General features: G+C 35.9%; 1 protein-coding gene across 1 annotated transcript; it reads left to right on the top strand.

Moving 5' to 3' along the window:
* The first annotated feature begins 18,583 nt into the window (after positions 1-18,583).
* On the top strand, positions 18,584-57,204 carry ppap2d (phosphatidic acid phosphatase type 2D). Its single transcript, XM_073837887.1, has 6 exons — positions 18,584-19,199; positions 49,589-49,746; positions 51,212-51,495; positions 52,224-52,281; positions 55,563-55,739; positions 55,836-57,204. The coding sequence occupies exons 1-6, from the start codon at positions 19,010-19,012 to the stop codon at positions 55,935-55,937; spliced, it is 969 nt and encodes a 322-aa protein (XP_073693988.1). The 5' UTR covers positions 18,584-19,009; the 3' UTR covers positions 55,938-57,204.
* Positions 57,205-72,089: the final 14,885 nt, after the last annotated feature.

Raw genomic sequence — 72,089 nt, forward strand, 5'->3', positions numbered from 1 at the left:
GGGAGTTCAAGTGACAGGGCCTCCTGCCTGGCTATTGTCTGTGATCTGACAGAAACGCATTATTGTTTGAGAACGCAGCGACTGTTGAGACAGTTCAAATAAAGGAAAATGAAATGTGTGAAATTAATACTGAGAGTTACTTTTCTCTGTACACCAATAATCGAGAGACACAAGAACATCATATTAGCATATTTCAATTTCATTTTCAGCGTCATATGAGAAAGAAGTTGAGAAATTGATCTCAGGAAAACAAAGATTGTGAGATGTCCGGGTGACATCACTGAAAACAAGATTCCCCTCAGCAACAGAAGCACACGCAGCGGAAATGCTTCTGCGCTTCTTCCTCATCCTGTGGAGGTGGATAGCGGCTGATTTCGACACGAGTGGGCTGTAAAATTAGCATCATGGACCTATTGGTGGCTAATATGATGATGATTGGCCTTTTCCGAGGGAACGGCCACATACAACTTTGAAAGAAATAAAGGAGAAACACCCACTCAGGAAAGATGGGATGTGAACCAGTAGAATTAGCACTCTTTGTTTCCCCTCATTATTTGTATGCAGCATTATTAATGCGTAGGATTATGAAAGACCATCTCATGAAGCCAATCTTATTTGAGCTCAGCCCAATTTGAGCTTTTAATTTTAAGCTCTTATCCACATGGAAAGGCCAAAATCCTAAAGATGCTTTTGCCAGTTTTACCTCAGAATGTAATAACCACTAAAACTGATAAACATGATTTTGCTTCTTTATATTTATAAAACCGTGTTTTTACTTTAAATCTAGTTTTTGTCTTGGTGCATACAATATCAGTTAAGGTCTGATAAATGATAAAAAGCAATAACCAGCTATTTTTACCTTAGCTTTTTTTTTTTCAGGATATGGTGAAGGGAAAACAACGTTGCGTAGTTACTAACTAAATATATATAGAGAAATATTTAATCAACTTTTGTCTATTTTTGGAAACAAAAACAAAACAGGAAGTAATGTAAGTCAGAGGGAAATCCTACTGTCTGAATGTTTACCTCAGTTTGGATGCAATTTCCATATCCATTTGATAGCATACGTCAACACATGCTTCACACATGCGCAATTCAAGTTATCTTCAATTTCTGCGCTATTTCTCTCCAAAAGGTATGAATGATTAAACTTTCTTTGTAGTGTGAATGTCTTCATAGTTTGCTCTATAGACCAATTCGTTGTTTGCAAACAGTGTTGACGTTTTTGTGGGCGGGGCTTCTCTCGTGGCAGAAAATGACAGTTTTCAAGTAGCATTCTATGGAAGCCATTGAATAAAAGAACATTAAAAAGGTAAATTTGACTTCATATTTCGAAATTCTGAACTCTCTTTTCCCCTTGGCTCAAAATTTAGTTTATATCCCACACTTTTTCCCTCACAATTTAAAACTTGCTATTGCCGAGTCAAATTGGGTTATAAAGTCGGAACTAGAAGATACAAACTTGCATTTGTGAGAAAAAAAAAGGCAGAATTGTAAGATAAATGTGGGTAAATGTTATGTAAAATGTTATAGGTAGGTTTAAATAGTATTTCATGCTGTAGCTGTAGGGCTAATACAATATGTCCCCTATGAACTGCACATGTGAATATTATGTAGACAAATTGTTTAAATAAAATTTATCCTTTAAAATCCCAGTTGAAAAAAAAAAAAAAAAACAGCTAAAAGCAGCCTAGGCTGGTTGGGTGTTCTTAGCTGGTCTAAACTGGAATTAGCTGGTTTTAGCTTGTCTCCCAGTCTGGCCAGGCTAGTCAATGACCCGCCTAGGCTGGTTTTAGCTGTTTTTGTCACCAGGGAGTAGAGTTATATATATTATAATCATAGCAGTTTCATCAATAGTCTACGTTTAAACGTCCATGTTTAGCCTAAAATTAAGTATTTTAAAGGGTTATGAAACCCCAGGCAACTTTTTCTGAGATTTTAGCAGAAGTGTTTGTGTTGCACATCATAGAAAGCAACGTTGGCATCTGCTAATATTAATTGTTAGAGATAACTGGTTAATTTTGAGCTTTTTTGCGCTATTTTCATCTTCCGGGTTTAAAATCTACATTGTCCTGACGTCAGCTTTTGTGACGTGGCGATGGACTATAGTACATCGATGACGCGTCGGTGTCTCATAAATATTCATGCCGCTGCGTGTTCTTATCCTATGCGAAGTCGATTCGCTTAATTATTCACGACAGCGCTTGCTGATTTGCTGTGGCAGGCGCTTCAGTCTCAGTCTATGAGATCGCCCAGAGCCGTTTGTTTCTCTATGGCTCTGAGATCGCTTACATTAACTGAGAGGAACGTTCATGAGTGAAAGAGTCCGGCACACGCGATTCATTCACAAAGTAAGTGTAAGCGGTTTTTCTTTGACGCAACCAAAGGCTTATATAAACGCGCCAAAATAAGCCTTAACAGTTATTAGTGGTTCAACAGTGTGTTCATATATAGGTTTTCGATGCATAGTGCAAAAGAATGCACATTTATTTGTGTTTTAAACTCGTGGGGAGCGAAATGAAACTGTCTGAACCCAAAGTTGTCTGTGTGGTCTCTCTCCCCGATCTCCCCTCTACTCCACGCAGCGCTGTGAGCGCGCCACGCCCACTTCTGCAGCATTTTTCAAAACTGTGGTGAGAGTAGCCAGTGCTGAAACAGGGGGGTTTCGTAACCCTTTAATGAAAATCATATGCATTCCGATTGTGACATCCAAACGCACAGCAATATATATATTTTTCTCTAATTCCATGGATTTTACCTGATTCCTTGTGGTGATTTTTCTGCCACCAAAATGCGCGCGCAAGTTGTGGCTCTGACCGGAAACTATCAATGAAATGAATTGTTCTACTGTTCTTCTTAGATTGTGTGTGTGTTTTTTTTTTTTTTTTACTTCTACCCCTACCCCAACCCTAAATTTAGCCCTTACTACAATAAAAAAAAAACAGTATTAGTGTTGTACAGTGTGATAAAAATAACGTTAGATTAATGTGCGCATGCCCAGTAGCTAGCTGTCTCCCTTCTACACGGGTAAATTACCCTTCTTACATTTTAAGGGTAATTTAAGGGGAGACACTGCAGGCAAAAACACACTTTTTTCATTTTTTCCTTTTTGGCTTTTTATAAAGTGTGACTAGTGGAAAGAAAACATCCAAAAGACATTAAGTGTTTCTTCTATAGCACTTTATCTATTTGTCAATAGATTTATATTACAAAACATATTTTTAAAGGCTGTTTTCTTAAAACTTCTTTTTTTCTCCTACACTGAGCCATACATCTCCACTTCAGTAGCACTTACACAACTTTAAATTTTTAGTCTATATCCTGAAGGTTTTAACAGAGGTATTTGTTAATATATGCTTGAATTTATACATTTTATTCCCCAAAATATTTAACTAGTTTTATTGTTAGTTTTTTAAACTGAACTAGTTTTTTTGCTTGTTTTCTGAACTAAGGAGTGACAAAATGAGATACCCAAAATTCCCTCTGTAAAAACATTTGACTCTGTCAAAAAAAAATTAAACAACAATTTTGAAACTGACTTCATCCAGTGTTTAGATTTTTGTACTAAAAATGTAAGCAAATTAGCGCATTTTTCATTAAATAATGGCTCATTTGTTTATTAAAACATAACATTTTAGAAAACTTGTAATACAGAAAATGTTTGCAATTAACAATGTAATCAATCAACTGAGTAAGGAGATACGTAATAGTTAGATAGAATAGATTTTTATTTAGTAATAGATTCGTAATCGTTATTAGATTATAAACTATTTTTTTCACCCTATTCACCTGCAGTGTCTCGCCCTTAATCTTGTCATTTTAGAGCTACGAAAACGTACCGTCCACACCAAAAGCCTTGTCCTTTGTCCAACAGATGAACTTTGTCATCGTGTGTTCCTCGAAGTCTTTAAAATTGTGTTCAAAAGACTCCTTCGAAGGAAATCTTTGAAAATAACCCGCCGCCATTTCTCCACAAATAGTTTTTTTTGTAATTCGCGCGAGAGTTCGCAAAACTTGCGTCACTTCCGGCCGGAGCTGTATCCCTTCTAGCCATAACCCTTCTACACTTTGCCTCCCTCAGTCGTTTGTTGTTGTTCGGTCCCTTCCGTTTCGTTTTGTTGCCACCTTGTGGTTCAACTAATTTCTGCAAGAGATGGCTAATGCTGCCCTCACGTACTCTCTGAATTTTCGTATACGAATTTTATAGAAAATGGACCAGAAATTAGCGTATTTTCGACGTGTGAGGTGAGTTGCGGCACTATATAAAACATGGCGGAGGAAAAACAATCTGTAGTGATGGTTAAGTTGTATTCGTTTTTTCCACACAACACTTTGTTGTTGTCACAGTGATGTGTAGATACAACTTCTATTTGACAGAAATACCCAAACTCTCTGCAAGCTATCTAGATAGCATTGCGAAAGTGTATAATAGCACAGGCATGGTTATCCACAATTAGGACTATGTTTTAATAAAAAATCTCTTGGATATTGACTACATATCTTAAATATATTTGGGCTTTAATAAGATTTCCTCAGGGAAAAGGCAAAAGTGAACATTCTGTTTTTTCATAATTATCATCTGAGTAAATCAGCAGAAATTAAACACGGAACATCCTTACCCATCACTAAAAAGGTTTTAACCCTCTGGGGTCTGAGGGTGTTTTGGGGCCCTGACATTAGTGCTTTTTTCAGTATCTTAAAAACACGTAATGAGACAATTAGTGGATTTAAAACTGGAGAAAAGTGAGGTGACGAGTGTGTAAAAAGACTCATAAGGGGCTCCTCGAAAGCAGCGGATGAGATGTGCAGAGTGACGTGATGGTTTACGCACCCTTTCACTTTCTTTTCAGAAAGAGGGTCTCCCTATTGAGTCATCAAAACATGATGACACAGTAACAGAGAATGATGACACTATAGTTTTGAAATGCAGGAGATGGATCTCAAGACCATAACACAAGGCTCAGAGGTAACCAAAGATGGCTCAGTTTAGTGCTTGGTTAAGATTAAATTAGATACAAACCTGAGGTGAATTATTGAAAATGTCAATGCAGAAACCTACAGAAATCTAAATACGTTAGCTGATGGATTCATGGAAATGAGTCACTGCTGTGAAGTTGTGCTTCTGCCCCCTCACTCCCACCTCGATGGAAAGTCTTATCATTGTCTGTCTCGTTCTTGTAAGCATATCAGCTAGTCTACCACCAGTATAAATGAGTCATCACAAAAAAACAATTAAAACAAGGCAAATAAATGCAAAAGACATTGGCAGGAAAGTATGTAGTTGTTTATTCTAACAATTGCCTTACACTGTGTACGCTTTTTGCCAGATATACACATACCATACAGTCAGACTTACAAAAAATGAGTAACTTTCTTTGAAAGGAGATCTTAGGCGATCCCAAAAAGTGACTTGGGTCATACTTCACAATATCATTATACTAAATCCTGGAAGTCTGTGGAGATGGAATTTGATTTGAATCATTTTCATTACATTTCAAATATCCAACTAATGACCTCCTAAGCATCACAATTTTATCAATGGAACATATAGCTTTTTATATCAGGTTGTTGGGTTGGCTGAGAATCGTAGGTGAAGGTCTTTAACCTTCTACATGAAATACCCTTTTAAACAAGTTGCATCTGCAAACAAAGGAAGCTAGAGCTTTTCTCAGAACTGCTTTCACTTTTCTGAGCAATTTGTGAAATGACTTTGAACCAGCTGGTGTCAAAAAAGTTTTAGGGAATGTATGAAGTCAGCTCTTCACACAATGATCAGAGTATCTACGAGTCCCAGTTATCACATTAACATGATCCAATAACATTTGACCGTCATTAAGTGTCACTTTTCCTTCATTCTCAAAGACTTCATTTTAAATGGTTTGTTTTAAAACAGCATACTATTTTTTGTGAAATGTTTTGTCTTGCCACTTGGTTCGGTATTTGTTCTCTAGTCTAAACCAATGGCTTTCATGGACTTTGAAGTACCCTCAAAACATTTTTGCTGCCGCTGTATAATCAACAGCCATAAATACAGATAAATATGACAGAATAAGGAATAAAAAGAACAAACAAACAAACAAGAAAACACATACATGTGATATTAACAATTATATATACACTTCAAGTGGCTTGCCACTTTTAATATTACACCTGACCAATGACATCTTTATTCGTGAAAACTTTTAAATAGCACAGTAGCATACTACTCCCTGCCATATTAAAAGGATAGTTCATCTAAATATGGAAATTCTGTCACCATTTACTTACACTATGGTTCTTCTGATAAACACAAAAGAAGATATTTTTCTGCTCCAGCAAGCCACATTCTTCAAAATATCTTTTGGACTCATACAGGTTTGGATCAACTTGAGGGTGAGTAAATGATAAAAGAATTTCGTTTTTGCTTGAACACACACTTTTTGTACTTGTAGTATGCAAATCTGCCATTCTGAATTCAGCCTTAGTTTTTTGCTTTGTTGAAGGGAGGTATTCTGATACTCTCCTTTGTGTGCACTTGACCCTTTACTATCCCCCACTCCAAAACCTATCGCTGACCTGCCTTCTATGTCTATGGAGGTTCTTTGTGTTTGGCTAGTTCTAAATGGATTAATTTGTTTAATATTGTTGTTGAGGAGCTTATAATAGTGATACAAGATACTGAACGAGAAAACACTGTATTTGTTGGCCTTTCTCTTGCTGCAGAAATAAGGTGTTGATCATTGTTCTTAAACAAACGTGTTCGTGTTGTGTTGTAGTGTGGACGAAGGAATTCACAATAACAAAATGAGTGTGTTGTAGAAACATTTGAAGCAGTTCAGGGCCTTAGCAAAGGGTCAGTTTCACACACACACACACACACACACACACACACACACATATATATATATATATATATATATACATACATACATGTGTGTATATATAAAGTGCATCATTAGGGTGGCCATTTTACATTGGTAGCAACCAGATTTCGGCCACACATGGACATTCAGTGAGACTTCTTCCATTAAGTGGGGAAAAGCTTACATATAGTGCAATAAAGGTCAGGAGCTTTGGAGATGTCACTTTGGGAAATAAATAAAAAAGCTAAAATGTCGTACACTGCCTTCAGTGTGCAGTACTTCCAAACCCAGCAGATCAGTGCGGAGTGAGTCCACATTCAATACTGTCACAAATCCATTTCAGTCTTTGATCTAGATTCAGGTTGAATTAAGCTTGATCACACCCAGATAGGTTTCAGTCTGAGAGCCCCGGATTTTGGCCCCTGGATCGCAGGTCACATTTAGAATATCTCCTTCATTCAGGGACACGCTATTAGCCATGAAGACAGATGAGAGTTTTGATCCATCGATAAGACCATTTAAAATCACTTTTCGTTTTTTTGATTGCAAAGTGATTGTATGGTTTCCTTTGTGCTCAGGGAGAAGGGTAACCTGGAGGTACAGGAAATAGTCACCGTCCTTCATTACCCTCAGCGTTTCATTTCCCTCGATGAAAACATTATTCATTGTTCTCCAACTGAGTAACTTCACGTTGTCTCTCTCATCCCCTGTGAGCAAGTAGACAAAAAGGTCATTTTTTAGAAAAGATTGCTGTTCTTTTGAACATTCTATTCATCAAAGAATCCTAAAAAATGCAGAACAGTTTCTACGAAATATTAAGCAGCACAGCTGTTTTCAACATTGATAATAATAATAAATGTTTGAGTAATGTTGCTGAAAATTTAGCTTTTTGCATACATTTTCAAATATATCACAATAGAAAATATTCCACAATATTACAGTTCTTGCTGTATTTTTCTTAATTAAATAAATGCTGCCTTGGTGAGCCTAAAAGGCTTCTTTCTAAAACATCCAAAAATCATACGACCCTAAACTTTGAAAGTCACATATTTAAATCAAAGTGTGACGTATTTCTGTACTATTTTGTGCTATACATCCGAGAATGAAAAGAATGACATTTATATATTTTAAATTATCTGGACTAAAGTGGAAACTTACAGTATGGAAAAAATACCATAAAAGGAGATTCTTTCGGCTTAGCTGTGGTCTCTGCTGGAACCTGCTGAAGCAAAAAGAATTTGTTAATATGACTGTTTTTAATCCCTCTCACATTGTAAAATGCAGTAAACAAAACTATGAAAAGGACTCTGAAAGTCAAATTTTAAGAAAGTTTTAAAAACCTTGAGCACTAAGCATTTGTGCAGCATTTAAGATTTCATAGATATATAGATACAGTATTTAGATGTTGCTACGGTGGCTGGAGCATTGCCAAGCGTTTGATAATACGATATCCAGTTCATTCCAGTTCAACATATTTTTTTCAAATGTATGTGAAAGGAACAACTATGTAATATGAAGTGCTTCTGTCAGACAAACAAACTGAAAAACATTATCAGGGAAGAGGAGGGGTGGTGGAGTGGCATTTCCCCTCAGTGGAATGATGTCATATTGTCTTCTTCTGTTGTTCTGTGGTTACTGGTTTGTGTTCACCAGTCCAATTAGTCTACATCTACGTTTTTTTCTTTTCGCGTGTGGAAAAAGAAACATTTCAAGAGAAAGTATAGTTTCAGACCTAAACCAATTTCGTTTTCAAACATCTGAATCAGGTTCTCATATCTTATAGGTGTTACTTCTGAATGAAACCACCAGTTTACCAAACCAACATTTCTTACACGGTCACATCTTAATCTTCTGAAAGTAACCAAAAGTATAATTTCTTTGTTTTATTGACTGAGCACAACTAGAATAGTAGTTTTGTGACATAAATAAGACAAAGCTATGACTCAAAAATGATGGTAAGGAGAAATTGCATCAGACGCTGCTCTGTATCAACAGGGAGTTTCATTTCTTATTTTCTATGGCGCTGAATTGTGCGTGCACATGTTTTGACATGTTCATGTGGTAACCATACACGATTCAACCTTCCAACTGGCATGGTATCATGGCTAATTACTGTACACTGTTCAGATAAACACAAACATCTTCTGCAAAGTCAGATCGCTCCACTGAGCTGGAAAGAGAGGTGATGATTGAGAGCGATATCTCCAATATTGATACTGAGTTTCCACATTGGGACCAAATGAGCTGTTTCCTTACTGTATACAAATGACTCACTGTATTGTGCGGCCATGGCATGGTTACTTATTGTAAGAGTACAAAAGAGACATGTTATAATGGTGTGTGTTTTTAAATAAATGATACAAATGACTAGTTAAGTTTTGAAACGCCAGTAATCAGCTAGGATTCCTGCACAGCCACTAGAACTTGAAATTAAGCTTCCAAAATGGAGTTTTCACAGTGATGCTATAAAAGAACTTTATATTCAACAGTTCCAAAAAGGACCATTGTTTTTGTTTTCTTAGTATGAAAAACCTTTTTTTTTTACTTCAAAGAACTTGGAAAGCTCCCATGGATGTCAAAGGTTCTTTGTAGAACCATCAATGTCAATAAAGAACCTTTATTTTTAAAGGAGTAGTTCACTTTCAGAACAAAAATGTACAGATAATGTACTCACCCCCTTGTCATCCAAGATGTTTATGTCTTTCTTTCTTTCTTCAGTCATAAGGAAATTATGTTTTGTTTTGTTTTTTTGTGGAAAACATTTCAGGTGCCCCCGAGTTTGATCTTCCAAAATGCAGCTTCAAAGGGCTCTAAACTACCACTGCCCAGGAATGAAGGGTCTTATCTAGCAAAACGATCTGCTATTTTCTAAAATTACAATTTATATACTTTGTAACCTCAAATGCTCATCTTGTCTAACTCTGTGTGTATTCTGTGTAGAGATCAAAAAGTATATAAATTGTAAATGTTTTTAGAAAATAGCCGAATGTTTCGCTAGATAAGACCCTTCTTCCTCGGATCATTCAGTGCCCTTTGAAGCAGCATTTTGGAAGTTCAAACTCAGGGGCACCATAGAAGTCCATTATATGGAGAGACATCCTGAAATGTTTTCCTCAAAAAACATAATTTCTTGATGACTGAAGAAAGAAAGACATGAACATCTTGGATGACAAGGGGGTGAGTACATTATCTGTAAAACTGTGTTCTGAAAATGAACTACTCCTTTAAGAGTACATCCACTAAATATAACCCAACATCAGGTTCTTTCCTGGCATTTATGTTCTATGAAGATCCTTTAACATCTATGGAACCTTTCCAAGTTCTTCATAGTGGAAAAGGTTCTTTAGATCATTTAAATGTTCTTTAAACTTAAAAACACAAAGAATAAGGAACTTTTTCACTGAAAGTTTCTTTGAGGAACCAAAAATGGATCTTCTAAACCCTCTTTTAGGAATGTTTATTTTTAAGAGTGCCGTTAATGTTAATGTTGCTATTTACACTGTAAAAAGTTTTCACCAGTTTCAACATAAAAACTTAAGTTTAGCAGCTGCATTAAAATTTTAAGTTAAATCAACTTAAAAGTACAAGTCATTTTAACTAATTTTATTGTTGTGAGTTGAAATGAATAGTAGTTTTAAGTTGATTTAACTTACATTTTTAAGGCAGCTGCTGAACTTTAAGTTTCTAAGTTGAAACTGTAAAAACTTTTTACAGTGTACAGTGGGGTACAGACTAGAATCTGTAAACATATGATATATTTATTTGAGCTTATATATTTCAGTCTGTCCTGTCTGTAAATATAAGCATGCTGTGATTACAAATATCTCGGTTCCCCTCATCTGCGGTCTTGAGTCAGCAGCCGCTGTGGTCTGACTGTATCCCACCAATATGAGATGCGCAATTCACAACAGAATCTGAAACCTTGTAACAAGTTCAAAGTTTGGACACACTTGCCTGAATTTCTCTTCATTTTAATTGAAATTTTAAACACATAAAGATTGCAAAAGTGGGTTTTCACAGCGATGCCATAGGAGAACCACCTTGGGTTCCTCAAAGAACCTTTCAGTGAACCATTTTATCTTAGCATGAAGAACATCTTCCACTATAAAGAACCAATGAAAAGGTACATCGTGGAACCTACACTACCTTCAGAGAACCTATATTTCTAGGAATGTAGATTATAGAATTCAACCATACCGTCAGTTTACTTGGAGCTGGTGAATCTCTGTGGATGAAGTGGAGAGTTATTGATGCCCCCAAGCCTAGAGTGAGCAGGGTGGCCCAAACAAGCAATCCTCGGATCAGCTTCCTCTGATGTGCCAAAGCAGCACCACCACCTCCTCCACACCTGTCAGCCGTTTTATCAGCGTAGTAGTCAGCAGATAGAGACATGACGCCCGACAGGCTCAGTGCAGGTCAAGTGTGAGAGACGAGTGAGGAAACTGAGTCGAAAACACTGGGATTGATGATGTAGAATGAGCGTGGCCTCCACCTCTCGTCTTCTGGTTGGCCCGTACACAAACCTCAGAATGTGTCAAGCTTCCTGTATGATGGCTTGGTGTTTGTGTAAGTGAGTGTCTGTGTTCCTGTTTAGAGTTTCTCAGCAGATGTCCAAGAGGAGTGCTGTAGTGTACTTTCCCCTAAAGCATGGGTGATGTGCAATATGAAACACCTCTCGTCTGGGCAGGGACAGGCCCTCCTACTCGCTGTCAAGCGGAGGGAAGCAGGTGTCATAGTCCCTTTAATAGACTGCTGGGAGTTTTTACACTACAAAACCATCACATTCTGTAGACCACATTTGACGCACAACATGAGACCTGTACTAAAGCATATACCGCGCTGTCGTGAACAGGTGCAGGTTTCGTTTTTTTCTTGCCGTAACTTGCTCAGTGGCCGAAGTAAGCTTGTTCTGACATGTTCTGACAGGAAGGAATTCGGAGTTGTGGCAGCCACCACATTTACCACACTGCATTAGACCAGTACTAAAATGTGCCATGTTTATTTTTTGCATACGTTGTTATTCTGACTTAACATGTTCTGACATGTTTTATCAACATGCTGAAGTGTAGAAAATGTGTCTGGATGAAAGATATGAAGAGAAATTATACACAATACAGTTGAGAGTCAGATTTTTTTATGTATTTGAAAGATGCCAAGGCTGCATTTGTTTGATTAAAAATACAGTAAGAACAGTAATATTGTAAAATATTATTAATATTTAAAATAACTAGTTACTCTTTTTAAAATGTAATTTATTTTTGTGATGCAAAGCTGAATTTTCAGCATCATCACTCCAGTCTTCAGTGTCACATGATCCTTCAGAAATCATTTTAATATGCTGATTTGCTGCTCAAGAAACATTTTTTATTATTATAAGTATTGAACAGTTGTGAGGTTTAATATTTTTCTCAGTACCATAATACTTCTTTTGGGGGGAATAATTGGTAGATAGAAAGTTCAACAAAATAGTATTTTTTTTTTAATTGGACATCTTTTGTGACATTATAGATGTCTAGATGTCATTAATTTCACTTTTGATCAATTTAATGTGTTCCTGCTAATTGAAAATTCATACTAACTTAATAATTCTTTAATTTAATGATATAAAATCTATAATATAACACAATTTTTATATATTTATATGTTTAACCTTTTTTCTTTTTCACAGTAAAAACATAAAATCAAGATGAAACAAAAAAGAAATAGCTTGTGGTTTTTTTCAATGCATTGCATTGCATCGAAGGAGAAAATCGTAATAAAAATGCTAGTGGTTCAAAAAACAATTTTTAAAAAAAGGCTAATTTCTTCTTATTTTGGGGTGTAAAATGAGCTAGAAATATTCTTGACAGATTTTGTGATATTCAGTCTAATATGGTCATGTACAAATCTATCTACACTTGCACTATTGGCTATTGACAATTTTGTGTCTTAAGACTTTTACGAATTAAAAAAAGCACGTAACCTATATACGATTACACTTCTGATGATATGACCCAATTGTGGTTTTCCCTTATGTGACGCAGAATCATACAAAAAAAGCCTGAATATATAAATTAATGGCATGTTAGTAACAGAATTAGTAATAAAGAATCAAGAAGTTAGGAATATTCTCTCCTGATTCCCCTTTAACTTCCCTAGAATTCATTTTACTTGGAGGAAACTTGTTATGCAAATGTCACGCGATCATGAGTAGTGTATGTGTGGTTCAAGTATACCCTACATTCTGGAGACCCTTAATGTCCCCATGAAGATGGCAATATCCAAAATCCTTGTCCTTGTGAGGACATTCTTTAGTCCCTATGAGGAAACAAGCTTATAAAACATACAGAATTAAGATTTTTGTAAATCTAAAAATTAAAAAATGTTTTCTGTGAGGGGTAGGCTTAGGTGTAGGTTTAGGGTCAGGGGATAGAAAATAGTGTTTTTACAATATAAAAATCATTACACCTATGGAATGTCCCCATGAAACAAAGAAACCTACGTCCTGTATACAATGAGCTCCAGTCTGTGGTCTACCTGTGAAAGTTTAATGCCACACATGCTCTATACGTATGACTCTTGCTATTTGTCATCAGCCAGATAAAGTGTTTCATGACACCTGCAGACAAATAATAAACCAATAAACCACAAAGTGAGAAATGATGAAATATCAACACTTTCCAAAGCCACAAGAGATTTTCCCAGCTTTTAAGGCCTTGGGTGAGATAATAAATCAATGAAGAAGAAAATCAAAAGAGGAACCTTGCTGTTCAGATGGATTTGATTGAGAGGAACCGAAAGAGATGCTGAGGCACATTTCAAAGATTAGGTCATCTATCTAGGGCGAGCGAGGTTAGTGACTGGTCACACTTGTGGGTGGATCTTCTATCTTACCAGAGGAAGTTCAGACCTTCAAAAAAAAAAAAAAAGATGTGTGGGGACACGATGGGGATGTTATGTATGGTATGTCTGACATCTCTCTCCTACTCAATTTCCATCCTTAACCAACTGACCGTGTTCACAGTACATCTAATAAGCATATTAATGCCATAGAGGAATCATTTTAGGTTCCTCAAGTAAAAAGTCATTTTTTTCTCGAACATTTTAATAATCTTAAGAACCTTCATCCACTATAAAGAACCTTTAGTGGAATGTAAAAGTTCCATAGATGTTAAAGTTTCTTTGTGGAACCAAAGTGTACAGGTATATCACTACTTTGAAAGGCTGTCAGTGGAACAACTAAAGATGACACATGTTAAGTGAGATAAAGCCCATGGGGGATTTTGAAGGTGAGACAATGTACAATGTCAAAGTGTGACATTAATCCAGCTCAGGATGGATTTGCTGCTGTAATTTTCATACGGTTGGCAATAAAGAGACACAACCATCCATTCACTTCAACGGGCTCTGGGATTTAATCTTTAAGTATCAGATATTTTCCATGTAAAAACATCCCTTTACATATGTGACGTACATTTAATTTTCACTTTCACACACACATACATTGGTGGCACACATACAAAGGAGAAGTAGTCCATTGTAACCATCGGGTTTTTTTTTTTTTTTACTGATAACATACAGTCTTGTCCATATTTTAGATGCAGCCTGTCCACCATATTTTCCCGTGGCTTCAGGTCTCATCCATGTATAACTATTTTTAGCTGTACAAAACAGCTGGTTTTGCTGCTTGTTATTGCAAATTGGTGTGTGTTGCCATATTGTTTTAATGTATTATATTAATTATGTACACACAGGTTTGTAGTGAAAACAGTTTTACATTTTACTGGATGTTGTAATTCGTCTCGTTATTTCTCTATAGCGGCTAATGAACCGGAAGTCTCGCCTTGAAGACAGCGTTGAAGCATATAACGTGGATACTGGCCAATAATAGTCTTGGATCATGTTGGTTTATGTTTTACACGTGTTAGATATGTTTAATATGTATTTTCTAAAAGATTTGAAACAACAATAATAGAAAAGTGTGAAAAACTTCAATTAACTGAATACCGTTTATAAAACATTAAGGTGAAAAAACCAGCTAAAACCAGCCTAGGCTGGTTGGCTGGTTTTAGCTGGTCAACCAGCCTGGTTTTAGCTGGTCATAGCTAGTCGCCAGGCTGGTTTTAGAGGGGTTTTGGCCATTTTTCCAGCCTGGCCAGGCTGGTCAGGCTGGTCTTAGCTGGTCAGGCTTGAAAACCACCAGCTAAAACAAGCCTGACCAGCCTGGCCAGGCTGGGAGACCAGCTAAAACCAGCTACTTCCAGCTTAAACCAGCTAATACCAGCCAACCAGCCTAGGCTGGTTTTAGCTGTTTTTTTTCAGCAGGGAAATCAACCAAAATGTGTAGACGTAGTAGAATTCCTGTCCTTCAGTAATAAATTCAGATTATTTAACAGACATATCAACCCTAATAAGACAACCTCATTGTGTTGCATTTTCTAATTCAGCGAATGGTATCTCGTTATAATGTTGGATATAAAAAATAGTTGGTGTTTGCAAGTCTTAAGTTTCTAGTACACAGAAATAATAACAAAAAGTCACATATAATAAGAAATAAAAGAAATGAATAAAGACATATTAAATACAAACTAAACAAATAACGTATGTACACGTTCATATTTAACCGAACCCCAATTTCATTGTGTGCATGCTTGTATCTCATTCTCATTCTGAAACAAATGGTTGTTTGTCTCCACCTATAGGTCTTGTAAAGTTTCTACACATTACTTGATGTACGTACAGTACTGTATGTGCTGAAGATTCAATGAAACGGACATTACTGAAATGAAAGTGACTGTCTAGATGAACTCCATAAAAAAACGTCAGTTGATCCACACCACAATGTTGTTTGTTTTGTGTGAGAAAACAGAATTTTCTACAGTTAGTTCATAAAGACAATAAATACTTTTGTTGTAACTGTTGTAGGAGTAAACACTATGTAACATTTTTAAGTAGCCTGACTAACTCATTTCAAATGTTATAATGTCTTAGGTAGGCTAGGTCTATTGTTAATAATGTTTATTTTAGCTCTTCGTTTTATTTCTGTTCTTTATTATAATTGGCAGGACGTCTATTATAATTAGATGTTCTGCTGTTCAATTCAACCCAACAATTAAGATTAAGTAATACTAATATTTAAAACCCTTAAAAACCATCTCATTGTATAACTGTAAAAACAAAGTTAGTACATTCCCCCAGTTAGAAAATACTAAAACATTACTAACAAGCATTCCCTCAGTTAGTAACTAACTCATTGAGAAAATATCTCAAGATGGCTGTGGACATCATAGACATTCGCCGATCTTCAGCATTTATTCACTGTTGGTGTGAATAGGGCTTGAGAGTTGCACAGACTTCTTTGGATGGGATGGAAAATGTCATTGTTAAAACTCTCACCAGATGGCAATATTTCCCAATTCTCCAAAGTACATCAGTCCTGCAAATAATTGAAAAACTACACTCTTAAAAATAAAGGTGCTTCACGGTGCCATAGAAGAATATTATAAAAAGATGGTTCTTTAAAGAACCTTTGACTAAATAGTTCTTTGTGGAGCAAAAAATGGTTCTTCTATGGTCTCGCTTGAAGAACCTTTTAAAGCACCTTTATTTTTAAGAGTGTACAGACAGGCCTAAAACATATCTAGTAGGTTACGTTATGTGCGATGTGACTTTTTTTTTTTTTTTTACATGAAAATATTTGCCTATATATTATTGTAATCGATAGTGTAAGAACTCTGAAAGGAGTGTGAAGGTTTTCTTCATGGCCTCCATTTAATGAAAAAGATCAGCTGATCAGTGCTTCTGAATTAGTCGGAGTTGAAAGACAGGGAGAGGCAACATTTGCCAGTTTCATGAGAAAAGAGGCAGGAAGAGAGGAAGAAGGAGAAAGCCTCAATTCCTAGTGGGCTGTCTAGCTAGACAGCATTTCCCAGCAGAAGGAGGTTTATACAGGATGTATGCACTTGAAAATAGTTCTATGTGATTCAACTGCTCAACGACATCCAAGCCACATTAATAAAAGAATACACCCATATGGGGGATGAAATATTTAGTTACAATAGTTAAATAATAGGCTAATTAAAGGTGCGGCCCATTTTATAGCCGTTTTTGAATTTCCAGTGGGTAAAATTTTGTCATTGGAAATTTTGCGTAAGGCCCACTCAGTTTTCGCAACAGGTTCAATTTTTTCATGTGGATTCACCGCGTTGGCCAACAGAAAGGTGCTTGTATTGAAGGTGACTTGTGTGAGCTGTGCTTCATACATACCTCTACTGACAATGGACCCTTTTCACATATCTGGGTTTCTCAGAAGTCGTCATAGTTGGATAAACTTCTATAGAGGTGAATTGGAGATCACATCAGATATATTTTTTTTGCCTTCACTCAGACAGCAAAAGAAAAACTCAATGAGAGTGTTTTCACAACTTTCAAAAAGAAAGGAGAAAAAATAGAAAGAGATTGGTAAGGGCGGTCAGAAAAGAAAACATTGTCAAATTTCCCACACTCCCACGGTTATGGCTTGGTGGGATGCAGCTGTGGCTACTGGGCATGCGCACATCAATGTTGCGCAATTTTTTCGCTGAACAACAATAATTAGTGTATTTGCATTATTGTTAGGGGTAGGTGTAGACGTTAATTAAAACACAATCTAATAGGTAGGTAATAGGTTTCTAGCTTGTAGCAACAACACCCTCACTGCAGCGTAAACTAGATATAATTTTACGCAAAGCTACAGGAAGTACGGTTTTATAAAAGTACATTTTTTTTAGATATAAAAAACTTAGCAGGATTTACCCATAGACTGTAAAAAATATGGACGTAGTGTCCGTGACGTCACCCGTAGGATTCTGAAGCTCTATTTTGATGCTCATAGTGGGTGGGATTCGGCCGTCGCCATCTTGGAATCGCGTCACTGTGGGTCACTCCCGGATAATCAAACATGGGCAAAAGGCGGGATGTGGGTGGAGCTGGTTGCTGAAACCACGCCCGCCTAGCGCAACAGTGGTGACAGCAGCGGCAATCCCCCTGTCACTCAAGTGGCCACGCCCTTAATTATGCTGAACTTTAAGGCTTAATATAACTTAAACGGATGAGTTATAAAAAAATTCACCCCCCTCACAGTTGACATGAAGGGCAAAACTAGCTATATAGACCGAAACCATTTTTTGAACCAGGCTGTAAACATACTTTTTTTCTGCTGTAAAGTTGGGCATTTTAACATGGGGAGTCAATGGGACTGACTCCCTTTTGCAGCCAGTCTCTAGCGGCCAGTCGATGAATTGCAGTTTAAGTCACTTCCGTGTTGGTTTCAATAGAGAGAGCGGGAGGTTGCCGCTTGGATTTACCATGCTGATGACCGTTGAAACGCGTCATCACATTTGCCCGGGAAATTTCGTTCATTTCGAAGGAGGTCAAGTTTGTCATAAAAAACAACAACAAACAAAATAGCGTTCACCTGAAGGCTGGATAATAACACTGACAACATAAACGGTTATCTGTCATAAACATGACAAAACAGTGCTTATTTAAAAACTATTTGAAAAACATGTCTGATTGTTCTATATTGAGTCATAAGACAATTTTGGTTGCAATTATGAACCTCACCAATTTGCGCTCTGGAAAGTGTTTCCCTAAGTAGGCAGCTTGCAAGTTTAACCGTCAAAATGCTGTCTGGGTAGGCAGCTCACTAGGTTTTGAGACAGCCCTAAAGAGGGCGGAGGAATAACACTAATACCAACAAATCAAAACACGATCCGCTTCAAGTTTTCTCTCGGTTGTAGAAAGAAAGAAGTTTGACATGGAGAGTACAAGTCATAGAGGATGACAAACTTTTGACTGACATATGTTTTCAGGAATGTGTTTTTCTCCAGCATGTCCAGAAGATGATGGCCAAACTGCAGCTGAAACTTTTCACAAGTGCTGGGGAAAGGAGTTTTCATGTAAGAGTGAGCGGACCAGGATCCCTGTACAAGTCAGTTCGCTTTATTAGTTAAGGCTTGTGTGTACATTTCTGTATTCATCATCTACACGTGCGCTCGTATGTCCTGTGACACTGACTGGATTTTAACGTAAACCATTCAGAAGATTTCCCAACTTCAAGTGAACTTCATTGCTAACCTGTCAAATTGGCTTTATTGACGCTGTGAAGGACGAAAACTCCGGCAGAAGCATTGAATTTAACGAACAACATGCAGAAGCTGAATTCGGTAAACAGTCATGCGGAGCTCCAGCAACGGCTGGCGGATCACAGCGGATCCGGAGACGCAACGAGGGAAAACGGCACAAAACACATCCCGAGTCCCGCGGAACCTGTGGATACGGTTCAGTGCTCCAGCAGAAAGATGCTGGTCGGGCTGGACATCCTCTGTTTGCTCGTGGGTAAGAGAAGGAAAGTTGGGTGATACTTTGAAATAACTTATTATGATAATGACATAATGCTATGTTATTTGCGAACCATAAAATGTCAGCAAGACTTGAACTGGGTTACATTTTGTAATTGCTTTCACGAACATTATATAATGCTTTGCAAGTGAAACCCAAGTTTCATGACATTTCTATTAGAACGTACAAGATCGTTTATTTAGCATTATATAATGTAGTGATGAAGGTTATTGAAAAAGTTGCCAAGCTGAATATTTTTTTCCACCCCCTCCCCTCGTATGCAAAGAAAACAAGTTTAAAACGCCACAACAGATTTATTTGCAGGTTGTGGAACATCCTCTTCATCTGTTTTTCTCATAACAAAAAAAACTTTTTGACAGTTCTCCACAAAAGATATTGTTTTACTGCTGTGTCAAACCTTGACATGGGAACAGCATTTCAGAAGTGGAGAAATACAAAGTTGCTCCATCCAAATAATCCCCTCAAAAGCCAAATCAGAGCTTAGGAAAGGAAAATAATAAGTTCATAACCTCCCCGCACGTGGTGTGTGTGTCTTGAGTTTAGAGTTGGCAGGAAAGTTTGTCCTGGGAAATTCAGCCGTATCCATGGAAACAAGCAGTTCTCCAGAGAAAAGTGAAACTGCCTTTTCAGATGCCCTCAACTGCGTGTGTTGTTTACTTTGTTTTGGCTATACTTTATTGTGGCTTTCATTAAAACGGTATTAGTTTCACTGTAGAAAATAGTGAAACCGAACCTTAGAAAATAGTGCCTCATCTGGCCCCTGTTTATTTGTTTTAGTTTCAACCTAATGTTGTCAAGTTGACTATATCAAATAAAGTAATATTTTGGTCTTTTAATATTTTTAAATTAACCTGGTTAATTTAGATCTTACCATAAAAAACACATTCCTTAGATGACCTTTCCCCCCCCCTGCATTCAGATATATTCATACTAATATTTGAACGTAGACTACACACTGCAAAAAAAAATTAATAAATATTATTAAAATAAATCTAAAATATAAATAGAATTTTTTTCAAATATCTACAAAAGTCTAAACATCCTTAAATCAAGATTTACTTGAGAAGCAAAATGGCTCATTTTAATAAATAATAATTATTGGTTTGCCTTTGAGTTAAAGTTTATTTTTACACTATTGGCAGATATTTTTCTTGTTTTAAGCAAAAATAAAATTTTCATAATTTTTCCAGAAAACAAACCAATATTTTATTTAATTTTTCGTCTCAAGTAAATGCATCTTTTTACAAGAATCTTTAGATATTTATACTAAACAAACAACACAAAAATACTACATTGTTTTTTTTTTTTTTTTTTTTTTTTGTGCAGCGCACAAACTACTAATTAATTTAACATTATGTAAGTTGTTCATGACTTATTAATGGAAGTTATTATGAAGTTTAAAATATCCCTGCCACTTCCCAAAGACTTTTTCATCCGCACAAATCCTAGCAAATTGTTGTCCTGTTAGTTTGTTGACGTAATTACTGCTTTGTGCATTACTGCTAGTAAAATTAGTGCACGCCCCATCGGTTTCAGATGATTTAATGTGTCAAAACAACATTCACAACAGGGATGAGGGGATAAACACTTCAATTATGTTTTTTTGTCGTTGCTTTTGGTGTGCCAAATAGAACCTGTCCAGGCAGACAGACAGGTTACAGTAAGTTTTTTCACCGGCTTGACTGTGCGGATCACTCACTTGCTGCTAGGCCTCAAGGTAAAAGTCCTTGTCCCACAGAATCTGTTTTTAGAAACGTGTCTGGTTCCTGCTTGAGGTTTATGGAGGAAAGGGCCTCCTTTGATTTAAGATGACTGTCACTTTCTGACTTATGACGTTACAGTCATGCACTCTAACCGGATTAATACATGATTAGGAAAGAGGAGTTTTTATCACCTTTTGATGACAGACCGGAGAAGGTCTAGAGTAAGCAGAGAGGAACTGTGCTGTGGGATGAGACGTGACATGTGGATCGTTTGCAATTGGTCACTCTGGATACCATTATCATATGCACATTTCCCTCTTTTAATGGACATGGAGGTTGTGTGACTTCCTCTTAACGTTTGTATGACAACTGTCAAACATTCAGAGCCACATGATGCAGTATTGACATGTTGCATTTTAGTACCCTTGTGAAAAAAGTACACCTAATAGCATTATATATGTTTTCAGACCCTTGCATTTAATTAAAATGTTTATAGATTCATTTTAATTAAAAAAATACATTTATACATAACTATATATATATATATATATATATATATATGTATACTATGTAACTTGTATGCCATTTATTTAAAAATATTGTTCATGAATTGTAATGATGAAGGTGCAATTTTGTGCATTTTTGTTTAATAATGTAAGACTTTTAATTTGAAATTCTGCTAAAGTGCACTTTCTAAAAGTTTAAGAATCAGTCATGAAAGTGGATTCTCTTTAAGCACACTTAAGCTTTATTTCATTATTTTTATCTTATCTGCAATTATAGTTTTTTTAAAGTATGCTTTTAAGATTTGGCATAAACTGCAATTTAAGATTCAGTACAATTAAGTGAGCTTCTTTTTCTCAAGGATATGTTGGATTGAATAATTGGATTCTCTATTTGAATTAAAATAAGAGTTATAAAATGGGTAGATATGGTTGTAAAATCTGTGACTACAACCTTTGACAGGTTCTGTATGAATTTTGTATGATACAACAAGTTGAGGCAATATGTTTTTTTGGCAGGGGTTGGCAATATGACTAAAATCTTATATATAACAGTTGTGATTTTTTTTTTCTCACAATTCTGACTTTATAACATGCAGTTGTGAGTTATTAAGTCAGAATTGTAAGATATAAACCTGCAATTCTAAGAACTTATCAGTCTTTTTTTTCCCCTTCAGAATTGAACTTTAAAAAGACTGAATCGCAATTCTGACTTTCTTGCAGTTGTGAGTTTATATCATGCAATTCTGAGAAAAAAAGTCAGAATTGTGACTTTATATATCGCAATTCTAATTTTATAACTCGCAACTGCAATTATATCTCACTATTCTGACTTTATAACAATTACAAGTTTATATCTTACAATTCTGAGAAAAAAGTTTTGTGAGATAAAAAGACGCATTTATCTTTTTTATTGTTTATTTAATGGTGGAAACAGGCTTCCATAGATAATAAATCACCATTTTAGAATGATATCTGAAGGTTCATTTGACACTGAAGACTGAAGTAATGATGCTGAAAATTTAGCTTTGCATTCACAGAAATGAATTGTATTTTAAAGTTTATTAAAATAGAAAACGACTATTTTAAATTGCAATAATATTACACAATATTGTGTGTTTTTCTGTAGTTTTAATCAAATAAACACAGCCTTGATGAGCAGATAAAAACTGTTTTAAAAAAGTAAAAAATCGTACCAATCACAAACTAAACTTCTGAATGGCTGCAGTTATTTTTGCTTTAAATAAGGTCTTTATGAAATCAAAATTTTTGATGCCATAGAAATTTCATAATTCTTGTCACCAGTGTCAATATCACAAAAAAACTAGAGATGCACCGATTGACCAGCTAGTGATAGGAATCGGACGATTTTTCGCCTGATCGGCCCGGATCGGTGAGCAGATCCTTTTGTTGCCATTGGCAAATTGAGAACTGCTGGATTAACTGGTGACAAGGCAGAAATGCTTCTCTTTATCAAGAAAAAAATTGCCATTAATGCTCAAGTAATAGCATTTAGTACTAGCATTGTTTTTTCTACCTGTTTGAAGACACAGTGTACTTTTTGTTATTAAAGTTAGTGTTGTGAGGTCGTAATTAATGTTTAAAAAATTCTTCCATAATAAAATTAATTGAAGAAAAGTAGATTTTTGTTAGTTATATTTTATTTCTAATGTTTTCAAGTAGCAGAGCACTTTATTTTGTTAAAGTTATTTTATTGGGAGAAGATCCTGTAATGTTTATTCATTTCTTTTATTATAAAATAAATAATTACATTGTGGAAAAGTTTTTTTTTAGTATAACTCTACTATGTTACAGGAACTCATTTTATACCTTTTTCAAGGCACAAAGCACTTTATTTTGTTGTTGAAGTTATTTTGTTGTAAGAAGATCCTGTAATAATAATTTATTTTATTATAAAATAAAAAAATGAATTAAAGAAAATATTTCTATATATGCTTTCATTACAGTTCTTTAAAAAAAAATCGGAATCGGCAGGTCACACTTACTGAAAAATCGGAAATCGGAATCGGCCAAGAAAGTTGCAATCGGTGCATCTCTAAAAAAAAAAATAATACTATCCTTAAAAAAAAAAAAACTCAAGCTCACTGAAGACAAGACAAGTAAATGACAGAATGACAGACAGCTGGAATATCAGACTGCTGTCACTCTAAGAGCACCCCGAATCCAATATACCGTTACACATGTGTTTTCTACCTCAGCTCTTTGCTTTCACTTAAGACCTAAATTATTTAATCGTTCAAGGCCTATAAAGTGACCAAAATAACTTTGTCTTTCCGACGATGATCAGAAACAGTCTCTCAGACTATAGTGCGAATATAGCGAAATGTGTTCTCTTTCGCTGCTACGTTTGAATGACTTAAAACCACTTGTTTTTCAACCACAGTGCTTAAAAAACAATGTGCAAATGATACGTTTTCGTGACCACGCAGTACAGCAATGTCACTTGAGTGTGTAACCTCAATAGAGCAATAGTTAGATTTCTATCAATTGACAAATTTCTACTGGTTAATCGTGTCTACTGGTATATCACCAAACGCTATTTCTTGGCAACCATGAGTAACAAACTTTCAGGTTGACCATTTACATTTTTATAATATAAAACAAATTGACTCTACATCTGATAGGATGAATGTTCAAAGGCTCTCCAGTATAAACACACCTGTGACTGCACAACAGTTGAATACTGCTGTATATTAATGAAGCAAGTTGTTTGGCAATAGTAAACATCCTGCATTCAATGAGTAATATTTATTTATCTGTATTTTTTTATCAGCACATTTGAATGATTGCTAAACATGGCATTTGCATCGTTTTGCTCCTGGCTTACTGCATTTGAAGCTTGAGACTATCGCAGGCTGAAGGATTGTAGCTGATTTCAGCGTGTTGTTTTTTTCAGCAGTGAATAGGGTATTCATGGCACGGCATTCTGATCCACTTTTAATAAGTCCAACAAAGCTGGAATAAGAGCAGCTTTGATGGCGGACCTGTCTGAGAAACTCTCGCTGTGCATGTGAAAGCGAGCGCTGACTGCATCAGTGGCGGAAAACAACACTGCAGATTGTTTACAGAGACGCTCAAACACGCTGAGACGATCGATCACTCACTTGGCTCCGCTTCTCTGCAACTCTTTTGTCAGTACATTCCACTCGGCCAGACTGCGATACATAAGGAGGTTCTGGAAAAATGCTTGCCCCGGAGATATGCTTGAGTACCTGTGGCTTGAGCGGGTCAAAGGTGAAAGTGTGAAAGAAAGGTCACAGGCATACCTGAGTGTGTGTTGTGAGAAGGCCTGCTGAAACAAGCACTACTGATTCCCTATCACCCTCTCCCATATTTCACAATCTTCATATAGCAGTGGAAAAAATAAATAAATAAATGTTGGACCAACTTATATAGTCGTAAATGACTGCAGGACAGTACTGTCCTAGATCTCACTTTTAAACTAGAAAGGAAAGTTTGGCAAGATAAACATTTTGCCACGTTTGAAAGAAAAAAAAAAGTTTAAAAGGTCATGAAGTTTAATGGTCATGTGCTGTAGAGACAGAGACAGACAGGAAAAAAGTATAAACAAGTATAAACAATAAACAAGTTCTATTTAATATATATAATTGGAAATGTACATTTAAATACCTTTTATTTAATTACTTAAATAAAATAGCTTTAATATAAAAAATCAAATATTATATATATACACATAAAATCTAGAATATAATATATATTTAAGATAAATTTTTACATATAATAAATTGTGATAAAATGTTATACCATATACAGTATATGCAGCTCTTAAGTCTAAATATAAGTAAAAAAAGTAAAATCTAATATATTTTATCTAGTGTAAGATAAATTTTACATATAATACATATAATAAAATGTAATTTAATTTTGTACATGTATATAAAAAAGTAAATCCTATATAGATCTGAATGTAAGTGTAAATCTAAAATAGTTTATTAATAATTTAGATTTTTAAAATACATTTAAATATAAATCCTGAATATACAGTACATTGATCTAAATATATATTGTTTATAAATTTATAAAAAAGTCAATTATCTTTAAATTATCTAATTTAAAACATGTAATATTTATACATTTTATAAATGTAAATATATAAATCCTCAATATACAGTATAAGTACATGTAAATATATTTGTATTTATTTTATACAATATGATTTTAATAAATATTTATACAAAAGGAACTCTTAAATGCATAAATCTGAAATTATAAATGCAAACTAAATGTAAAAACAAAAAACAACTTGACCCTCTAACACTAGTGTTCTCTCTTTCTATTCTATCTACTTGTTTTCTTTCTATTTATTAAAAAAATCAATTTTAAAGGCGATTTTCTCAATATTTAGATTTTTTGGCACCCTCAGATTCCAGATTTTCAAATAGCAGTATCCCGGCCAATATATTATCCTATCCTAACAAACCACATCAATGGAAAACGTATTTATTTATGATTAAAAATGATTATGATTATTCAATCTCAATTAAAAAATGAAAATGACCCTTATGACTGATTTTGTAGTTCAGGATCACAAATGTAAATGTATATCAAAATTTAATTTTCAAATCTAAGGCATTCTGTCTTCAAATAAAATTGTGTAAAGTGTAAATCCCTTAGAAAAAGTTGTAGTGCCATAGAAATGTGCCATACAGTTTATAAATACTACCTTGATAGCATATGTAGATATATTTTTGGTATATATTTCAAAATGTGCCATTGATAACATCAGTGAACAATGGTGCTGTCAGTGGTAGTGTTTTTGTGAATGATTTAGGTTTCAGCACTGCTTGAGTGATTCAGTGTTCATTTGAACCCTGAGCGCCTCACCAGATTTGTACAGGTAAGACGCCCACAGCTCTGATCTAAAGGAAATGATTGAGACTTCAAAGGAAAAGACAGACATGGCAGTAAGAGTGAGTGTGTGTGTGTGTGTTAACATCTCATTGAGTGAGTAAAGCATTTATTCAGGGAGGACAGGCGTCCTATCAGATGGAGTGATGCTGTATCTGAATGAAGGCCCTCTTCCTGTTTATCACTTCTCTCTCCTTCACCTTTCTTCTCTGCCACAAAATGCAGCATCTAATCGAAGGCGCTCTTACAAAAGAGCCGGTGGAGTGTGCGGCAGTGTGAGGCCTGTAGGTGTGTGTGTGTGTGTGTGTGTATAAAGTGTCTGTTTGTATAAAACGTCTTGTGTTTCCATTGAGTTGGCAGAGAAAGCTGTCAAGTGAGACAGTGAGATTGCAGCACGCTGCAGCATGTCAGTTATGTGGGCGGCAGCACATTCAAGCCTGCTCATAAGCACATGGTGTCTGGCGTTTCCACATGCTCATTCATGTTGATAAATGCACACAGCAAATGGATCTCTGTTCTCTTTGCATTAATAGCTTAATCATAATGTCAGTGTCACAGTATAAGTAGTACCATATATGGTATGAGATAATAGCTGTAGGTTCTTGCTATAACTGTAGTTAGAAATGTACATGTATTTAGTTATACATTTGAATAAATAAATATACTAGAAATTATTTAATTGTATTTTTTAAATCCTGAATATACATTACATATATAGAATATATGTGACCTTGTACCACAAAACCAGTGGGGTATATTTGTAGCAATAGTCAAAAATACATTGTATGGGTCAAAATGACCCATTTTTCTTTTATGGCAAAAATCATTAGGATATTAAGTAAAGATGATGTTACTTGAAGATATTTTCTTACCAAGAATATCAAAAGTTTTTCTTAATTTTCTCAATATTTTGATTTTTTTTTTTTTTTTTGCACCCTCAGATTCCAGATTTTCAAATAGTTGTGGATGGAAAGCTTATTTATTTCCTATTTGTAAGCTTAAAAAAATAAAAAATAAGTACATCAAATCTAAAAAATAAGATGAATATTTTTTTCACATTTTATAATAAAATATAATTAATAATATAATTGTGTAAATCTGTATAAAAAATGCATCATTAATATATATCTGAATTTATCAATTTAAATCTGAATATAAATGTATATTTTTATATAACTAATAATTATAATCTAATACATATTTTTAGAGATTGAAGTCAAAATAAAATATAAAATATGTAATATAAAATTTTAATATACAAGAAAATAGTTTACTTATGTCATAAATCCACAATCTATAAATCTTCATTTAGAAATATAAATCTAAATATAAATTAAAAATATTTGGAAATTACAAAAAATTAAAATCGAATACATATTTTTTATAGATATAAGTAAAAATAAAATAAGTAAAAATAAAATATAAGAACATATTTTACATGTCATAATATATAGATAATAAAATAGAATTTTATAAATCTGTAAAAAAAAGTAAATGCTGAATATACATGTGTGTGTGTGTGTGTGTGTGTATATATATATATATATATATATATATATAAATGTAAAAATCAAAGTATAAATGTGAAACTGAAATTTCAACTATTTTTTAAAAGTCTAATAAATAATCTAATATCTATATTGTAATAACAATGTAATATAAATCCTCAATATATAACTGTGATGTAACGTGTAAAGTCTAAATGTAAGATTTGTTTACATTTCTATAATAAAATGTTTAAATATATACATTTGAATGTATGTGAATGTCTATATAAATTCTTTAAAAATAAATTAAAATATAAATTAAATTAAATATATATTTATCTGTAGCATTATTCAATTATTTGAAGTTATATAATGTTTTATGTTCATGTACAATAAATTATTATTAAAAGTTTAAACAATATATCATTGATATTTCTTTAGATTTTATTGAATTATATTGAGATTGTATTTCATTACTTTAATAGTAAATATTAAAGTAAAAGCTAAATATAATTCAATAAAATCTAAACACACCATGAATAAAGCACCAAACAGAAAATAATGGTTTTTATCTTTATATTCTGATTTACATTTATGTAGTCAGATTTCTAAAAATATATTTAGATTTACTTTTAGATATTCACAATTTACATGTAGATATTATGGAAGCTGAATAAAAAAGCGTTCCATTAATTTATGGTTTGTTAGGATAGGACAATATTTGGCTGAGATACAACTATTTAAAAATCTGAAATCCGAGGGTGCAACAAAAATCAAAATATTGAGAAAATCACCTTTAAAGTTGTCCAAATGAAGTTCTTTGCAATGCATATTAATAATCGAAAATTAAGTTTTAAAATATTTACAGTTGGAAATTGACAAAATATGTTCATGGAACATGATCTTTACTTAATATTCAAATGATTTTTGGCATAGAAGAAAAAAAATCTATAATTTTGACCCATACAATGTATTATTGACTATTTTTACAAATACACCCGTGCTACTTATGACTGGTTTTGTGGTCCAGAGTCTCTCTCTCTCTCTCTCTCTATAGCTTTCATACCTGTTTTATTAGCAAATAATTGTCTTGTCAGAGGGAGTGTAGTTGTGCTATCTTCCCTCATTTGTTCAATAAATGACCATAGAGACCACCCTGCCATTATCTCTGTCTGTGTTCTCCCCTCTGGCTAAAGTGCATTAGTCTAGCATCAGACTCGCTCTAAGCTACTCAACGCGGATCCAGTGCAGCCTGCTGGAGCCTGCCAACTCTCTGCTGTACACAGGGTTACAGCTCTAAATGAGGAAAGCGCCCAGGGCTGTCAGAAACACAGAGTTTGTGTGTGTTTGCTGGTGGATTAATACTGTTGTTATGGATCTGGTGAAAGGTCAGAGGTTAAAGGACAGTGCCGGCTGAGATCTGATAGCAGCTCGTCTCCCTCATGAGTGAAAGGAAACCAGAGTGAATCCTGCTGAGAGACATAACAAATTAGAGGATTACACCGTTTTTTTTGCAAGAGAGGAGCAAATGAGTGGCAGTTAGCAGCACAATTACCACAGCTCTATTACTGAAAATTATGCTCCGAAAATATGCAGCCCTGTCTGTTCCTGTCTGTATCTTTTGCTGGGATCTCAGCCGTATCAGAGTATGTATGAACTAATGACTCCCCCCGCTTTTCTCCACCTCTTTGAATCAGACATATGGGTTCCCCTTTAAGATGTGTCATAATGACTGTATATAGCATCAGCTTTTGATGAGCCATCTCACTCACTGACTTATGAAAGCTTATTTTTACTTATGGAAGTTATTTTCGGACTTATTTTCTCAGATGTCTGGGTTTTAGTAACTCGCACAAAACCTTTTTTTTAGGTTCTGATGTAAACTTGAGACAAATAAAACCCGCAAGTCCAGATTGTGAGTTTAGACAAATCGCTATTGTGAGTTTACATCTTGCAATTTTTTTTCCCTCAGAATTCTGGTTTACATTTCACAATTAATAACTTACAATTGCAAGATACAAACTTGCAATTCTAAGAAACAAAGTCCAAATTGTGAGTTTATAACTTGCAATTCTGAGTTTACATCTCCCAATTAATTTTCAGAATTCTGGGTTTCAACTTGCAATTAATAACTCAGATCCTTTTTTAGGTTTTGATATAAACTTGCGACAAATACATTTGTGAAAAAAGTTCAAATTGGGAATTTATATTTTATTAAACTCAATTGTGAGTTTATGTCTTGCAATTCTGACTTATTTTCGTAGAATTTTAAGTTTTAATTCACAATCAATAAATCACAATTCTGAAATAAAATGTAAAAAAAAAAGAGAAAATTTATAACTCGCAACTGTAAAATTTACATCGCAATTCTGACTTATTTTCTTAGAATTCGGGATTTCGTCTTGCAATTAATAACTCGCACAGAACCTTTTTAGGTTCTGATATAAACTTGCAACAAATAAACTCAGTTCATCAAAATTAACAACTTGCACAAAAACCTATTTTGGTTTCTGTTAGAAGCTTGCAAGATAAAACTCAAAATTCTGACAAAAAAATAAATAAATGAATAACAGTTGTGACATTTAAATTATTTGTGAGTTTATGTCTTGCAATTCTGACTTATTTTCTGAGAATTCTGATAGGTTCTGATATAAACTTGCTACAAATAAACTCTCAATTCGTGAAAAAAGTCCAAATTGCGAATTTATATTTTACATATAAACTCACAATTTTGAGTTTACGTCTTGCAATTCTGACTTTTTTACTAGAATTCTGAGTTTTAATTCACAATCAATAACTCACAATTCTGAAATAAAATGTAAAAAAAAAGAATGTTTATAACTCGCAACTGTAAAATTTACATCTCGCAATTCTGACTTATTTTTCCAGAATTCTGGGTTTCAATTCACAATTAATACTATACATAGTAATATAATAGGTTCACAATTCTTAGTAATATAATAAGTCACAATTCTTAGAAAAAAGTCCAAATTGAGAATTTATATTTTACATATAAACTCACAATTTTGAGTTAACGTCTTGCAATTCTGACTTTTTTTCTTAAAATTCTGAGTTTTAATTCACAATCAGTAACTCACAATTCTGAGATAAAATGTAAAAAAAAGAAAGTTTATAACTCGCAACTGTTATTGACTTATTTTCCCAGAATTCTGGGTTTCAATTCACAATTAATAATATACATAGTAATATAATAGGTTCTGATATAAACTTAAGACAAAATTAACTCATAAAAAAATTCTTAGATATAAACTCACAATTGTGAATTTACATTCAATTCAATTTACAATTCAATTACATATCAATGTGAACTTGCAATTCTGAGAAAAAAAGTAAAGAATTCTGCATTTAAACTTACAATTAATAACTAGCACAGAAACTTTATTAGGTTCTGATATAAACTTGCGACCAACACAAAACTCAAAATTCTGAGAAAACGATCCAAAGTGTTTATTTTATTATTAAATTATCACAAGTCTAAATTATTTTTTTTTTTTCAGAATTCTGAATATCAATTCGCAATTAATAACTCTATTATGGAATATAATGTTACAAATCTGGGAAAAAAGTAAAAAGTTTTAAAACTCGCAATTGCAAGATATAAATTTGCAATTCTGACTTATTTTCTTAAAATTCTGGATTTAAATTCACAATTAATAACTCACACTGAAACTTTTTTAGGTTCTGTTATATACTTACAAGTAAAGTCATAAATCTTAGAAAAAAGTCAAATTGTGAATTTATATATTAGATATAAAATCAAAATTGTGAGTTTACATCTCTCAATTAATAACTTACAGTTGCAAAATATAAACTTGCAATTCTAAAAAAAGTTCAAATTTTGAATTTATAACTTGCAATTGTGAGTTTACATCTTATACTTGTGATGTAACTTATAATTGTGAGAGGTAAACTCACAATTCTGAGAAAAAAGTCTGAATTATGAGATATATTCCATTGTGCAAATAAGCTTCCATACTGACCTGCCTCAACACAGCCTCATTCCCAAAAACACACACACACTCTTAAAGAGTCTAGAGGCACCGCTGACCCCCTCAGCTGTTGACTGTCTCCTGTGCACAGCGTGTTGTAAGACAGGGTAAAGAATATTCCCCCAGCCTGAGGACGCATGTCTGGACTCGGCTACAGTAACACCAGAGACGCAGCCTTGCTAGCGCTGGGGGTCAGAGAGGGAAACTCAAGCAAGCTCCAACTCATCTTTCCCCGTGGTTCTGCTCCCCATCACCTCATTGCCTGTCAGATTCATTATTTTTAGGTATGAAGAAAGCATTTTTAGGAATGCTTAAAGGGTATATAAGAAAAGTTGGCAGTGTTTCATAGAAATGCAGAAATGTTAAACTGGTAGCAGCTCCTTCTTGGTAGCAGCTTTAATGTGTTGAGTTCTTGAGCTGGCCATATGGTTCTGTGTTCATGGTGTTACAGTCTCAAGCAAAATACATTTTGGATAACAGAGGTGAAGTGATGCTGTCCTGGCAGTGCAAGAAGAAATTTTGCTTTTCTTATGGAATTTGATGAAGGTCAAGTAAACATGAACTATTGTGACAAAATACTGCATTCCTATCCTGATGGGATATTTTTTTTTTTACGAGTGTATAAGAAAAAAAGCAGACATATTTGATTTCGATGGGATTAAAATGACAAAGTATGTCTGTGTAACTCAAATTTACCTAATAGTCCTGTTCAAACAAGGCTTTACAAAGGATCTCCTATGACGTAGTATGAGAGGACTTAAAGGGATAGTTCATCCAAAAATGAAAATTCTGTTAGTAATTCAAACACATAAGACCTTCGTTCATCTTTGGAACACAATATAAGATATTTTTGGATGAAATCTGATAGCTTTCTGATAACGTTTAAGGTCCAGAAAGGTAGTAAGGACATTAATAAAATGTGACATCAATGGTTTAACCAAAATTTTATGAAGCTAACACTTTTTGTGCTAAAAAGAAAACAAAAATAAAAATTTTATTCATCCTATTAATAGATTCTGTCATAATGGAAAATTTAAAACATTCTGTGATATCATCTGAACATAAAAAGGTTATGTGACATCATAAGAACTTAAAAAGGTTCTGTGGCATCATAGGGACTTAAAGGGATAGTTCACCCAAAAAAAAAAAAATTGATGTTTATCTGCTTACCCCCAGGGCATCCAAGATGTAGGTGATTTTGTTTCTTCAGCAGAACACAAACAAAGATTTTTAACGAAAACCGGTGCAGTCTGTCAGCCAAATAATGGAAGTGAATGGGCACCAAACCTTTAAAAGTAAACAAAAACATGCACAGACAAATCCAAATTACAACCTGCAGCTTGTGACGATACACTGATGTCCTAAGACACGAAACAATTGGTTTTTGTGAAAAACTGAACAGTATTTATATAAATTTTTACCTTTGATACACGTCCAACTTTCATGGGCACGAGCTTTTCATCCGGTTCGTTACACATGTACGCGCTCTGGCGTAGTATACGCAAAATGGTAATTACTTGCGCTTATCCTGATTGTTCAAACCGATTTAAAGCTAAAAGATTACGTTTCCTTGCACAAACTCATCTGGGACTTTTCACCGATTTCCCCTTACGGCGTTTGCGTATACTACGCCAGAGCGCGTACACGTGTAACGAGCCGGATGACAAGATCGTGCTCAGGACAGATGGACATGGCTGTGTATCAAAGGTAAAAATGATATAAATACTGTTCAGTTTCTCGCAAAAAACAATCGTTTCATGTCTTAGGACATCAATGTATCGTCACGAGCTGCAGGTTGTAATTTGGATTTGTCTGTGCATGTTTTTTTTTTACTTTTAAAGGTCTGGTGCCCATCCACTGCCATGATTTGGCTGGCAGACTGCACCGGTTTTCCTTAAAAATCTTCGTTTGTGTTCTGCTGAAGAAACAAAGTCACCTACATCTTGGATGCCCTGGGGGTAAACAGATAAACATCCAATTTTCATTTTTGGGTGAACTATCCCTTTAAAAAGGTTCTGTGACATCATAAGAACCTAAAAAGGTTCTGTGACATCATAAGAACCTAAAAAGTTTCTGTGACATCATAAGAACTTAAAAAGGTTCTGTGACATCATTTGAACCTAAAAGGGTTCAGTGGCATCATGACAACTTAAAACGGTTCAAGGACATCATTGGAATGTAAAAAGGTTATGTAACATCTAAGGAACCTAAAAAGTTTCGGTCGCATCATAGAAAAATAAAAAGATACCGTGGGAGGGATGCAAAACCGTTCTTGGTTCCTGCAGTGCCACAGCCCTGGAGAGTTTAGTTCCAACCCTACTCCAACACACATTCCAAATAAATTTCAAATAAGCCTGAAGGACTTGATTAGCTGGATCAGGTGCGTTTAATTAGGGTGAAATCTAGGGTTGAACTCCTCAGGGCTGTGGTGCTCCGGGAAGTGAGTTTCACATCCCAGTTCTATGGCATCATTGAAACTTAAAAAAATTGTGTGACATCATAGGAAGCTAAAATGGTTCTAGGGCATCATATGGCGCTTTTCCACTACATAGTACGGCTTGCTACAACTCACTTTTGGGGGGGTTTCTCTGTGTACAGTACCTAGTATCTCATACTTTTTTAGTACCATCTTGGTTGAGCCAGTACTAACATGTGATGTGTAAACACTGCAAATCACTGTTTGGTCAAGAAGAATCTTTACTACCAGCGTCATTTGATTTGCAAAACGAGACACCAACCCCAGTAGATTTAAATAGTCAGCAACAAGTTTTATACAACTTGCTTTAAACAACCGTCACAAGCAACTTGAAAGAAAGAAATGGCTGTATCACGGTCAGCAGTCAAGGTGGTGGCGCGGCGATAACAATCAGTCTATAATCCCACCCACTTTGAAGCGGTACTAAACTGCAGTGTAAAAGCAAACCGAGCCAAAGTAAAGCGAGCCAAGCCAATGATATTATAAAGATGGTTCTGTGGCGTCACTGTAATTTAAAAAGGGTCTATGGAATAATTGGAACTTATAAAGATTCTATGAGATCTTAGGAACTTATAAAGGTTCCTCAGGCAGTTGATAAGCGTTCTTTTGAAGACGGCTGTAGCGTTGGTATTTGTTTGTGCTCGTATCTGTGCGTGTGTCATGCCTGTTTTTCTCTCCAGGCCTGGGTCTTTGTTCTTGGTGTGATTTGTCTTTAGTGTGAGCTGATCGGGGTAGACACAACAGAACACCAACCAACAACAGAAAGCGTAATGTCACCCCTTGAGCTATCTCTCTCTTCACAGAGATCAGCTCAGCCCGTCTACCCAAACAGACGCTCTTCCAGACAATAGCTTCAATTAGATGTTTAGTGGATGATGGTCCTGTGATCCAAAACACAGCCGCAGTGCCAGAGGGTATATCATCTGCACGGCTCTGTCTGATGTGTGTTTGTCTGACTCGAACTCATGCACACCTGACCGTATTTTTCCACAAAGGCTCTTTTTATCTGATTGAAAGACACCGAAAACAAAAGGTAGACAAAGACGGAGATTAAACAAGATTAGGCGGGTAATTACATCCCACCTCTCACTCACTTCCTGCGATAAAGAGAACATGTTTTGGTTCTTGTTCCCAGAAAACTTCCAGTCTTTTTTTTTTTTTTTTTAGTGCCTTGGCGCATAAGTCAGCCATATTTGTTCTTGTAGATTTGTCATTTCATGCAGAGAAGAGACTGTCTACCTGCTTGGGTTTCCCCTGCTCTGTGTTTGTTTAGTCCAAGGCCGTCTGGGGTCGCTTGCGTGTATGTGAACGTGTGCGGCACGGTCGGTTTAGCCTGAGTTTTGTGTGGAGTTGACGTCCGTGTGGTTGTATATTGACACTGCGGTTGCTGTGGTTTTAAGAGGTGTTTGTGTATCTGCATGCTATTGCGTCCGTGTGGAACCAGTGGTTTCTGCAGCCGTGTTTTGTAAGCCGACCTCTAGCGTTGTGGTGATTTTGATGGCGAAGTTTGTCGGCGGGGTATTTCTTGTATCGTTTGTTGAGGCGTTTTATAAAATGTATGTATGGACGGCTTGGCGGTGATGAGGTGTTTGTGTGGCGTTTTTGCGGGAATAAGTGTGTATTGTCGTAATGAGGTGTTTGTGTAGATGTGTATGTGTTTTTGTGTGTGCTTTTTTATGAAGAGGAGGGGCCCTGTTTACAAAGTAGGTCTCAGCTGAGCTTCGTTCACTGACCTCACATTCCAGAACCTCCGCTAATCGCCTCCGTCTGGCAAACTCTTGCTCTTTTTCTCTCATCTCTCACACTCACTATTCTTCTCGTTCTTTTCTCCATCCCCTCAAACACTGAGAGCTTTTTAGACTGTTTAGCTAATTGTTAGTGTTTGCTAAGGCAAGCATTACTTGCTTACATTTGGGTGTTTTTTCAACTATGGACACTTTCAGCCTCGATAGTTTATATTATTTATGTAGTAACAAAGTTCAATAGTGTTGTGTACTGTTTACCATTCAAAAGTTTGGGTTTGGTAAGATTTTTATGATTTTGAAAGTCTCTTATGCTCACCAAGGCTGCGTTTATTTAATTAAAAATACAGTACAACTAAATAAAATTGTGAAATATTATTACAATTTAAAATAACTGTTTTCTATTTTAATATATTTTAAAATGTAATTTATTCCTGCGATGCAAAACTGAATTTCCAGCATAATTATGCATTCTAATATGCTGATTTTGTGGTCAGAAAATAATTAATAAAATAAAAATAATAATAAATACTGTCACTTCTGAACAATTTGGTAACAACAACAGAATGCGGATCCATCAAAGTGAAAGGGCGACTGGATTAAAGATGTTTAAGTTAGTTTTTACCTTAAATCAAAATAACAATAAATAAATAAGAGATAAAGAGAAATTATGCACAATACCGTTGAGGGTCAGATTTTTTATGTTTTTGAAAAACATTATGCTCACCAAGGCTGCATTTATTATTACAGTAATATTGTGAAATATGAGTATTTAAACAACTAGTGTCTCTTTGAATGTTTTAAAACATAATTTATTCTTTTGATACAAAACTGAATATTCAGCATCATTACTCCAGTCTTCAGTGTCACATAAATCATTCTAATATGCTGATTTTGTGCTTTTGTGAAAATAATTTCTTATTAGTTCAATAAAATAAAATAAATACTGTCACTTTTGATCAGTTCAGTGCATCCTTTGTGAATGAAAGTATTAATTTCTTTACCAAAAAAATTAAAAATCTTACAGACCCAAACATTTAATTGGTAGTGTACATACATCACAAGAGCAGTGGATTTGTTTGTCTATTTCTTACATTATTATTAACTAAGTTTATTTTACCACATCTCAAATTATGTATGTTTAACATACTTGACATTATCTTAAATATTTTTAAAATAAAATAGCATTTTTTGGCTATTTTGTTTAAATTCATAATTTAGTTTAAAAGTTATATTTATTATGATGGAAATTTGGAATTTTGTTGAAAAACTTTTAAGAAGTTTTTATTTAAAAAATAATATATTTTGTGAGATATATGTAATTTTTTTCTTTAGTTTAAAATATATATTTGCAACCCTGGATCACAAAACCAGCCATAAGGGTATATATATATATATATATATATATATATATATATATATATATATATATATATATATATTATTTTTTTTTATACATTAAAGCTGAATCCAATCCATAAATAAGCTCTCTACTGATGTATAGTTTGTTAGGATAGGACAATATTTGAAAAAGGGTGCAAAAAAATCTAAATATTGAGGAAATCGCCTTAAAGTTGTCCAAATGAAGTTCTTAGCAATAGATAATACTAATCAAAAATTAAGTTTTGATATATTTACAGTAGGACATTTACAAAATATCTTCATGGAACATGAGCTTTACTTAATATCGCAATGATTTTTGGCATAAAATAAAAATTGATAATTTTGACACATACAATGTATTTTTGGCTATTGCTACAGATATACCCATGCTACTTAAGTCTGGTTTTGTGGTCCAGGGTCACATTTTTATATTTTAAGACAAAAGTGTGGTTCTGGGACAGGTAAAACAATAAAATAATAATTGTATAAAAGGTATTAAATAAAATAATAAAGTCATGATAAACAGTTTTCAAGACAGCTTTAAGTGACCTTCATATAACAAAAAGAAAATGATGAAATGAACTCTTTAACCTGTTTATTTAGCATACAACCCTCTAAGACTAATAAATCAACTTTAGTGCTTTACTTAAATGAATGATCTCTCAAATGATGTCTTAATGAAGAGAGATGTGCTATTGTTTTTCTAAATAGTTGGACTATGGGTGAAAACAGGGAGGGACCAAACAGGGAGTCATATCTCATGACCAGAATTGGCCTCTTGTGACTCTTGACAGCAGAAATCAACCATGCTAGAGAAACACAAGAGTGAGTTGAACACACAACATCCTAGTGCCCACATACAACACACTAGCAACCTCATAAGAATGCAGAAAAAACTTCAGAAACCACAGAAAAGTTGCATAGCTCTTTTCTTTGCAAAAGTTGAATTTTCTTGTTTACTATCAATTACCAACTCAAATGAGCTACACGGAAAAAACGGAAGAAACACACCCCAGCTGCTTTCGTGCACTTCTGTCCGCTGCTTCTCTGCTGTTGTTCCGTCTCTTGTTCCCTCTTATTTTATTGTTATTCTTTCAGGGTGAGCTCATTCTGGGCTGTGGTTCTCAGAAGTGTAAATTAGATCCAGATCCTTTCTTTCCGAGCGAGGCACGGATTGAATCTAATGTTCTGTTCCCTCGCTCTTGTGACTGAAAAACGGCCCACATTGTGCAACATCACACAGTCATTTGGGCTGTTTATCTTCTATTTTTCTGGCCTGCTTTTCTCACGTTCTCCATCCATCTTCCTTGTATTCTCTCCTCCAGCCAGGTGTTGGAGTTTGCTCTCAGCTGCTTGACAGATTACGTGCGGCCAGGCCGTGGTTTGGAGGTTTGTTGTGAAGCTCTGTAGCTGTGGTTGAAGTGACCTCACAGTACTCATTTAGACTCGCTTGTCTACTGTGTGTAGCGTGTTTGCTCTCGGCTTGAGTAAAGCCGGGTTGCGTCGTGTTTCTCGGTAAGGGCTGAATCACTGCTGTGTTTGTCTCCGGGATGCCAGGATTTCTGGGCCTTGGCTTTTTGGATGCGATCTGCTAATGGACTTGTGTTGATCCGCTACTCCACCGGCACGCTGGCGCGGTAATGGAACAGCATGTAGAATGTACCTCAATCAATAGCATCGACTGGGTCTAGGTTATAAACGCAGAGTAAAGAGAGCGGTGGATATGGGCTATTGCATTACCGTGCGGATCCATTAGCGATGTCCTCTAGATAAGTGAGTCTGCTAGGGTGGGTCACTGATCCTGACATCGTCCCTCAGTGTTAATGGAAGTGTTTCGCTGCATTTTACACAATAGTCCAGAGCGGCATAGATTTTTTTTTACACACCAGCCCCTCTGGCCTTGTTCCTTAAATGAATTCGATAGACGTGTCACTGATACGGGAAGCTTTAATGACAGCGGACACCTGATACGTGTTCGGTGACATTACCTTGGCAATTCTGCGAAACTACTAATCTTGGTCGATTAGGTGATGCTGTATTAAAAAGTGTTACAAATTCGCACATACAATGACTTGATAACACATTTTCTTTTATGAATGTTTCTGAATTAAAGCAAATTTTGTAAAAACGTCACAAACGTCATGGTGATAAAACCCGATATCATAATGAAGAAAAAAAAAAGATTCATTAAGACTCATATTTCTTCAGTTGAAAAGAAATTAAGGTTTTTGAGAAAAAAATATTTCAGGGTTTTTCACTTCAATGGGAATCATCGGATTGAAGGTCCAAATTACAGTTTCAGTGCAGCTTCAAAGGGTTCTACATAATCCCATCTGAGGAATAAGGGTCTTATCTAGTAAAATGCTCACAAATGCTCATCTTGCACTAGCTCACACTAGGAGTCATGCTGGAAAGGTCACGCGTGACATCGGCAGAAGTACCAACCCAGTGATTGCAAAGTGAATGTGCATAGAAAGTCAAATGCCCTTTACAAAAAAGGTAAAACAACGATGTTGGACGATTTTGAAGTTGGAAGAAAAAATATGAGGGAGTTTTTCGCCATACCTTTTTGGACTGAAGTACACAAATGAAGATCCAATCGCGCATGACCTTTCCAACGTGATTTTGTAATGCGTGAAGTTGTGGACACACATCATAGAGCTAGTGTAAGACAAGCATTTGTGGTTAAAAAGTGTATCATTTTTTATTTTTAGAAAATGACTGATCATTTTGCTAGATAAGACCCTCACCTGGGATCGTCTAGAGCACTTTGAAGCTTCACTGAAATTGCAATTTGGACCTTCAACCCCATTGGCTTCCATTGAAGAAAGTAAGAGCATACTAGCATTCATATTTGAAATACTTTTTTTACAAAATAATTATTTGTTTCTCGTAAATGCTAATCGCATACACATTTTCCACATTTTTAAGTACTTGTAAGCACTTTTCAATAAAATAAGCCAAATTTCCAAATATTCCAGACCATATGATTCTAAATGCTAAATTTAAGCACTTTAAAGGGATAGTTCACCCAAAAATGAAAATTTGATGTTTATCTGCTTACCCCCAGGGCATCCAAGATGTAGGTGATTTTGTTTCCTCAGAAAAACTCAAACAAATATTTTTAACGAAAACCAGTGCAGTCTGCGAGCCATATAATGGATGTGGATGGGCACCAAACCTTTAAAAGTAAACAAAAACATGCACAGACAAATCCAAATTACACCCTGCGACTCGTGACGATACATTGATGTCCTAAGACACGAAGCGATCGTTTTTGCGAGAAACTGAACAGTATTTATATAATTTTTTACCTTTGATACACAGACACGTCCATCTGTCATGAGCACGATCTTATCATCCGGCTTATCATCCGAGTTTATCATCCGGCTCGTGACATGTGAACGCGCTCTGGCGTAGAATACGCTTAATACTTTAAGAATGCACCTCATTTGCCTTCCAAATCAAAGTCATGTGGTGCAACCAGCAAAATGAGCTTGAATAGTGAACCCCATGAATGTATGTCAAAGTTGAAAAGTCTCTTCAAATATCACATAATTTGACATTTTTATGCCAAGGCAAGGTTAGTTCAGATTATCAAATGTCAAGTGGTGCGACTCCCCAAAATAACAAATTATATGTGTGTAAGGAATAATTGATGATGGGCCGTTGAATTTTTAGAAAATAATGTACATATGAGGTGCTGATGCAACCACAAAGCAAAGAATTCAACGAACCACCGAAGTCAATTTTTTCGCTTACACTACATTTACCACATCTCAAGACATCGATCAGATGATATATTTCAAGGCATTCGTATGGGTTTTGTCCTCACTATTGTAAGTAGGATTCATTTCTTACACATCTCATATAACGCCTCCGTTGCTAATTCTAAAATGCTATTTTAGACATAGTAACGGAGGCTTGAGCAATTAATAGCAGACTAATACAGTTAATAATGAAATTATTAGACAGACAGACAGATAGCTTGAGAGATATATATAGAAAGAAGAGTTTGAATTACCTCTCAGAGTCAACAGTGTTCAGCAGCAGCGCCTCTACTAATGGTAAAACTTTTAAGTTCATTTTCTTCAGGAACAGCGCCGTTGCTACCTAGCTTGTGAAAAATGTCATGTAGCTTTTAAGTTGTTAAACTTTGTTACTGATAATATCATCAGAGCAGTGCTAACAACATTAGTGCATATGTTAATGTATGTGTGCGTGTCTATAAAGGAGAGAGAGTGGGGAAAATAGAGTATGCTTTTAGTGCATAATAAAAGGTAAATTTGTGGCAAAAAAAATATTTTTTTTATAATAGATTTTTTTGCCTTTGTAAGATTTTGAAATAACTGGAATCATGTGGTGAAGTGCTATAGACATGTAGGCTAATGCACTCAACACCTGCCTGGAATTACATTTGCTGTGCGTTAATTTGTCAATATTTGTACACCTTAGAACATTCGTCAGCCAATCAGATTCAAGCAATTCAACAGCCCCATAATAAAAGAATTAATTATTCATAATATATATATATAAAAAAATACTTTTTTACGTTGGAGAGTACATTTAAAAATACTAATATTTTTGGTATATTTTTGTACTTAACGATTAAGATGTATACACTCGCATGTATTCAAAGTATGATTAAAACCTGATGGTTACTCCACATGACATGATTAGGAAATGTTCAATAAACTAAATTTAAAAAAGTTATTTTCTCACTTACAGCTTTATTTCCATCTTTCTGACTGTCCCCGAATTAAAACTAAAAAACGTAAATGGAAACTGAAAGTGTGTCAGTTTTTTTAAAGAAGTCTTTCAAGGACAGGCGCCGTTGGACTGATCCTCAATCATTGACCTGTCTGCATGATGTGCGTACGTGTTACCCAGTTTAACACGACTGATCTAGCTAATCATTAGCTCAGCTGACACTGGCTAGCCGCTGGCTAATATGCTGTCTTGGTGATAAGGAGCGTCCTTTGGGGGTGTGAGCTAATGGACCACCGTGAACACGGCCTGTGAGGTCGCCCCGTGTTAAGTCTGCTCAACTGAGGCTGAGTTGAAGGTACAATTTCTCCACTGATTTCCCAACCCGCCCCAAGTGTGAGCGGATACCGATAAGAGGATTAGCACACCAGCACGGGCGAACCAGGAAAGCTAGAACTTGTTCAGAGTTACAGCTGCCATCTCTGCCAAGCAGACAGTTGTTGGCTAACTTTTCCGAAAGAGGAACTGGCTAGAGGAAGCACCGGAGACTTGTGGAGTGTCTCGCAAAATCGAATTTAGATTTAAGAAATTGTACAGTGATTTTAATGAGAGAAAAAGTTTTAATATTGTCAGCCCAGCCCATTTAAAGTGCATTCTGGCGTAGGTGATATAATGCTTGCTAGCGTGGCACGGTCGTCCCCAGACACACGGACTACTACTCTATCAGCAGTTTCACAGGATTGCACCAGCTCTGAGCTTACTGTAGCTCGCCCCTCTCATCGACTCTTCATCTAGTAGACAAATAAAGTGGGGGTGGATGTTCAGTGCAGTGCAGTTCACTATGTGCCAAATTAAACAAACAAACAAAAAAAAAAAAAACACACAAAATAATTGCAATCATAGGCGATTTCTAGAATATTTAAAAACAAGAATTATATAAATATTTGAACGTGAAACGCTCTGATAGGATAGCATTATATATTTGTCTTCATCACACAACAATAAACATACTCTTTAATCAATATAATTGTAAAGGGTCAATGACGCATTAGTGTCCATGATAAAAATAAATTATAAAGCTTTAAGAAATCATAAGCATTGCATTCATGGTTTTGCAAAACTTTTATATCGTTTAGTAGTATGGCATTAATTTTTGTAATTTATTTTTTATATCACTTAGTAGTATGACATTTCTTTTTTTGTTTTCAAAAATAACATGTTTTAATAAAACTGTTAAAACTGCTTAAAATAATAGAGAAAAAAACTTTTGTTTACCAAATCAGTCACATTTAACATATTTCTAATAATTTATTATTAAATACAATGAAAAATATAAAATTAATTTAATAAATAAAAAAAAAATTAATTATATTTATGGATGAATATAATGATATTTGTAAGCAATGCTTAAAAAACAAAACAAAAAAACAAATATACATATATATATATATATATATATATATATATATATATATATGTATGTATATATGTGACCCTGGACCACAAAACCAGTCTTAAGTCGCTGGGGTATATTTGTAGCAATAGCCAAAAATACATTGTATGATTCAAAATTATTGATTTTTCTTTTATGTCAAAAATCATTAGGAAATTAAGTAAAGATCATGTTCCATGAACATTTTTTTGTAAAATTCCTACTGTAAACCTATCAAAATGTAATTTTTGATTAGTAATATGCATTGCTAAGAACTTAATTTGGACAACTTTAAAGGTGTTTTTCTCAGTATTTCGATTTTTTGCACCCTTAGATTTCAGATTTTCAAATAGATGTATCTCGGCCAAATATTGTCCTATCCTAACAAACCATACATCAATAGAAAGCTTATTTATTGAGCTTTCATATGATGTATATATCTCAGTTTTGTAAAATTTAACCTTATGACTGGTTTTGTGGTCCAGGGTCACACACATATATATATATATATATATATATATATATATATATATATATATATATATATATATATATATACATACGTATATGTAACTACCAAGGCAACATTTCTCTTTTTAATTTAGTTTAACTTGTACTAAAAATCCAATTAAAAAAATGAAATAACAATTAATAAAATCTATCTATCTATCTATCTATCTATCTATCTATCTATCTATCTATCTATCTATCTATCTATAAACAACAAACCTCTAAAAATGACAAAAGCACACAAAAAATTACTAAAATCTGAACTAAAATGAAAATGGAAAATATTAAAATCAATACTGATTCAAAATATCAATAAACACTATAATAGTGTCAATGATATCAATGTCTGTGATACTAAAATAACCACCAAAATTATGTAAATAAAAACCTATTTTACTTAAATCTTGAATACATGTGAGTGCACACATCTTAAAAAGTATATTTTTTTTCAGTATTTAAAGAGTATTTAAAAAGTATTACTTACAAATATCATTATAATCATCCATAAATATGAAGTTTTTTTTATTTATTAAATTCATTTGATAATTTTATTTCATAATAAATTAATAGAAATATGTTAAATGTGACTGATTTGGTGGACAAAGGTTTTTTTTTTCTTTACTATTTTAAGTAGTTTTAACAGTTTTATTAAAATATTTTATTTTTGAAGACAAAAAAATGAATGTCATACTACTTACATGTCTTAAGTATTGTTTAGTTAATTATTTGACAGGGCTGGGTAGTAACTGATTACATGTAATCTGCATTACATAATCATATTCCAAAAATTAAGTACTTTTAATTAGGGTATAATACATTTTTAAACGCTTATAATCAGTTTACAGTTACTTTTTTTATGGATTACGTGATTACATATTAATCGCACAACGGCTTAAAAATTTATAATTTGTTGATTCTGATAGTCTGGACAAAAATATTTCAAAACTGGAAGACTTTGGACAAGTAATGTCATTGTTTTCATGTTTATTAATGTTATTCATGTGTATGCAAGGATTCCCAAACATTTTTGTCAGCCAAACCCCTTAAAATGAAACATTTGCTTGAAAAATCGCTGAGAAAGTTAAAGTTAAGTTAAAAGTTAATATTTCAATCATTTAACAACACATTCACGTTTACAGTTCTCTGATGTCTGATAAGTAAGGGATAATGTACAGGCAGATAATGTACGCTTCGCGTCGGGTCCTGATCACACTGTCGGGGCTTATTTCTGCGATAACTACCGGCTGCCTGTACATTATCCCGCTTATTACACGGCTACTTGCCACATAAGAAAAAAAAACTGGACATGAATATGAATTTGAAACCTTTTATTGGCATATTTGTTTTAAATTAACATTTTTATCCTTCCGCGAAACGATATAGTACCACGTGACTAACATTCAAACTATGTACGTTAGTAAGACAATTTAAATAGATTAATGTCGAAATTTTCCATTGTTAATTGTGGTTGTCCAGAGTTTGTCACAAGATGGCGCCAAACGGTAATCTTTGTTGGCACGGAGGGATTTTAAACATACAATTAGTACCGGCTATGCGTTATTACTTTGGAGCGGTGATTATTTGAAAAGAACGAACCTGCAAATGTCTCAACTGACCAATCAGAATCAAGCATTCCAAAGAGCCGTGTAATAAACAAATACAATATTTATATTTTTAGCGCTCGTGTTTAAATTGCTTTTATGATTTAATTAATTATTAGGTTATCAACTCACTAAAGTAATGTTCAATGCCTTTTATGATTTTCTTTCTTTTTTCTTTTTTATATCAATGTGGTACTGTATGTTAAATTTTTTTCATTAAAAAAAATCTAATTTATAAAAACTTTTAAAATTTTGTATTTATTTAAAACAAGTTAAAAGTAATCTAAAAAGTAGACAGAAAACAATAACTAAAATGAGATATAATCTGTAATCAGTAATGGACTTAAATTTTTAAGTATTTTTTATTTGATTTAAAAAAAAGAATGCCATGTTATTGACTCTAATACAGCAGGCGATAATTTTGTAGATCTCAGGTGTTTTTTATTTTTAATTTTTTTAAATACTTATTTCAAGAGTGACCTGTAACCAATAACAGATGTATTTAAAGAATACATCTGAAGGAAAAAATGCTCTGAAGGAGTGTCATCTTATGTATTCTGCCTTTAAAATATTCTACCTCATAGAATATGTCGGGACCATTGTTTGAAAACCTGCTGAACAGGAGCTTGGTCACCAGCCCTTCATATCTGTTTTCTGCATGGTGACCAAAGCTAATGATAGAGATCTCGATTACACCCAAACACATGTGGCCAGCCCAGAGAGGACCCTGAAGGGTAACAGTGTACAGGCCTGTCCAAAGCATGGCTGAAATGTCAAGCATGCGCTACGGTGAAACCGAGCGAAAGCGGGATCAGGGTCAGATCAGGGTGTGCTGACGTGTAACTCAGTGCTATCTCATCAACAGCATGTCTTCTTCACCTCCACATATTCAGCAGTGCAGGATGTTGCGTCTCACCTTATCTTTGTTTGGCCTCCACTTATTCTGAGAAAAGCAGCTGTCAGCGATGCACACAGTACAAATTTAGTCCTAATTTCTGATTATGCTTATCAGTGGAGGAGTATTCATAAGCATTCATGCTGATATGCAGGCCTGTGAGTGTGCTTGTTAGGGCTCTTATGGGGTGCTTGAGTGATAAGAATGTAAGAAGAGATCAAGTGGGAATTTAGGAAAGCAACAAGATCAGCCAATTTTTGGTCACATGAAGTTGCAGCCTTAATTGAAATCTGTGGTTTTGGTTGATCCAGCATAAACTGGTGAATTTAGTGAATATTCTTGGTGAACAATGGTGATCAATCTGCATGAACTTGCTGGTATATTTCAGCCATCGGTGACCTACTTTGCACTTTCTTTCCATCTCTGGATCTGGTTTGGTCCCCCTGCAGCGTGCGAGCATGTGCCCTGGAAGCCGAGCGGTCACGTACACTGAGAGATTCCCTGGCAGAGGCTGTGTTTGTGGCTGGGTTCATTCCAGCTGGGGGAGAGAGTGGAGGGTTAATGATTAGTCCCATGCTCTGTGTGGATCAAGGGCATGGGACTGTACGGGTCCCGGGGCTGGGGGAAACGAGAGAGAGAGAGAGAGAGAGAGAGAGAGAGAGAGAGAGAGAGAGAGGGAGGGAGCACAAACCCAAAACTCAACAGCTGAATCACTCATCACGTCTATATTCATACTCAACTCCTGGTGCAGATCTATATTTACAAATCAGTACTGTGTACACCACATCCATTTCCAGTAATGATTATACAATGAACAATTAGCCACTACTATCCATTAAAAATGCTGCAAGTGATTGTTTGACACATGAAATGTTCCTACTTCCTGACAGATATGGCCTGTGTGAGAACACTAGATGCTTTTTTTTTACCATCAGAAAACTAGTTAATCAAAAACACTCTGAATGTGAATCATTCAACCTGATCTCATGACGAAAACGTACCTGTGGGAACCTTTTCACAAGAAGCCGTCATGTACATTTCCTGACATATTCAATGTAAAATGTCATACATATGGAACGTTTTATGTGACGTTGGTTTTGCATGTCAATGCAGTTCTGACTTAAAATGTCTGTTGAGTTGTGCTATAACGCTAATGCTCCGTGACGTTTTAAAATAATGTACCATCTGCACTACACCTAAACCTACTTGATAGCATGAACAAATGAAAGCATGCTGTTTTAGCTTGTTTTTCAATCTCTCATCTTACAGCTCTTTCATTGTGGGTCATGTTTTACATGGGATTTGTACCCAAGGATTCCGCATCCTAAGTCCAATTCCGTGCCGGCTGAGCTACCGAGCAAGCTTGTTACATCCAGCGAAAGTGAAGCATATGGAGCTGTGATCATAACTGTGCACGAAAACGATTAAAAGTGCTTGCTGTTTTACCGCCTCTAGTGTTCATTGCTGTTGGAAACTGCAGTGATATGTATTCGAAGTTCACACAGGTACGTTTTCGTCATGAGATCAAGTTGGAATCATTTGGGTTTTGAAGATATGCTTAAATTAGTGGAAGTTAGTAAAATGGGATAAATATCTTTCTTTACAACAGCTGATCATTTTGTAATTAAAATTCTGTAATTAATTGATATCACACTGATATCGTTCCAAACCTATAAGACCTTTGTTCATCTTCGGAACACAAATTAAGATATTTTTGATGAAATCCGAGAACTTTCTGACCCTGCATAGACAGCAACGCAACTAACACATTCAAGGCCCAGAAATGTAGTAAGGACATCTTTAAAACAGTCTACGTGACATCAGTGGTTCAAATGTAATGTTATGAAGGTACAAGCATACTTTTTGTGCTTTAAAGAAAACTTAAAAAATAACAACTTCATTAAACAGTTTCTTTTTTTCTCTGTCAGTCTTCGCCGTACGTTCACACGAGTACCAAAATGCATACATGAGGTGCTGTTAACACAGGAGCTGGCGTTCTGATGTTCTGACAACACATGCTGAACATGTTAACATGTCTGAAGATTTTGACAGAGAACTCGCAGTTTTTTCTCAACCTTGCTTATTTGAACTGGAATACATAGACGATTAACTAATGGACGTCATACGTCAGAACGCCAGCTTGCATGGGTCAAAATTGGAACTAAGCAAACAAAATCTACTTGTCTGTAAGAAAATAAATAAATAATTGACATCTATAACTTATCGACCATAACATCAAACTAATTATCAGAATTATAATATTAATATAAACTACGCTGTAGGGGCACATGCACTTACTGCCAAGCCAAAACTGATTTGGAAATTACCTGTTCGCTTACTGATTTATACCTTCAGAGGTAACCCATCCGTTTGGAACAACATCCTGGTTCACTTACCTGGAAAACTTTAATCTTTTAAATTAGTAATTGTTTAACAAGGAGATAGAATACGTCCCACACACTGGAATTCTGCAAGCTACAGTAGTGTGCAGGACTTTCAGTCTATTGTTTACATACTACACTCAAGCCTAGTCAGTGTCCAACACACCTGCATGCCACCATCCAGGTGTGTAATAGATTTGTTTGCGTTTCCCTAAAAGAGAAGATCCCCTACACACTCCAAGTGAACCATATTACCGCATTCCCAGCACAACTCGCGAGAAACTTTCCTTCTTCCTCCTCATAGTCTCTGACCTCAATCCCGTATTCTTTAGGGTCTTTTCTTCTCCACATGCCTCATCTATCCGAGCTGTCATTCTCTTTCAACCCCCACCTCCTCCTTCGCTCTTTCTGCCAGAGATATGCATGGAATGTCAGCTCCTTAGGCTGGATCTCGATTCCCATCAGGAAGACAGTGACATTCTCAATATCTCAGCCGCACTTGTGATTCTAATTGCACATAATAGAGCATTAAAGATGTATCTGTGTCTGATCGTGTGGTGCTTGAGAAACATTGACATGCACGGAAGAACATTCCTCCAGGTAGTTTCGACAGAAACATTAACCCGTCTGTCTTTCTCCTGACAGCCTCCATTCCGTTCTTCGCCTGTGAGCTCAAAGCAGTGAAACCGTACATGAGGGGCTTCTTCTGCGGGGACACCAGCATCACTTACCCTTACATAGAAACTGAGGCCATTCCTGACAGCATGCTTATAGCCGGGGGTATCATAATCACAGGACTTACGGTAAGAACACACACATATACCAAAATATCACTTGTTGAAAGGCTTTAAAAGAGAGCCCACCCAACAGTATAAACTCTGTCTTCATTTGCTCAACCTCATGTCAGACTTATTTTTTTTTAAGAACACAAGAGATTTTCAAGAATTGTAGCAGTTGTAGTCTTGTAAGCATCAAAATGGTTGCAAAAGTCCAATAAAATGCATTCATCCATAATAAATAGTGCTTCACACGGCTCCGGTGGGTGAATAAAGGCCTCCTGTAGTGAATCGATATGTTTTTGTAAGAAAAATATCCATATTTAAAACGTAATAATCACTTTAATCTAGCTTGTGCCAACTGGTCGTATATGTATGCCGTGTCAGGGTTGCGCATGCGCCGCTGAGAAGTGACAAATGCGAATGCACAGTATAGAGACTTAATTTGGGAAGTTTTTGATATAAGCCAAGAGCAGACTGGTTTCTCTTTGTTAGAGTGCAAAATTTTGCTTCCTTTGCCCCAGTAAACAAACGTTGTTTTTTGCGAGACGCACCAGCACATGCACAATGCCAACCTCCGACGTCATCTGTCCGGGACGGCTTCAGTGTACGACTGTAAGTGCAAGAGATTATTAAATTTTAAATATGGGTATTTTTTCTTTTACAAAAATGCATTGTTTCACTTCAGGAGGCCTTTATTCACCCCCAGAGCCATGTGGAGCACTATTTATTATGAATAGATGCACTTTATTGGACTTGTTTTGGACCGTTGAAAAGAAACAACCGTCCATGCCATTATTAAGCTTTGAAGTGCCAGAATAATTTTAATATAACTCCGATTGGATTCATCTCAAAAAAGGAAGTCATATACACTTAGGATGCCTAGAGGGTAAGTAAATAATGGGCTAACTTTCATTTTTCGGTGAACTAACCCTTTGAAAGATCTGACTCAGAAGAATGATTCATACTTTCTACTTGCCTCATGAACTTTTATAAAGACACTAAGGAGAGCTAGGGTGGGTGTCAAGATTGTTCAGTGGACAATGACTTTTCTGTTTCCCACACAAAGCTATTTGAAGATTTGGAATATAATGTTTGGGAACTACTTCTGTAGTTAAGTGTTTATGTCTTTTCATGCATTGAAAATAGTGACCAGTACATTTAAATTGACCTTTGATGTTCCCTAAAAGAAAGTCATATGGATTTAAAACAACATAAGTGTAAGTAGTAACTGATGACAGAATTTTCATTTTTAGGTGCACTATCATTTACAAGACTTCCTGTCCAGAGTAGTATTAGCCCACGGTTCTCCTGTTACTGAAGGCTATTGATGTACTCTTTTCATCTACTTTGCTATTGAACAAGAGTTTCTCTTTGTGTAAGAGAGCATGTGTGTGAGGTGCTGTGAATTATTTAAGGCTTCATGAGCCTTGTAGTATTTAACTCAGTGTCGCATGGCTGTAACCTTAGCGGTGTCCCCTGTGTGTCTCAGATTGCTGTCGGAGAGTGTTACCGGGTACGATTCAGAGGTGTGCACTCACGGGCATTTGTGCGCAACCGCTATGTGTCCTGTCTGTATAAAGAGCTGGGCAGCTTCCTGTTTGGTTGCTGTGTGGGGCAATCCTTGACCAACATGGCGAAGCTGAGTGTGGGCCGACTCCGTCCTCACTTCTTGTCGGCATGCAATGTGACCTATGAATCACTCAACTGCACGCCCGGGACCTACATCTCAGAAGTCATCTGCAGGAACAACCAGAAGATAGTGGAGGAGGCCAGGTAAGTGAGGTTTTTATGGGAGGCACAGAGATGAGATGAGCTCTGTTCCAAAACCTATGTTCTATATCAAGGGTCTCCCACCCTGCTCTTGGAGAGCTACCTTTTTGCAGACTTCAGTTCCAACCATGCTCCAATACACATTTGTAACTATCAAGTAACCCTGAACACCTTAATTAGCTGCTTCAGGTGTGTTTGATTAGGGTTGGAACTGAACTCCACAGGAGCAGGGTTGGACACCCCATACACTGTAGCAGGGGTGGCCAAGGGAGAGCCACAGTCCTGCAGAGTTAATCTCCAACCCTAATCAATCCTTAAATGGTCAGCAAGATAAAGCAGAAGTGCATTTCAAGGCAGAGTTTTTTGGTCCTGTACACCCTTCATCCCTTGAAGTTCTCATTCTGGAGGGTAAACCCTTCGAAGGGATTAGGGCACTAAAGAATGAAACGCAGAGTTGCTGTCTACATAGATTTTGGAACAGAGCTATAGAGTATGATTAATTAAGGTTACAGTTTTTCCAAGTCCTAATGTTAGATGTTTTTGACTGATCACATAGTATGTTTTATGGAAATATAAAGGCATTTACTTAGAATAACATGTATGCTCGTGATTGCTCAATATAACATTATGCAGACAATGTTATGGCCCATAAAGCAGTGCAGCGGTTTAATGATTTGCGAGATTATGACATTTGGTTGGTAATATATTTCCCTTCTGCTCTTTTCAAACAGAAAGTCCTTCTTCTCGGGGCATGCATCTTTCGCCATGTACACCATGCTTTACCTGGCAGTGAGTATCGCCGTGTGTGGCCATATTTACCACATGCACACTCAAACATGCAAACTCAAACACACGTCAGGGTAGCGCCGAACGGCTGTGCTTGCTGTCGGATGCCAGTGAGGAGCTTTTTCTGTTGTCAGCTTTCACTTCCCATCCCTGCCATGTGGGAAAAAAGCCAAAAAATTCCTACTGACAAGAAACTCTCTCAAACTTCAACTCACACAAATGCACACAAATACACTCATACTGAAAGAAGAAGGCTCTGAGAACGCAAAAAAACTCCCAAAAGGCATCTTGCTTCAAGCGGAAAAGAAAGGCTTGAGTGAAAGAGGGAATGTTCTCCAGAGGCCTGATGAATAGATGAGCGGAGAGAGGGAGAGCGAGTGAAAGCTAGCTGAAGACAGAGGAGGCCTTGTTTAGTTGTGGGTTGGGTCCGGGAGGGGGGGAGCTTTGGCCTGCTGAGAGATAGACAGGCTTCTTTCAGTTAAACCCCTCTCTCTCACTCGCTGTTATGGCCCGGGGAAGGGGCACAATAAAGGGAAAAAAATGACAAAACGCTCGCAAACGATCAAAAAGTATGACATTCAATAGCATTCACATTTCTCTTCCACTCAACTGGCCCACAAACCTTATCAGAATTTACTCTGCCTTGTGTGCCAATCACGTTTAGAACGGAGGGAAGAAAATTTGCCCGCTGTGTAAAAACAAGCTATTTTCTACCATTCATCTGATTCAATTCACGGGCCTCTGGCTGCTCTAAAAGCGGGAGAGCTCTTCAACTCTCATCAGAGAGCGCGAGAGAGAGAACATGAACAGAGAGAGGGAAAAGCCTATAGAAAAGCTGTGCCAGGCTCTTTGTCCCCTCTGCCTGTTTTTTCTCTCCATCCCGGCCAATGGCCACACTGTTCAGGCTCTGCCCTGCCTTGCATGCCTGACCTGCAGCCACATGCTTTGGCTCTGAGTGCCAGCTGCTCCAGGCTTTACTGCAGGAAACCAAACACCTGTGACAGGGCTGATGGGAGGGGTACCAGGACCCCTAAATTCTGGAATGTTTCACTGTCCCTAGTGTGACATCAAAATCCATAAAGTTCATCTACAGCCAATACTTCTGCTCTGTCCGCCGACCACAATATTTCACACTGACCTTTGTTGTGTAGCTATGCTAGCGTGGTATGATTAACACGTGTTTTTTGCACCATATGGCTCTGTTCTGAAAGCTAATGTTTACTTATAAGGCAGCATCCTAATTGAAATGTAGCCTCAAAAAAGCCTTTAATACTCTCCTCCTATAAATTTTGAGTCTGAAAGGGAAACTCCTACAAATGGATATTCAGTAAAGTCAGGTGCAAAAATAGGCATACTGCACATCTTTATTAAATCCTGATAGTACTATTTTAATGTCAAAAGTTTGCGCTTTACAGAATGTTAGTTCACTTGGAGGCCATATTTGCAATGCCTATAGGCAGCTACTTCTAAGATGCAAGACCAACTAATGAACATATTTCAAATAAGCAACAAAATCTGACACAACTGTCCTCTAAAAAGCATATATTTTGGGTTGGTCAAGCCAATGCGCATGTGCAATCCCAAGCAAGAGTCTAAAGACAACCAGAGTTTATAAAGGCAACTGCAGTGATGCAATGGCTTTACCAATTGCTGACTGGCTCTTTTATTTAGAAGGCGGAACATCTCCCAGCTGGTAAGAGCTGCACAGGTAAACCTTGCTTCCATGATCTTAAGTGGTGCATCAGCGGCTGCGCTCTTTAGCATTCTTGTTAGGGCACCCGCCTCCCATGCCAGCAACCTGGGTTTGAGTCCCACTCGGAGGTCAGCTAGTAAGAGCTGCGCAGGTAAACCTTACTTCCCTGATCTCAAGAGGCGCACTAGCAACTGACTCTAGAGGCTGTGGTCGTTTACATGCTTGTTAGTGTGCCCACCTCCCATGCCCATGACCTGGGTTTAAATTCCACTCGGAACAAGAACGAGGTGGGGCAGTTAAGACCAGAGGGGTTACTAGGTGCCGTGACCAGTGTTGGAGTGAGGTTTAGGGGGTAAGTGTAATGGAGGCCAGCTGAACCTCACTCCCCTGATCTCAAGAGGGGCACTAGTGACTGATGCTAGAAGCTGAGGTCTTTAGCATATTTGTTAGCATGCCCACCTCCCATGCCAACGACCTGGGTTCGAGTCTCATTCAGGAAAAGAACGAGGCAGGGCAGTTAGGACCAGAGAGGTTGCATTGGTGTCATGACCCAGATGGGAGTGAGGGTAACGGATGCCAACTGGTAAGAGCTGAGCAGGTAAACCTCACTTCCCTAATCTCAAAGGCGCATTAGTGACTGACACTAGAGACTGTGGTCTTGCACACTTGTTAGCATGCTTGCCTCCCATGCCACTGACCTGGGTTTGTGTCCCACTCGGTAAAAGAACGAGGCGGTAAGGTTTGGACCGGCAGGGTTAAATTAGTATATATCAGGGCTGGACAACTTCGGTCCTTGAGGGTCACTGTCCAGCAGAGTTTAGCTCCAACCCTAATCAAACACACATACCTATAGCTTTCTAGTGATTTTAAAGACATTGATTAGCTTGTTTAAGTGTGTTTTGATTAGGGTTGGAGGTAAATTCTGCAGGACAGTTGCCCACCAGGATCAAAGTTGCCCAGCCCTGTTAAATAGTCTTTGATGAAGAAAGCTTGACTCACAACTGATTTTGATTTGGTTTTAGTAAGTTTCTAAGATAACAACAGGATACTCTAATAAAAAAAGCACACAGAAATGTTGATATACGATATTACATTTTTAATTACACAGAACATTTTTAGCAGGCTTGTTGCAGTGTATTCTGGAATTGTCCACTCTATTGCCTTGGAATTTGACAGAGACAAGATAACTTTATAATTACGCTTCTTAACAGACTTCGTGTGAAGACTGCTCACCAGATATGAGTAGTTCACTAGATTTGAGAAGCAAACTTTGGTAAAACCTTTTAAAATCTTCCACTGCTAGGGTAGAGATACTGACTTTGTCCTTAGGCTATTTACAATAACAAACTAACACTATTGGCCTCTTTGAACTAAAATAAGCACAGTATTTAGTCTTTCAATGATTGTTTATCAGGTTTATCAGATTTAGCTAACTTCCAAGCGATTTTTCTGGAAATGTGTCATTAGAAGTTTAGCCACGTCAGACACACATACATATACAAACACACTCTGTAAGCTTTATTTATCAGTCTGTACACAGTTTTATCAGCTGTTATGTTAATCATTCTTAAAACTTCCTTTCTTTCTGCAGTTTTACCTGCAGGCAAGGTTGTCATGGCGAGGGGCGCGGCTCCTGCGACCGTTGTTGCAGTTCATGTTGGTGATGTTAGCAGTGTACACAGGACTCACTCGCATTTCCGACTACCGCCATCACCCCACTGACGTCCTGACCGGCTTCCTGCAAGGAGGACTGACCGCATACTGGGTGGTAAGAATCACGTCACCACATGCTCTAGATTACCGTTATTATAAAGCTGGGAGTGTAAGGTACTTTTTATCTGCTCACTTTATCATTTTCTTACAGGCCTTTTATATTTCGTCCATGTTTAAAACGTCTCGTCCAGACATGTCTCCAACAAGCTTGTCTCTGGAGAGTCCCCTGTCCAGCCAACAAACCGTCTGCTAACAGAGACACCTGAGAGACACAGGGAAAGTGAAAATGGGAGTGATCGAGCGAAGTGCGGGAATGAGACAAAGAACTTTGAAACATGCTCATGTCTTGACAAATCCTCACAGAGAACCATTTCCTGTGCACTCTGAGAGAAGAAGAGTTATATATACACATATACAGTACATAAACGTCTAACCCTTCAACAAACCCGTCCGCAATGTATCAACCCTCCATAGATAAATGATATTTTTATATAAAAAAGTTTATCCTTTATATTTTTGAAATATGTTATAGTTGAAGCTGCTAATAATTGTTGTTTTATAATTTGTCACCTGTAGTCCAGGCTCAGAGATTCACACGTCACAGTGATTAAAGTGATTTAACTTTATGTGTAACTCAACATGTCAAGCTTTTGGCTCATGTTGACTGTTGGAGGCCCAGTCCGATGAACTTCCATTGGACAAAAATGGACCAATCACAACATCGCTTTGGCCTCAGACCACACCCCCTTGTGTTTGCTATTGGACCTGGCTAGACCACTGTTCTGGTGCGCTGTTGCACAATCATAGCGGTGCTGATTGTAGACACCCTCTGTTTATGAAAGCACAGATTTGATGCTAATGCTATTAAGCTTGTGTTGTATTAAGGTGGGCTAAACTCCATGTTTGTACTAACCACTTTCACTGCATGAGTGAGACTGAAAGGAGGTTCGAGCCGACAACCTCCTCACCCCCTCTCCGCATAATGAGGGCTTGAATCCTGCCCTAAACGCTCAGTGGATTGGGGGTCTATACCTGTGTACCCTTTACTACTCATAGCACTTGAATTACACTATGGAATCGTCTAATTACTACAGATAATATTTTATATTTTGTCTTCTTTAATCAGTGTTTTACTTTCTTCCTGCGGTCAGTGCCATTTGTGTTCGTCTTTATGTGTGTGAGTGTGTGCGTGTGTGTGTGTGTTTTCCCCCAAATTATAATTATTCAGAATGAATGTAAATAAATCATTTTATAAACGATCCAGATTTTCAGAAGTATTAGCATCGGTTCTCGTTACGTGTTTATATATGTTTTTTATCGTTCGTGTTGATCAGGTACGCAGAGGTGTTATTTGCTAATTGTTAAAGAGACTAGTGACTGAGCCACAGATTGTCAGAAAGCTATATTCTACTTATTTAGTTTCATTTCATTTGTTGGTTTTCCCTGTGAAAAGCCTGTGTGGCTGAAATAACCACTGTATTAATAAACCAAACCAATAAAATGAATGTTCAATCTTTGTATCTCATTTTCTCCTCTTCTATAATGACAGAACTAACCGCACATCCACCCACACGCACTAATATACACAACCCCGATGAGGAAAGCTGCAGTAAAATAGCTGATAAACACACCTGTGACTGCACATCCATTGGCTTTTATATTAAAAACATTAACATAGTAAATTGCTATGTTGCTCAGTGACTGTAACAGCCTAAAGAACATTCTATATTCGCTAATGAAATACATTAGCTGGCAGCAGAATTATTATTAATAAACATCATGAAACTCTAGATAGTGCAGTCTAAGTTCTAACTCAATCTGACATAATGACATCATTATTCACATGGCGCAACTTAAATACTTGGCTATTGCTTGCTGTTGCAGTGGTAGTGTACTTTAGAAACCCTCCACTTCCCCAGCTCCACCTGTATAGATCTGCTATGGGGTGACTTCATGTATGCTATATGGGGGGTTATTTTATGTTAAATGTGCCACAGCAGTATTACTTCCATGCTCACAGCTCATGTCTTTTACACCAAGACCAAACACATTACCATTGCCACATTACCATGCTAAACTCTCAGAGACTTGTCATGACAGATGTATTTGTGTAAATGTTAATTTATTGAATCTTGGTGTGTTTTTTCATATTGGTGTGTCATTGTACTACGCCTTGCATTATCTGCACCAGCTGCACGTCTAAACCGTTGGAGCTCGTTCTGTAGGTATGCAGGTGTGCAACGTAAACACATTCCCCAACATTTGACTCGTGACTTTGACCTATGATTCTAATTACAACCAGGGATTTACTCCAAGTTTAAGTACAATTTAGCCAGCAAGAATTTTCTTGGTACATGCAGCACTTACTCTTGACAAGAGTTGCCCGATTTACAGTTCTCCACCACTTTTTTTTGAGCATGAAGCAGACATATAAATACATAAGCCTCCCATTCATTTCTAGTAGTAAATAAATTAGTGGTGTCAAAATTAACGTGTTAAAGCAGGTGATTAATTTTTTCAGTTTAATATTTTAATTTAACGTCAAGTTCAGCAGCTGCCGCTTTTAGCAGCCAAAATAGCCTAATAATCAGCTGCTGTGATGTCTGTTAAGCAGAGAGAGAGAGAAAAAAAGAGGAAATCAATAACTTCTGTAGTTTTAAGCTTTATCTTTATTTAATTCTAAATTTAGTCAGTTTAGATAACTTTATTAAATTAGGCTATATTTTCTTGCTGAAGGGCACAGGTAGCTATATGACATTTATTATAATGGGTTTATGTGAAGATTGTTTTTTAAGTTCACTGACGGCTGAAGGTCTGGAACTCATGGCAGCTTTCATTGAACAAGTCCCGCCCATAAGACCGTTTGATCGACATGTCAAACAACCAATCACAGTTCGTTTCGTTCAGCGTCACGTTTCTGTGCGTGGAAATGCCGCCACAACAACAGACTGGCGTGCAACAAGTCAGTCATTGAAATAACCAGCATTGAAAGATAACGAAGAAGAGGGAGAACAAGCAGTAAGTCAGTAATTTGTTCGCGAACGTCGCATATGTGTATAACAACAATGGCGTCTGCATAAGCACATTTTAGCAAAACGCCGGGTAAATCAGTCTGCGCTTTGTTTCCCGGCGGACCGAAAATAAACGCGACACTCGCGTCTTCCGGAAATCCGGTCAAATTCAACTAATCAGATGACGACTTCAACATTCCTGAAGTGTTTCCAGTTAAGTGTACCATATGCATCAGAAGTTTAGCCAACGTTCCGTGGGCGAGACGTCTGAGGCTGAGACTAATCTTTACTTAATATCCTATTGATTTTGGCATATAAGAAAAACAATAATTTTGACCCATGCAATGTATTGTTGACTATTGCTACAAATATACCTGTGCTACTTACAACTGGTTTTGTGTTCCAGGGTCATATCTTCAGTTTTTATTATATTTTTAATTAAATAAATACCGCCTTGGAGAGCATCAGACACTTCGTATCAAAAATCTTATCAACCCCAAACTTCTAAAATCTATTTCTCTAGAATACACGGCTATATCTCAATGGCTGTTGATGGGGAAAAAATGCTTTTTGCTGCCAGAAAGCATAGCTACTACATCTACAAGCAGGGGCTTGTAGCTAACTGCTAATGCTAGCAAGCCAAACCTTGACCCCTTGAGTACCACAAAACAAGCAATACAAGGCTGACTCACAAACAGTCCTAGAAACACTGGCCTTTGAACATTGCTCCCATCTGCTCTAAAAACTCTCATGGCTCTTTGCTTTATCGGACGAAAGTTTAAACCTTAAACTTCAACTCAAGATGCTAGAGTGCAGAAATAATGAAACATTTATGTAAACACCAGCTCTTTTGAGGAAACTAGTTTAACATTAGACATCCAAACCCTCCAGTTCTCTCTCAGCCCCTCGTTTCCCTCTCCCTCCCTCTCTCTTTTTAGAGTGCAGTGGAGCGCATTGGCTGTTTCTGGGGTCATGCTACCATTGCGATTCCTGGCCAGATAGAAGCTGGCAAAGTGCAGAGGAGGAGGCTTTGCTTTTCCTTCTCTTTTTTCATTTCCAGTGTACTTCCAGACGCAGTGAGCATAAAAGCCAGCCAAGATCAGAGTGAGCAAAGGAGAGATAAAGCAATTGAGAGTGAGAGAGAGAGGGAGCGAGTAGCAGTAAAGGCATGAGCGGAGGTGCGGAATGAGGGGCGAGAGGGGGGCGGGGCTCTGTGGTTGGCTGCTGGTGTGGCGCAGGGAGGTGTCGGGGGCTCTGGGTGTGGGGCGCTGGGGTGGGAAGGAATGCGGCCGTGGTTTGGGGGCTGTTTTGTTTTACAATGTTGTTACCAGGGAACATATTTTATACCTGACGTGTAGTATGCATGTTCCATAACGTATGGCCTGTTCTTTTACATAACATACTTCGCTCAACTTGTCTTACCACTATGACTTTTCCAACGGCCTTCGCTCTGCCCCACAATCCTGCCGCCCGGAATCAACAGCGATAAGCAGAGACAAATTCTTCCTGTAAATAAAACTCCCTGCTACTTTAAAGACAACCTGACACGCATTCTCAAAACACTGAAAGTATGCATCATTTAGAATATCCACATTATTCCAAATAGAGATTCATCGAAATAAAAATTCTTGGCCAAAGCTGAACAAAATTAAACACTGGGCCGAAGGCCGATTACCGAACATGATTTTTCATGTTTTTCCCCATGTATTTTGATAATTTTTTTCACCACTGCATAAATTAAATAGCCAAAATGTGCTTTTTACAGTTTTGTCTTGCTTTTCAAAAAAAAAAAAAAAGAAAGAAAAATTACAAAACAACAATTTAAAAATATTTACTTAACACTGAACATTTTTAACATTCAAGTTGACATTATAGCCTACCAACAAAGCACAATTTAACTTAAAATGAATAAGTAAGTAAAATAATGTTTGCTGCATTAGTACACGCCTCTATTTGATTGCGTCATGTCATTGTTCGGTATAATTTATTTGGCTTTTTCTCTTATCCAGCCGAATAATTTCTGTTGCCAAACATTTGCTGCATCCCTAAATACAAATACTAACATTAACACTATTTTTTATTTTAAAAAATGTGTCATCATCTTTATTCAGAATATACCTAAAACAACTTTTCTTTTCTGCTGATGTCACCAAGGCCTCTCATTTTAGCCCCTCCCCTCATTTCAATTTTTCATCAATTCCCAGTCAATTCATGCTTCAACCAATTCCCAGTGAAAAAAATCAGTAAAAAAAAAAAAATCTCAATTTTAATTAATTCTAATTTTTACAAAACAATATTGATTCTTAAATCACAAGAATGTAATAGTCCAGCCTGTTTTCAGTTAATGACCAGAACATTGTAGTGTGCCTTGTTACTTTTGATATGAAACAAAGTCTCAGATTTCAAATTCTGTGCATTTTATTACAGTATTTAAACTTAAATGCCATTTTGGTGCTGTTTAATGTGGAGTGACAGATCGCTGTAGCACCTCAGTTCTAGAGAAGCATTAGTGAACTGATCGTCTCCTCCAATTTTAACATTTAGGGCACAAAATAAACATGGATAAACATTTGAAGGTACAGTAGGTTAAAAGAAACTTACTGAAATTTGTATCTTGTCTCATGTAATCGATTAATCAGTGTTTAAACCGCGCTAAGACGTCAACATAAAAACAATGTCAATGACTCTAATGTATATTTTACAGCATTAGTTGACTTTTTTCCTTTTCCTTTTTCTAGATTTTTTTCCTTCAGACAATTTGGCATGTACTGCATCTGATATATATCCAAAATAATCTATATCAAATCAAATTGAATCAAATCATAAGCTTGTGAACCAGAATCAAATCAAATTGTGAAATTTGTGTCAAAACTCATTCCTATACTTCTACATGTTTTTTTTTTTACTGACAATCTTGTTTTTTTCAGAAACACTTCAGATGAAATTGCATTTCATGATTTTAACTTTTGTAATATGATGTATAAAACTATTTAGCTGGAAATTATTTAGGACAGGACGTGTTTTTATCCACAAAGATTCTGACTGAATGGTGAAAAGTAGGTTGTAATATTAGTGTATAATATTGTCTTCCATGCACATGTAGATTTTTGCTTTGTCCACGAAAAAGTGACATTTAGGGGTGTAGAAAGTTATTACATTTCAATGAAATAATATCAACTTCACAATTTGTGCAAAATAGGACCAGAGACATTTATTAATAAAGATAGTTATAATATTGCAAAACTGGTCTTGAATATCATGTTTTTAAAGGTGCACTTAGAGTTTACATCAACAGTCTAGAGTCCAAAGTGATGGTATGGATCAACATGTGTGCAATCCATCAGTCCAAACAGATAGATTGTGAATGGAAAACTAAAATGTCTAAGCAAGCAGTGCCTGCCGGAGTGATAAAATGAACATGACGGCCACAGCTACCACAGCGCAAAATCATTCCAGCCAGGAAACAGCTGGACTGTCCACAGCAGACCAGTGGAATGCAATACACTGCCTCCCTGCACCAGTCACCATTTTTTATTAAGTTCTAGAATGTCCATTAGCGTGTAGTATGATGAATATAAACTAATCAATAAAAAGGAATAAAAGGTCTACTGAGACACAGCAGTGCTTAATAGACATCAACTTATACATCCATAGCAACAGGTGTCAGTATGCAACCCAAGGCCTCTGGGAACAATGAAGGTCAGTGAAATGTTAAAGCCTACATAAAAAATTGAACTGCACCCCATTTATTTTCTTACTGAATTCCTTATCTGTGAATATCATCACTGTCGAACGGAAACATCTTATGCCCAAACCCGCTACTTTTCAGGAAATGAGAAAACCCCTCTAATTTTTAAATAATTAAACACTGCAAAGTCAAAATTGATATTGTGGCTTTACGTATCATCACCATATTATTAACCCATTACTAAAATCAAGTTCACATGGATTTTGACAAGCAAGCGTTGGAGATTCATGTTTTGTCTGTTATTAGAATGGCATTATGTTTTCATCAACCTAAAGTTTACAAAGTTCATTCTAGCTATGTAGGCACTGTTTTTCCTCTCACTGAATACATTTAACCAAAATCTCATGCTATTACAAATGAAGTAGTATGCAAAGGTTATTTAAGGCCGCGCTCACACTTGTCATGTTTGGTTCGTTTGGTTCATTTCCAAAAAGAAAAATGATATTTGGTCCTGGTCCACTTAGCGTTCACACTGGCATTTTTGACAGTTCACAATCTGATTGGTGGGGTTGAGTGATGTATATTTCGTGATGGAACTTCCGAACACTCCAAACAAAAGTAAGGTGCTTTTAAGTGACTTTAAGTCAACTACACTTAATGCCATCTGACTGAGTGCACTCATTGTTGCGTGTATATGATTTTATTTTCACCACCTGCAAACTCACAAAGAGCTCATAAGAGGCAGTTTACCTCCTTGTTTGTAATAGCAGATTTGTCATATTTGCCCTCTGCTCATTTTGTTTTGGATACACCGTTAGTTTCCTTCGTGAAATCATGTTGCATAGCATCACATCTTGTCCTTACTTTCTGTTTTTGGTTTGATTAGAAGTATTTGGTCCTTGCTGCATTCATATTTAATTCGAACAACACCATAGTTTGAAAACGAACCGAGACCCATCCATTTACCGGTCTCGGCCCGCTTGTTTGGTGTGCACAAGGGTTTGGATGGCAGCGTTCACACTTATTTAAATGAAGCGCATTAACAGAGCAATCGCACCAGAGTTCTTTTTTAATTGACTGGTGCGAATTGAGCGTTTTGGGCGTTTGGCGTGCGTAACATGTTATTCACCAAAATTTAAAGTTTCAGGCATTTGACGTGTGTAACACGTGATTCGCCCGAGTTGAACAATTTGAACTTTGGCAAATATTTGCGCCACGTTAACCAATCAGGAGCTTGCTCTAGTAGTGACGTGACTACGACGTAGTGAGCGGAGGCAGAAATCCGAAACAACAATGGACCCAGACACAGCGCCGAACGAGTCTGCGCAGTTTTTCAGCCTTCCATAGTACATAAAGCGCAGCTACCCTTTTAACAACATCCATGTCAGCCATTTTGCAATGAGACTGGATCCACCTGGCAGAAACCCCTCCCATGACACGAATTTGCGTCTGTTGTGAAGTGAAATTCACGCGCAAATTGAATTAAACTCAAAATGTTCAAGCATCCAACTACGCATGAATAGTGCAATTTATTCGCGCAAGTCTTCTCAATTCCTCAAGTTGGTGGCAACTGGCTTTATGTTACATGCCAACTTCAAAGGGGACACCATACAAAAAAAAGATTTTCTGAGAAGTACGACATCATACCGTTTAGGCCCTGCCCACGGCCACTGATGGACTGTCCCATATTAGCATATTTCAGCCCACATTTTCTCCACACTCGAGCAGCTGTAGCGACAACGTCTCGTAAGCAATGCAGGTGTTTTGTATTTGGATGTAAACATAAGAGTCTTCATTTTCTCCCAAATTCAGAGCCACTGAGGACGCAGTGGCTTAGTTTTGTTTTTGATAGTAACGTGCCACCAAATACACAAAAAACGGAAGGCCGCGGAGTGAGCAGTAGCTCATTATCATTTAAAAAGACATGCACTGAAATGTGAACAGAGTTGTTTTAACAAGCTACAATGGTGTTGATTTAAACAACCATTGACAAATTTTAACCAAGACCCTAAGGAATCATACCAACTTGTGGAAAATGGGCATCCGATGTTCCATTTAAGGCAAAGTGTAGTGCATTCAGCCATTTTTGTTGATGTCAGCATAAATCTAAAATTGACAGCATTGCAAGGACTTAATCTGTTTACCAGAGTAAATATAGTACATGTGTTACTGCGATTTCTTGTTTCATGCATTCTTTCTGTGCACTTAAGTCCTTTCATGTCTTTTTCTGCACTCTCTCTTTTTCCCAACAGTAGCATCTGGCTAGCCTCTGGACATTTCGATCTGCCTGACTGAGTCCTAATAGCAGCCTGTGAAATACTTCAGACCTTTCACCCCTCATTATCAAAGAAAATAACGATTAGCCAATCTGCTTCTTTGAGCAACACATGGTTCATACCTCAAGGGAATGAGATTGATAAGAAATTAAGGGGAACAAACATTCAAAAATAGCTGCCCTTATAAATAAAAGTGATGTCTAGAGATAAGAATCGGGTGTGACGGAGGATGCCTCTCGCATGTGTTCTCCCACGTAGGTTCCCTTCACTCCAGTCCGGCCAGACGTGAGCGTTCATACCTGAGACAGCAATCGGATGTAGGACATACCTCCCTGGATCTGATTACGAGCCTATCGCCTCATTATCAAGAACTCTTGCAAACAAAAGGCCGGCAACACCGCGCCGGCATCGCTGCGGTTCCCCCCACAGAAGCAGTAAAACTACCTCATAAATCCAAAGCCACAAATGCTTTGCTATATAATGATCGTCATTTTTTATTTACGCTCTCACCGCAGCTTATGATGGTGGCGTTAATCTGCTCTGGGAAAAGACTAAACCTCAGCACCGGCAAAATGAGCTGGATGAAAGCGCTGTACGGCAACGGCGCTGTTCTCGCCACGCTCGGCGGCTCACGGCTTCAACTCTGCGTGATGCCAGCTCAATTCCTAATAGAATTAGCTTGGATTAATTGGCTGTTTATATTCAGGAGTTCCAGTCTTGTTCCCTTCCCTGATATGGAGTGCATTGCTCCATTTATCCCAGTAATGAAAGTGGAGAATGCAGTGGCAGCAGTCATTACCGCTCCCCAACCAGAACAATGTGTTCTGACTGCAGCCTGTGAAAGACATTAACTAGGCCGTCTGAGAAAACTGATGACTAAATATCTCAGTCTCTTTCCTTCGGAGTCGACCGTAGGGACTGCGCCGGGGTCAACGGCACCGCAACAAGCGAAAAAACAACCCCGACGAGTTTCAAAATAGCCCGATGCCCCTGAGGGCGGAAGTGAGGGCTGAAGATGGGAATCAGATGTTCTGCGCAGATCTCCTGTGTCTGTGTTCCCCTAAGACACGTACATTACCTGCACACCTGTCTGGCTGGAGTCTGCCAAGTCATACCTGAGAGGACAGACCCACCGAGGCATACCTCCGCACATCAGATTTCAACACAGTTCAACGTCACACGTGCATATTTGCGCAACGAAAGGTGGAACACTTGCTGTTTTATCATTCGGAACATCCAGTTAGAACTATTTAGAGTGTTCAGTGAAGCATCTCCAAACATCTCCGGAGTCCCTCAGGTTTTGATACAATTCTGTGCATGACATAAAAAGGCAACACTTTCTCGAAGAATGTTTCATGAATATGCGTTAAAGGTTACACACTAACCAAACTCAGCATATTTACAATTTTAAGAAACCCATATAATTAAAATAAAATTCCCATTTAGTTTTTAAAAAAATGTTTTTAAAAGAAGCCACTCACCACGATTTGATTGAAAACAGTAAAAACATAAATATTGTTAAATTTTATTACTCACACCATTTAATTTAAGCATTAACATTCTTTTGCATTAGGGCGAAGGATTTCACCATACAGATTTTGTTTTAGATTTATTGCTTTGACCAAAAGAAGGTTGATTGGTTTGAAAGTGACTTTTGTGTTGAGCTTTATCGAGTATGGAAGGCCATTTCCACCACTGAATTAAAAAATTCTCGCAATTACAAGTCTACATCTTGGAATTCTGACTTTTTGTCTCAGAATTGTGTGATAGAAAATTGCAATTTGGAATGTTTTTCTCAGAATGAAGTCAGAACTGCGTGACATAAACTCACAATTGCAAGTTATAAAGTCAGAATTGCAAGATATGTGACCCTGGACCACAAAACCAGTCTTAAGTAGCACGGGTATATTTGTAGCAATAGCCAAAAATACATTGATGGGTCAAAATTATACATTTTTCTTTTATGCCAAAAATCATTATCATATTAAGTAAAGATCATGTTCCATGAAGATATTTTTTAAATTTTCTACAATAAATATATAAAAACTTGATTTTTGATTAGTAATATGCATTGCTAAGAACTTCATTTGGACAACTTTTAAGGCGATTTTCTCAATATTTAGATTTTTTTGCACACTCAGATTCCAGGTTTTCAAATAGTTGTATCTCAGACAAACATTGTCCTATTTTAAACAATATGTGACCCTGGACCACAAAACCAGTCATAAGGTAAAATTTGACAAAACTGAGATATATACATCATATGAAAGCTCAATAAATAAGCTTTCTATTGATATATGGTTTGTTAGTATATGACAATATTTGGCCGAGATACATCTATTGGAAAATCTGGAATCTAAGGGTGCAAAAAAATCTAAATACTGAGAAAATCACCTTTCAAGTTCCCCAAATTAAGTTCTTAACAATGCATATTACTAATTAAAAATTACATTTTGATAGGTTTACAGTAGGAATTTTACAAAAAATCTTCATGGAACATGATCTTTACTTAATTTCCTAATGATTTTTGACATAAAAGAAAAATCAATAATTTTGACCCATATGTATTTTTGGCTATTGTTACAAATATACCCCAGCGACTTAAGACGCAAGGTTTTGTGGTCCAGGGTCACATATATCAATGGAAAGCTTATTTACTCAGCTTTCAGATGACGTAAGAATCTTAATTTCGACAAATTTACACTTATGACTGGTTTTGTGGTCCAGGGTCACATATAAACTCACAATTACGACTTTTTTTCTTTATAACACGCAATTGGGAGTTTTAAAGTCAAATTTTGAGGGAAAAAAAGACTTGCAAGTCGCGACTCGCAATTATGACTTCACATCACACAATTCTGAGACAAAAAAAACAAAAAAAACTTTTTTTTATTATTATTATTCGGTTGCGGAAATGGGCTTCCATAATCAAGAGACTGTTTTTGTCTGCAACGATTTTCTGAAATGTCACTGTTTTGTGCTGTTTAGTTATACAGTCAAACCAAAATGTATTCAGACATTTTTCACATAAGTTTATTCACTATAGTTTAGAAAATGGTAATAAAAATAATGACAAGAACTCAAGAGTTAAACTGTGTCAGAACAAATTCACCTTGATAATAAAGGTATGTAACAAAACATGGTCAGGACAAAGTGTCACATAACATTTTTGGTCCTAAATTTGTATCAGTTTTACTGGTAGTCCACTGTATGAAGATTTTTTGAGTATAATATGTGACAGTTTACTTTATTTTGCTATCCTCACTTACATAAATGAACTATAGTTTCCTGCACCCACTAGTAAAAAATAAAAAAAATGTTAGGCTCTTTTGAACATCCACTGACCTTATGAGCCACTGTTTTTAGTAGTTTATATTAATTTTTATTTCACTTTTAGTAGTACATGAAGATAAACTAAATTAAAATAAGAATTAAACTAAAAATGTAAACTAAAATTTCAGTTAACATCTATTTATTTCAACTAATGAAAAATGTTTTTTAAATGGTTGTAACTAAAATGTCTAAGGGGTCAAACTGACAGTGTTATAATTCACCTCACTCTCTCTCTTTCTCCTAAAAGTTAATTAAACTCCCTTTTACACAAACATTTCAAAGCCATCCTCCTCTGGAAAAAAACGTGCCAAAAATCATGCACTCACAGGTTTATGCAAAAGCTTTGAATAAAGCACCGAACAGGTGCTTCTTCATGACTAGTGAGCTTGTGCTGTTAATATAGTAAAGACCACAACAGTCATGAGGAGGGTTATCTGATCTACGATGGCGCCACACAGGATATTAGTTTATTTTAGTGTGTCCATGTTAAACATTATGCTCTCGGGCGGCTTTCCACTTCAGAAAGTGTCAAGGTTACCTGGGTTAACTATGTTACATCAACCTTTGGAGCCACACACAGACGCTGAGAGAGAGAGAGAGAGAATGAGACATACCGCACCTGTGTAGATAAGACTGACAGGAAGGAATTTCAAGGAAACAACATGCTTGTCTGTCTATAACTTAGTCGCTTTAAGCTAAATGAATAAAACACCTTATCTGTGAGACAGACAAGGCCTCTTACTGAAAAAGATAGCAAGTTTTGTGTTTGTAAGTCTTGCAAGTCTGTTGTGTTGTTAGTGTTGTGTGTTTGGGCAAGTGTGCATTAATAGTTCATGAGACTGCAGCATTAAAACAAAATGGAGTGCATTAACAAATGGACAATGTTTGAACCAGACACAACACAAAATAACAGCAGTTTTTCTGTCCACACTGAAAGTGAAACATCGCATGAAGCAACAGACTAAGGGTCTTTCCAAATCAGTGATGCAATGAAATGAAAGTAGCGAGTGAAGCTGAAAATTCTGGATTCTGGATTTCTAATAATGTTGTATTTTTTTTAAAGTGTACTGTATATGGGTCAAAAACAAAAAGGGGCTATCAACCATCGAAACAATAAAAGTTTAATAAAGCTTTGAATGTATTTTTTAAATCTTTTTTTAAATCTATTATTTAGTTATCAACCCATAAGGACCCACTGTGACACGGGTGTCACAAACAATTGTAATTATCTGGAAAGGTCTTTTTAAAGCATTATCCCTTATTTTCAACTCAGGAAATCCCAAAGTGACACATAAGTAACATCCAGGTTCAGTCACGTGAAAATGTGTGCATTTTTTGTTGTCATGGTAACATTTCCAAAATGGTGGACTGTATGGTGAGCACATGTTGCAGTGTCAGCAATTTTTAAAGATGCTTTTTTTGTTACTAAAGGTATGTTTCAACCCATTCAACTATTCTAATGTTTTAATAACACATCCTAGATTACACTTACCCTGATTTTAATACATTTCTTGAACAAACTGATATAAAACAAGTTACAAAGATATTGTGGTGACATATACGTCACATCGGGCTGTTACCCTTAAAACAATAGGTGGAATTTTGATGTGACATATTTGTCACATTAAGAAAAATGCTAATAAACTGCTCAATTAATTTAGCTGATTAAAGTTTTTTAGTGTTATATATTTTCTACTGCTCATTTCAAAGAATATATTAACAAAAAGAACATTTAAAATAATGTCACATTAAATAAATTGTTAATGAAATGTATTTTGAAACTTTTTTTATAGTTACAGTTTTATTGCACAATATACAAATTATTGCAATGTTATGTGCATGTTTAACATGTTGACCTCCAGTGTGAGGTAGTTATTTATTTTTATTTAGTTCAAGTTATGAAAAAAAAACATGAACAACCATATACCAAAAAAGGTAGAATTCTGATGTTTCGAGAGAGTTGTTGTAAAATGTAATGGTCACAGTTATGTAGCTTTGAAATATGTTATGGAAAAGCAAATAAAAAGAAAAAAAAATGTTATGTAGCAAATAAAACTGACAAAATATACTTTTTTCAATTCTGAAATAAATGCCCAATGTGACATATGTGTAACATGAAAAAATTATTATAAACGCCCAATGTGACATATATGTAACATTACAGATCTTTCACAAAGAAGGGTTGCATTTCAAAAACAACTGCAGAAACATGTTATAAGTGGTCCATTTGGTCTGTATTATATGCCTCATAATTTTCCTATAAGGAGAAATAGGTCCGGGTTCTTATGGGTTAAAATAACATCTAGGCTCCAACAATGTTTAAACAACTATTACTAGGGCCCTATGCTTTTTGCAATGTGGAAAATGGCAACAGAATTACAGCATCCAGTCATAAAAATGGAATTTAGAATGAGGAATCTTACGAAATTTGCCAAATTTTGGATAGATAAATCAAAAGTAGGTCAGTACACCTAAATCAAAAAGCGACAAAGACTAGTTTCTGTGAATATTAGGCAGCAAAAATACTATTTAAATATGAATGATTACATGAACATATAAACAATCTCTAAACTCATTTCATGAGAATGGTACCATTTCTTTTGAGAAAAACTATTGTCATATCTCATACAAACAGAAATTTACATATCCACACAACAACCCATCAGAAATAAAAGTTGGTTTAACTTGAAGAAATTTTGACAGAGATATATAGAATAAATATTAAATATTTTAATTATAAATATTTATAAATTGTTGTTAAATTATTAGTTTTAAGGATTATTTAACAGAAAAAAATATTTTAATATTATTTATAAAAAAAACAAGAAATAAATCAAATATTTTTTAATATAACTAATTAATTAGAGATGCTTTTGATTATTTAAATGTAATGAAACCACTGAAATGGAATCCAGAAAATTTATGGAAAGCACAGAATTTGCTAAAAATAAAACTGAATTTGAGAAAAAAAAAAAAACGTATTTCATAGGGCCTTAAAAATATAGTTATTTTTACATTAATTGTACATTAATAAATTGATGTTAAATTGTGTATGTTTCATGATTTTGATTAATTAGACATGCTTTTTGATTTTCTTTCTTAAATATGAATCCTGCATGTTCTGCATGTCTCTGTGTAAATGAATGGCACTGATGTGCAGTTTCGTTTACTACACCTACTCTTTTCAGCCTCTTCCGCCTCAAAATATGAGTACATGGACATATAAACAATCTCTAGAACAGCTCTGAGGTCATTTCATGATAATTTTACCATTTCTTTTGAGAAAAACTATTGTCATATCTCATACAAAAAGAAACGTATAGATCTTCACAGCAACCCATCAAAATAAAAGTTGGTTTAACTTGAAGAAATTGTGACAGAAATATATTATTTAATGTAATGATACTACTACTACTACTACTACTAATACAATTATTGTTAAAACATTATTTTTAAGGAATACTTAGAAAAAATATTTTAATATTATTTATTAAAAAACAAGAAATAAATCAAATATATATTTTTTATATAATTAATTAATTAAAGATGCTTTTGATTATTCAAATGTAATAAAACAACTAAAATGGAATCCAGAAAATTTATACAAAACACAGAATTTGCTAAAAATAAAACTGAATTTGAGGGAAAAAAATGAAACGTATTTCATAGAGCCTTTAAAATATAATTTACATTTTTAATAAATTGCTGTTAATTTGTGTAAGTTTCATGATTTGGATTAATTAGACATGCTTTCTGATTATTGTTTTTTTATTTATTTAACCAATTAAAACGAGTCTAGAAAAATTAAAACTGAAAAAAAAAAAAAGAAAAAATGAACAAAAAATGAAATGCAGAAAAAACCCTTAATTTTGAAGAATAAAAAAAATGGAATTTGCAAAAAATAAAACTTATTTCATAGGGCCCTATATTATGTAATATTTTGAAATATTGTGCAGATAGGAAGTTAAGCATTGATTTTTGCCATGCAACATCATTACAGAATACTAACAATGGTAAAAATACATTTCAAACTAACTTTCTGTTATATAGCTTTTTTGTTCATAAATGGATGTTTTTTATTAATAACACAAAGCACA

The sequence above is a fragment of the Garra rufa genome, chromosome 1 (genome assembly GCF_049309525.1).
Source record: "Garra rufa chromosome 1, GarRuf1.0, whole genome shotgun sequence".
NCBI lineage: Eukaryota > Metazoa > Chordata > Actinopteri > Cypriniformes > Cyprinidae > Garra > Garra rufa.

Excerpts from the sequence above, each read along its gene's own strand:
- ppap2d (XM_073837887.1), top strand. The coding sequence starts at position 19,010 with ATGCAGAAGCTGAATTCGGTAAACAGTCATGCGGAGCTCCAGCAACGG. Across the intron at positions 49,747-51,211 it reads TCATAATCACAGGACTTACG|ATTGCTGTCGGAGAGTGTTA; the intron begins GTAAGAACACAC and ends TGTGTGTCTCAG. Across the intron at positions 52,282-55,562 it reads ACACCATGCTTTACCTGGCA|TTTTACCTGCAGGCAAGGTT; the intron begins GTGAGTATCGCC and ends TTCTTTCTGCAG.